The sequence below is a fragment of the Macaca thibetana genome, chromosome 15 (assembly GCF_024542745.1).
Source record: "Macaca thibetana thibetana isolate TM-01 chromosome 15, ASM2454274v1, whole genome shotgun sequence".
NCBI lineage: Eukaryota > Metazoa > Chordata > Mammalia > Primates > Cercopithecidae > Macaca > Macaca thibetana.
The window spans coordinates 11,796,823-11,868,911 of record NC_065592.1 but is presented as its reverse complement, the minus strand read 5'-3'; positions in this window follow the sequence as shown (position 1 = coordinate 11,868,911).

Below are 72,089 nucleotides of genomic sequence, written 5' to 3'. Positions count from 1 at the left end.
ATCATATTGGTCAGGCTGGTCTCAAACTCCTGACCTCAGGTGATCCACTTGCCTTGGCCTCCCAAAGTGCTGGGATTATAGGCGTGAGCCACCTCACCCAGCTGATTTCTTTTATTTTAAATGCTTTGATTTTTTTTTTTTTTTTTTTTGCATTTAGGTCTTCAATCACCTAGAATTTATTGCTCTATATGACCTTCCAAATATTATATATTATTTTATATTGGCTTTCATATTGATAGCCAATTCTCCAGCACTATATATTACATGGTTCCCCATTTCTGCACTGATTAGTGAAGCTGTCACGAGTACATGCAGAGTTTTCTCTGACATATGGAAGTCAGTTTCTGGGCTCTGCTTTTTGTTCTGTTGATCTACTTATTTATCCTTTGCCCCACCCACACAATTTTAATGATGGTATCTGTATAAGAAATCTTATAGTGGGCAGATGCAACAGAGACTGGCTAGCTCCTCACTACACCTATTTCTGCTTGTTCTTGGTACCACAACTGGGCTCCATTTCACAACCTCTCTTGTAAGTAGATGTGGCCACTTAAGTGAGTTCTGACCACTGATGTCAATGGAAACAACATACACCATTTCTAGGCATTGCCCATAAAATCTCTCATGCATGACTTTTCATTCTCTTTCCCCTCCCACAACCTGACGCAAACAAGTATGATGACCTTGAAAGATGGGATCCCAGAATGGAAGCCTGAGTCTCCAAATTGCTACATAAAGAAAGCTGCCCACTGAACAGAAACAGCCATTTTGGATTTTACACCAGCTGGGAATTTTGTTTTTTAATTTTTTTATTTTTTTAGATGGAGTCTTACTCTGTCGCCAGGCTGGAGGGAAGTGGTGCAATCTCAGCTCACTGCAACCTCCATCTTCTGGGTTCAAGCGATTCTCCTGCCTCAGCCTCCTGAGTAGCTGGGACTACAGGCACATGCCACCATATCAAGCTAATTTTTGTATTTTTAGCAGAGACGGGGTTTCACCATATTGGCCAGGATGGTCTTGATATCCTGACCTCGTGATCCTCCCACCTCGGCCTCCCAAAGTGCTAGGATTACAGGTGTGAGTCACTGCCCTTGGCCTGGAAATAAACTTTTATTATGCTTGAGCCTTAAACATGTCTTGAGGTTTGTTTGTTTCAGCAGCTAGTGTTACCCTAATACAGCATAGCTAAGTATGTACCTACCCTCCCCCTTGTTCCTCCTCTTTAAAATTGTCCCGACTGTTCTTGGCTCTTATCTTCACAGGAATTTTAAGATTAATTGACTTCCTTAAAAAAAAAAACTTGCTGACCGGGCGCGGTGGCTCAAGCCTGTAATCCCAGCACTTTGGGAGGCCGAGATGGGTGGATCACGAGGTCAGGAGATCGAGACCATCCTGGCTAACACGGTGAAACCCCGTCTCTACTAAAAAATACAAAAAACTAGCCGGGCGAGGTGGCGGGCGCCTGTAGTCCCAGCTACTCAGGAGGCTGAGGCAGCAGAATGGCGTAAACCCAGGAGGCAGAGCTTGCAGTGAGCTGAGATCTGGCCACTGCACTCCAGCCTGGGCGACAGAGCGAGACTCTGTCTCAAAAAAAAAAAAACAAAATAAAAACTTGCTATGTCTTTGGTTGGAGTTCCATTTAATTTCTATATTAATTTATGGAGTCTTACTATTCTTACAATACTAAGTCTTTTCATTCATAAACACAGTCCACTTACTTAGATACTAATTATTAAATGTTATTAGATTTGGCTTCATTCAATATTATTAGATTAATATTTGTAATTTATGTTATACATAGGTCTGTGTATCTTCCATTACATTTAATTATTGTTATGTGGATTTTGTTGCCATTGTAAATTAAATATTTTTCTTTTTTACATTATATGTCTTAATTGGTTTCTGCTGTTGTATAGAAACCCAACTGATTTTTGAACATTTATCTTGTATCTAGCAACCTTGCTAAATTCTCTTCTTAATTCTAATATATTTTGTAAATTTTCAATGTAGAGAATCATATCAAAGATGCTTCCACTTGCTCTTCCTTTTGCCTGGAACTTACTTATCCTAGATATCTGTATAGTTCATTTCTTCACAACCTTCAGGTCTCTATTCAAACATCATTTAATCAGACAGGCCTTCCTTGACCTCCTATATAAAGTAATACACATGCATACAGTGCTCTTTATTCCATTATTCTACATTATTTTTCTTCTTAGGACTGATATAAATTGTTCGTTTATTTTTGCCTGCTTCCTGCACTAGAATGTAAGCTCTTTAAGAGCAGAAAATTTTTCTGTTTTACTTACTTCTGTATCTCCCAGTGCTTATTTCAATAGATCATTTTTAAATGAATAATATCAAATTTAGTATTTCCTTTCCTATCACTAATCCTTATTCCTCTTCAGTACAAAATCAAAGGGGTTGCTTTTAAGATTTCACCACTTATTTTGTAGTAGGTTTGTGATAGGTTCACTTTATCTGGTTAAAACATTTTCTTTAATATCAGCTTTTCTATGAATATAGTTTTTCTAGTAATATGTAGTTTTCTAAGAGTTTAAAATATTTTGTTATTATTGCAAATGGTTTTCTCCATCTATTGATATTAAAAATTCTTTTTATTTTTAATCTGTTAATGTAGTGGATTGAACCAATAGATTTACTAGCAGTTAGCTATTCTTGTGTTCCTGGGATAAATTTAATTTAGTGTTGGTGTATTTTTAGTATAAGATTTAAGGTTCATTTTGCCAACTTTTTTTTTTTTTTTTTTTTTGAGATGGAGTCTCACTCTGTCGCCCAGGCTGCAGTGCAGTTGCGTGATCTCGGCTTACTTGCAAGGTCCGCCTCCGGGGTTCAGGCCATTCTCCTGCCTCAGCCTCCTGAGTAGCTGGGACTACAGGCACCCGCGACCCCGCCCGGATAATTTTTTGTGTTTTTAGTGGAGACGGGGTTTCACCATGTTAGCCAGGATGGTCTCGATCTCCTGATCTCGTGATCCGCCCTCCTCAGACTCCCAAAGTGCTGGGATTATGGGCGTGAGCCACCGCGCCCAGCCATTTTGCCAACATTTTTAAAGGATTTTTACATCGATGTTCATAAGTAAGATTGGCCTGTCATTTTTATTTCTCTTACTGTTTCTTCTAATCACATATCAAAGTTTTCTTAGTCACAGTAGAGATGGAGGTGAGGGTTCATTCTCTTTCTATTCATGAAACGGTTTAAATAAGACAGGAGTTACCTGTTTCTTGAAATTTTGGTAAAGCTCACCTAAAAATAAATCCAAGTTCTGAGATTTTTTTTGTTTTTGTCTTTTTTTTTTTTTTTTGAAACACAGTCTCACTCTGTCCCCCAGGCTGGAGTACAGTGGTGTAATCACAGCTCACTGCAACCTCAACCTCATGGGTTCAAGCAATCCTCCCACCTCAGCCTCCTGAGTAGCTGGTACTACAGGTGTGTACCACCATGCTGGGCTAATTTTTGTATTTTTAGTAGAGATGGGGTTTCACCATGTTGGCCAGGCTGGTCTGGAACTCCTGACCTCAAGCAATCCACCCACCTTGGCCTTCCAAAGTGCTGTCATTACAGGCCTGAGCCACTGTGTCTGGCCGGCCATGAGGTTTTAATTGTAGGTCAAATTCTTAAGTGGTTATATAAGTGGTTATAGATCTACTTGAATTTTCTTTTTTTCCCAAAGCTGATGTTGATCACTTTTTAGATTTCTAAAAAGGATTTCATTTCATACAATTTTTATTTATTTATTTATTTATTTATTTATTTATTTATTTTATAGAGTCTCACTCTGTCACCCAGGCTAGAGTGCAGTGGTGCAATCTCAGCTCACTGCAACATCTACCTCCCGGGTTCCAGTGATTCTTCTGTCTCAGCCTCCCAAGTAGCTGAGACAGAAGCTCCCAGTTAATTTTTGGTTTTTTAGTAGAGATGGGGTTTCCCCATGTTGGCCAGGCTGGTCTCAAACTCCTGATCTCAGGCGATCCGCCCACCTGGGCCTCCCAAAGTGCTGGGATTACAGGTATGAACCACTGCGTCTGGCCTTCATACAAGTTTTTAAATGACTTGGCAAAGAGTCAAAGTGGTCCCTTATGGGCCCAGCATGGTGGCTCAGACCTGTAATCCCAGCTACTTGGGAGGCTGAGGCAGGAGAATCACTTGAACCTGGGAGGCGGAGGTTGCAATGAGCCAACATCACGCCATTGCACTCCAGCCTGGGAAACAGAGCAAGACTCCGTCTCAAACACACACACATACACACATACACACACCACAAAAACAACAACAAAGTAGTCCCTTATGATCATTTTCATCTTTACTGTATATGTCCCTTAGAAAAATATTCTCTTTTTTTCTTAATTAAATTTGCTAGAGGTTGTCCATTTTACTAGTCTTCTCAGATAACTAATTTTTGACTTTGGTGGTAATTTCTGTTCCTTCTTTGTTTTCTAGTTCATTTCTGTCTTCTTGAGTTGAAAATTTGGTTCAATTGTTGGTCATCTTGTTTTTTCTAATACAGGTATTTAAGACTATAATGTTCTAAGTTCCACTTTGGCAGAAACCCACACATTTTCTTATGTAGAGCTTTTATTGTTCTTCAGTGGTATTTGTAAATTTTTGTAAGGGATGTTATAGTTCCTTCTTTGACCCACTAGCTATTTACAGGTAGTCCTGCACTCTAGTTAGCCTTTTACAATTAAATGCTAATTTCATGGGGTCTGCACAATAGTTCTTCTTGATTATTTTTGTTTCTTCATTTATGTGTTAGAATGGGTCGATTTTTACAAACATTCCACATATTCAGGAAGAGAGTGTATATCCTCCATTTGCTGCATTCAGAATTCTACATGGATTCTTTACATTAGCTTAATTCTGTTATTTAGTGTTCTATATCTTCTTTATCTTTACTAGTTTTTTTTTTATATTCCCTCTCCTGAAAAGTGTTAAAATCTCCGAGTATAATTGAGGGTCTGTCCATTTTTGCTTAATGCATTTCAGGCTACATCAAGTTCAGTATTATATGTTCCTGGGAAGTTCATTTTATCATTAATTACCACCCACTTTTCTTAATAGTTCTCTTATCCCTGAAGTTTGTTTACAATTAACATTGCTGTACCAGCTCTCTTTTTGTTACTATCTACTTATTGTTTGTCTCTTTCCATGCATTTTCTACAACCCATGTCTTTTTTTTTTTTGAGACGGAGTCTCGCTCTGTCGCCCAGGCTGGAGTGCAGTGGCCGGATCTCAGCTCACTGCAAGCTCCGCCTCCCGGGTTTACGCCATTCTCCTGCCTCAGCCTCCCAAGTAGCTGGGACTACAGGCGCCCGCCACCTCGCCCAGCTAGTTTTTTGTTGTATTTTTTAGTAGAGACGGGGTTTCACCGCGTTAGCCAGGATGGTCTCGATCTGCTGACCTCGTGATCCGCCGCCTCGGCCTCCCAAAGTGCTGGGATTACAGGCTTGAGCCACCGCGCCCGGCCCATGTCATTCTTGTAGATGTGTCTCTTGGAAAGAGCACTTACAGCTGAAGTTTTTTTTTTTGTTATTGTTTTTGTTTTTTTGTTTTTGAGACGGAGTTTCGCTCTTGTTGCCCAGGCTGGAGTACAATGGCGCGATCTCGGCTCACCGCCACCTCCGCCTTCCAGGTTCAAGGGATTCTCCTGCCTCAGCCTCCCGAGTAGCTAGCATTATAGGCAAGCGCCACCATGCCCCGCTAATTTTTGTATTTTTAGTAGAGACAGGGTTTATCCATATTGGTCAGGCTGGTCTCAAACTCCCGACCTCAGGTGATCTGCCCACCTTGGCCTCCCAAAGTTCTGGGATTACAGGCGTGAATCACCACACCCGGCCTTACAGCTGAATTTTTAAACCAGTAAGAAAATCTCCGTCTTTTAGTGGATGGATTTAATTTGCTCATATTTACTGTATCATTTTATTTAGAACTATTGATAACATCTTATTTATGTCTGCATGGGTCTCTTCACTATACTTTTCTTTGTCTCTTATTTCTTTTCTTCTGTCATCCATTGAATTAATCATTTCCCCTTTTCCGCTATTGGTTCATAAATGATATATTCTATTTATATTATTTGAGTAATTATCCTTAAATTTTAACATAATTTACATAACAAAGCCAAGAGATAATAATCAGTATCTCCGTAATAATAGGAGGACTGATATTTAATTCATGTGTCAGTCCCATCATCCGTATCTTTATTGCCTAGCTTTTAGTTTCCCCTTATTCTTAACTCTCCCATTAGTTAGTTAGTTATGCTTTACAGCTAAGGCTTACCATATTTTATCAAACCTAAGATTTCAGCAATTGTAAGAAACACTATTATTTTATGGTCCCCTAAGAGAAAAAAGGGGGTGACATCAGCAAAAATGGCAGAGTAAGGTCTTCTGAAAGTTCCTTCCTTCATAAAAGCAATGAAAACACTGGCAACAATTGTCAGAAACAACTCTTTGAGAACTCTGGAAATTAACCAAAGGCGTGCAGCAATCTGGGAGTATTAAAAAAAAAAAAAAAAAAACCAACAGCTAAATCTTAGTAAGAACAGCGAGCTCTGTGGCATTTTAACTTATCCTATTTCAATATCCCCGTCCCCAGCTCTTCAATAGCCTTTTAACTGCAATTATAGTAAAAATCAACAGCCTGGTAACCAGTGGAAGGGACAGAAAGGGTTGGAGCACTTCAAAGTCCCATTCCCAGAGAACTGTCATTATTTGACTTGTTTGGTGGTTCCACAGAAGATCCCACTTACAAAGCTATCTTTATTCCACCTGATTCAGAGCTCACCTGGTGAAAACAACTTTTCTTTAGGCCCATGTGCCCAAAAAATAAGAGGCAATTGTTGAACATTGGGTGCCAGAGGCTGCCGTAGCTGTTGGGGCAAGCAAGAAGCTTACCAAAAAGCTTAAAAGGAAAATCTGGGCAGTGAGATGACAATAGGCGGCCTTTTAAAAGCTCCGACTTATTCCAGGGAATCAAGAAAGCCAGAGATATCTGTAGGGCTGTGCACATGCTCAGGAAAGATGTGGGAAGGCCTTAAACTCTCACCTCTGGCTAAGCTTGAAGCTCTGTGTCAGCAGGAAGTGAAGGTAAAAGTGGAGTTGTACGCTGCCTGTCTGGATGCTGAAGGCAAGCCCCAAAACACACATATACACAAATATAGCCCCTCAAAGAGATGTGGGGACTTATTGGTTCCAGGCATTTAAGGAAATGTTGGCCGGGCATGGTGGCTCACGCCTGGAATCCCAGCAATTTGGGAGGCTGAGGCAGGCGGATTATGAGGTCAGGAGATCGAGACCATCCTGGCCAACGTGGTGAAAGCCTGTCTCTACTAAAAATACAAAAGTTACTTGGGCATGGTGGCGTGCACCTGCAGTCCCAGGTACTTGGGAGGCTGAGGCAGGAGGTTCGCTTGAACCCAGGAGGCAGAGGTTGCAGTGAACCGAGATTGTGCCACTGCACTCCAGTCTGGCGATGGAGTGAGACTCCATCTCAAAAAGAAAAGAAAAGAAAAGAAAAGAAAAGAAAAGAAAAGAAAATGTCTGTACAGCTATTACCTGGCCCACTAAGGTAACCAGTCAGATATTTCAGTAGTCACACATGACAAGGAATATGTCACAGTAGCCACACATGACAAATAATATAGACCTTGCAGAATTTGTTCAGGGAAGTCACTAAACAAACAACAAAAAGCTACCACAGAGACAAACCTTGGGGGCAGAAAGGAGAGGAGGAACTGAATTTCCAGAGTTGCCACATTAAATTATTTGAAATGGCCAATTTTCAACACAAAATTGAGATATGCCAAAAAAAAAAAAAAAAAAGCAAGAAAATATGGCCCACAAACAGCAAAAAAGCAATAAATTGAAACTGTACCTGTGGAAACTCAGACATTGGATTTATGAGGAAAGCAACTTAAATCAGCTACTTTAAGTATGTTCGAAGAACTAAGAGAAACCACACCTAAACACTAAAGTGAAGTATGAAAATAATGTCTTATTAAGTAGAGAATATCAATATCAATAAAGAGATAGAAATTATAGAAAAGGGCTGTGCAGTATGGCTCAGGCCTGTAATTCCAGCACTTTGGGAGGCCAAGGCAGGAGGATCACTTGAGGTCAAGAGTTCGAGACCAGCCTGGCCAACATGATGAAATCCTGTCTTTACTAAAAATACAAAGATTAGCCAGGCATGGTGACACACACCTGCAATCCCAGATACTTGGGATGCTGACACAGGAGAATCACTTGAACCCAGGAGGCAGAGGTTACAGTGAGCCGAGACCATGCCACTACACTCTAGCCTGGGTGACAGAACGAGACTCCTTCTCAAAAAAAGAATTATAGGAAAGAACCAAATAGAATAGTCAAAAAGTAAAATAACAGAAGTAAAAAATTTACTAGAGGGGCTCAATGCAGATTTGAACAAGTGGAAGAAAGAATCAATAAACTTGAAGATAGGTCAATTGAGATTCTCTAGTATGAGAAACAGAACAAAATGAAAAAAAGAGAATGAAGAAAAATGGACAAAGCCTGAGAGACCTCCAGGACATTATCAAGCAAACCAACATATGTAAAATGGGAGTTCTAGGAGAGGAGTAAGAAAGGGACAGAAATAGTATCTGAAGAAATAATGGCTCCAAAATTTCTGAATTTGGTTAAAAATGTTAATCTACAAATACAAAAAGCTCAATGAACTCCTAGTCAGATAAAATCAGAGATCCACACCTAGACATATTATAAACTATTAAAAGACTATGACAAAGAAAGAATCTTAAAAACATCAGAAGTAGACTCAGCCTGGTAGCTTATGTCTGTAATCCCAGCACTTTGAGAGGCCAAGGTGAGAGAATCACTTGAGGCCAGGACTTTGAGACCAGCCTGGGCCACATAGCAAGACACTGTCTCTACAAAAAATTTTAAAGTTAGCTGGCATGGTGTCCCATGCCTGTAGTTCTAGCTGCTTGGGAGGCCAAAGCAGGAGGATTGCTTGAGCTCAGGTCAAGGTTATAGTGAGCTATGATCATGCCACTGCACTCCAGCCTGGGAGACAGAGACAGACCCTGTCTCAAACAAAACAAAACATAACCAAACAAAACAAAAAGTAAAGTGACCCACTACAGACAAGGATCCACAATAAGATTAACAGCTGATTTCTCATCAGAAACCATGGAGGCTAGAAGACAGTGAGATGACATATCAAAATACTGAAAGAAAAATACCAAGTCAACCAAGAATTTTATATCTAGCAAAGTTATCCTTCGAAAATGAAGGAGAAACTAAAACATTTCCTCATGAAGAAAAAAATCCTAGACAATTTATTACTAGTAGGTCTGCTATAACCCTACAAGAAATAACTAAAGGAAGTCCCGCCAATGGAAGGACTGAAATGAAAGGACACTAAGCAACAATTCCAATCTGCATGAAGAAATAAAAATCCCTGGTAAAGGTAACAAGGTAGGAAAATATTTTTAAAAAGTATAAATGCATTTTTTTGTTTGTAACATTTTTCTCCTATATGATTTAAAAGACAACTGAATAGGCCGGGCACGGTGGCTCACACCTGTAATCCCAGCACTTTGGGAGGCCGAGGTGGGCGGATCACGAGGTCAGAAGATCGAGACCATCCTGGCTAACACAGTGAAACCCTGTCTCTACTAAAAATACAAAAAAATTAGCTGGGCACGGTGGCAGGCACCTGTAGTCCCAGCTACTTGGGAGGCTGAGGCAGGAGAATGGTGTGAACCCAGGAGGCGGAGCTTGCAGACAGCCAAGATCGTGCCACTGCACTCCAGCCTGGGTAACAGAGCAAGACTCCATCTTAAAAAAAAAAAAAAAAAAAAAAAGACAACTGAATAAAGCAGTAATTTTAAATCTGTGCTGATGGACACTCAATGTATAGAGATGTAATTTGTATGAAAATAATAGCACAAAGAAGGGGAAAGGGATGGAGACATGTAGGAATAAAGTTTTTGTATGCCATTGTAGTTGTATTAATATAAACTAGATTGTTATAAGTTAAAATGTTAGTTATAATCCCTAGAGCAGTCACTAAGAAAATAAATCAAGTAAGTGTAAAAAATGACAAGAGAATGAAATGATACACTGGAAAAAAAATATATTTAACACAAAATAAGGAAGTAATAGAGGAATAGAAGAACAAAAAAGTCATAGGACATATATAAAACAACTAGCAAAATGGCAGATTTAAGTACTACCTTATCGGTAATTACATTAAATGTAAGTGGATTGAGCACTCCAATTAAAGGGCAGAGATTGGGAGAAACATGTATTTTTTTTAAAAAAAGATCCAACTATATACTGTCTATAACAGACGAACTTTAGATTTAAACATACAAATAGATTGATAGTATAATAAAGGATGGAAAAATATATACCATACCAACATTAACCAAAAGAGAACTAAAGTAGCTATCCTAATATTAGACAAAATGGACTGTAAGACAAAAATTGTTACTAGAGACAAAGGGCACTATATAATAAGAAAGGGAACAATCCTTCAAGGAGATGTCACAATTATAAACATATATCCACCTAATAGCAGAGTCCTAAAATACATGAAGCAAAACCAGACAGAATTGAAAGGAGAAATAGACAATCCTCATAGTTGGAGACTTTAGTACCCACTTTCAATAATGGTTAGAACATCTACACAGAAGATCAACAAAGAAATAAAGACTGGCCGGGCACGGTGGCTCAAGCCTGTAATCCCAGCACTTTGGGAGGCCGAGACAGGCGGATCACGAGGTCAGGAAATCGAGACCATCCTGGCTAACACAGTGAAACCCCGCCTCTACTAAAAAAATACAAAAAACTAGCTGGGCGAGGTGGTGGGCGCCTGTAGTCCCAGCTACACGGGAGGCTGAGGCAGGAGAATGGCGAAAACCTGGGAGGCGGAGCTTGCAGTGAGCTGAGATATGGCCACTGCACTCCAGCCCGGGTGACAGAGCAAGACTCCGTCTCAAAAAAAAAAAAAAAAAAAAAAAAAAAAGAAATAAAGACTTCAAAAATACAATATGCCAACTAGACCTAACGCACATCAATAGAACATTTCATCCAACAATAGAAAAGTACACATTCTTCTCAGGTCACCAAAAAGTCTCAACAAATCAAAAATATTGAAATCAGCCGGGCGCAGTGGCTCACGCCTATAATCCCAGCACTTTCGGAAGCTGAGGCAGGCAGATCACTTGAGGTCAGGAGTGCAAAACCAGCCTGGCCAACATGGTGAAACCTCTTCTCTACTAAAAATACAAAAATTAGCCAGGCGTGGTGGTGCACACTTGTAATTCAGCTACTCAGGAGGCTGAGGCACGAGAATCACTTGAACCTGGGAGGCAAAGTTTGCAGTGAGCCAAGATCGTGCCACTGTACTCCAGGCTGGGTGACAGAGAGAGACTGTGTCTCAAAAAACAAACAAACAAACAAAACCAAGTATGTATATGAATCATACAAAGTATCTCATCTCCAACCACAATGAAATGAAATTATGAATCAATAACAGAAGGAAATTTGGATAATTCGCAATGGAGTTCAACAACACAGTCCTAAATAACCAGTGGGTCAAAGAAGTAATCAAAAGGAAAATTAGAAAATACTTTGAGATGAAGTTGGCCGGACACGGTGGCTCACACCTGTAATCCCAGCACTTTGGGAGGCTGAGGCAGGCGAATCACGAGGTTAGGAGATCAAGACTATCCTGGCTAACATAGTGAAACCCCGTCTCTACTAAAAATACAAAAAAGTAGCTGGGCATGGTGGTGGGCACCTGTAGTCCCAGCTACTCGGGAGGCTGAGGCAGGAGAATGGCGTGAACCCAGGAGGTGGAACTTGCAGTGAGCCGAGATTGCACCACTGCACTCCAGCCTTGCCGACAGAGCGAGACTCCATCTCAAAAAAAAAAAAAAAAAAAAAAAAACAAACAAACAAAAACTTCGAGATGAAGTAAAATAAAAGCACAGCATTCCAAACTTAGCTAAAACAGTGCTAAGAGGGAAATTTATAGCTGTCAATGCATGTTTTTAGAAAGAATGACCTCAAATCAAGAACCTAAACTTCCACCTTAGGAAACTAGAAAAAATAAAATGAAATAAACCCCCAAAACAGCAGAAAGAAAAAGACAATAAAGATTAAGATGGAAATAAATGTGATAAAGAATAGAAAAACAACAAAGAAAAATCAACAAAACCAAAAGTTGTTTCTTTAAAGGATCAACAAAATTAACAATCCTTTAGCAGACTGATCAAGAAAAGAAAGGATTCAATTATTAAAATCAGAAATAAAAAAAAGAAGAAAATGTTACTGACCTTATAGAAACAAAAATGAATATAAGGGTTATTATGAACAGATTAACAAACCTACATGAAATGGATAAATTTCTAGAAAGACACACACTAATGAATCTAAACTTAAAAATTGAATGTCTGAATAGACCTATAACAAACAAAGAGATCAAATTAGAAATAAAAAACTTTCCACAAAGAAAAGCCTAGGACCAGACGGCTTCACTGGTGAACTCTACCAAATATTTGAAGAAGAATTTATACAAATCCTTTACAAAGTCTTCCAAGAAACAGAAGATGAAATGTTACCATGCATTCTAATGAAGCTGGTATTATCTTGATACCGAGACTCCGACAAAGAAATCACACAAAAAGAAAAGTACAGAACAATATCTCTTATGAATATACATGTAAAAGTTCTTAACAAAATATTAGCAAACCAAATCCACTAACATTTAAAAAGGAGTATACACTATTACTAAATGGAATTTATCTGAGGAATACAAGGTTGGTTCAACATAAGAAAGTCAATCAATGTAATGTACCATATTAATAGAATAAAGGACAAAAGCCACATGTTCAATAAATATAGAAATGCATTTTACAAGAAAGAATGAGATTAACAAAACTCTGATGCAGTGCTTCAATTTTACACTTATTGAAAGCTTTTTAAAAGCACCTATTAGAAGATTTATTTTGACATAGATGTTTATCATATATTACTCTCATGAATATATAAGAGGAAAATATAAGTGAAATCAGTGAATTCCTAAAACTTTTCACGTTCAGAGTACAACTCTTCTGAGGAATTGGTCTATATATATGTATATTCTTATATTTATATCAAAGTATGAAAGAAATACTCAAAAGTACTGCAGTCCTTATTTCTGCAATGGGTGACATAGTTATCATCAGTTTTAAAATTTCCTTCTGAAACCACCAAGTTCATAGTCCCTTTGCACTCATCAACACTCAACTGGTTGTAGTTCCTTGCCTTCTGGATTGACCCAAGCTTTCATTCTGAAGGTCTGTGCCACTAGCAGCCTTGTCTCTATTGGGATGTGGTGGCTCTTCATTAACCTTTATTCCAGGACATGAGACTACCAAGAGGTACCCCCAAAAGATTTCTGTATTCCACACATACTCCTCCCTGCCCTTATTATAGAAATCCAAATTCTGGATTGATTTCTGGATCAATCAACCTAAACAGTACAATAAATCCTTCATTGTCTGTTAGTTCATTGGTGTGAAGAGCCCAGTGTGGCCAGGTGGCAAACTCAGCTTCCAATTTAATGAAACCACATCTATGTCCACTGATGAGAGCATTCTTCCCTTTGGAACCAACACCTCTAAACCAGCAGAGCCCCAAGCGTCAGGGACGTGAAACAAAAATTTTGCTAGTGAACCATTGGGGTAAAAGTGAAAAGGGCCACTCTCATTTCCACCCTTTGATTCCAGGACCTTGAATCTTGTTTATAGAACAAATGAGACCACATATTGGTCACAATGATTCAGAGCATATACTGTATCTTAGAAGATTCTGCCTTAGCCCTACAAGATGTTGCCACATACCTGGTGTCATAATTGAGTCTTCCAAAAGCCATATCATTGTTTTATCAGGCCAGCTGCCACAGAGTAATGGGGAACCTGATAAGCCCAGTGAATTCCACGAGCCAGGAGCCTTCTGCCACACTTACTCATTTTCCGTAAAATGAGTTTTCTCTGGTTAGAAGTGATTTTGTGCAGAATGCGATGACTGTGGATAAGGCTGTTGCCATAGTTTGGATATGCTTTCTTTGTCCCCACAAAATCTCATGTTGATATTTGATCCCCAAAGTTGGAGATTGGGCCTAATAAGAGATATTCAGGTCATGGGAATAGATCCCTCATGAATAGAGTAATGCCCTCCTCAGGGGTTAGGAGCAAGTGAGTTCTCACTCTATTTGTTCCTATGAGAGTTGATCAGTAAAAAGAGCCTGGCACGTCTCCTGCCCTCTTGCTTTCTCTCTCGCCATGCTCTCTGCACATATGGCTCCCTTTCACCTTCTGCCATGAGTAGAAGTAACCTGTAGCCCTCACCACAAGAAGATGCTGGCACCATGCTTCCTGTACAACCTGCAAAACCATGAGGCAAATAAACCTCTTTTCTTTGTAAATTACCCAGTCTCTGGTAGTATTCTTTTATAGCAACAAAAAACAGACTAAGACAGCTGTGGATGGTGATTTTGAAAGAAGCATTGTGAACAGAGGAAGCAAATCCACATCCAGAGTATCTATTCCAGTGGCAACAAAGTGCTGCCCTTTTTACGCTGTAAGTAGCCTGTATAACCAACCTGCCACCACATGGAGCCCGTGGGAAATGAGGCCATCTTGGGGGCTCAGTATTGGTCTCTACTGCTGGCAGGTCAGGCACACAGCAGTGACTGTGGCCAGATCAGCTTTGTTAAGTGGAAGTCCATGTTGATGAGCCTATGAAAAACCTCCATCCCTGCCTACATAGCCACTTAGTTCATGATCCCATACAGGAGTAACCGGGGAGAGAGGTTGACTGGAATCCAGAGAATGGGGCATCCTGTCCACCTGAGTATTATGATTCTTCTCTGCTAAGGTTGCTCTTTGACGAGCATTTACATGGACACAAATATCTTCACACCATGTGACAATTTAGAGAGGTTTATTCACATATCTCTTCCCCAGATCTCTTTGTCGCCAGCTATCCAATCTTGTTCTTTCCAAGTCCCTGGCCATCCAACCAAACCATTAGCCACCTCCTGCAACTAATTTGTATTAATCATCGCAGATCTATAGTCTTGCCAGCTCTCCTTCCAGGAGAAATGAACAATAAGGAGCACTTCTCAACTCTCCGCTGGGAGGACTTCCCATTCCTACTGCTCTTCGGAATCACCCCAGAGAGTGGTTTAGTACTACAGTGGTCCACCTATAGATTGTTCCAGTCTGTCTTGCAGAATCATTTATTTTCCAGTCCAAATGTTTTCTTTCTCAGTTAACTGGTCACTGGCAAACTTCTCATGACTACACAGGTACAGACTGAAAAGGAGGAAGCAAAGTAGCAGAACCAGGAGTCACTTGTGCCTTTCAGATCCACTCACACCCGACCTAGTACAAAACACTTCTGCTTGCTGAGGGATTGATGGGATATGATGATGTGGATACTGCAGAGTTGTTTGCAGGCCCACCAGGCACACAGTGGGGCTGACACAGCCAAAACTCCATTAATCACCCAATTGCCGTAATCCCCTTCTTTCACTGGTGAACCACGATGTCACTTTGGGTCCCCAAGCATGCAGTCATCTCCAAAAGTCTGGTTCTTTCCGCTTCCCCAGTGTATAGTCACCCTGGGAGACAGCTGCTGGGCCCTTTAGGAAAGTCTAGGAGGAAGAGTCATGATGTATTGAAAAAGTTGCCGTACACACTTTTGGCAGTAGCATTCCTTGTGTTGATTCAAGTTAGACTTCCATTCACCAGACCTAGAGCTTTTTAGCTTATCTAAATCAAGCAAGACTTTAATAATCAACTACCAATGCTAAAGCATTCTTCAGATCAGACCATTCTGGATACTGCTTTGGCTTCACTGTCCATTATGGGAATCATGCCCACCTTGTCTCTGTTAAGTGCTACCAGTTGGTCCCTGCTACCCCAGGATCCCATCATCCCTATTGAACCAAAGAGTTCAGTTTCATGGCTCATGGCATCATTTCCCACTGTAATTCCTCTCTTGCAGAGAATTGATACTATGGAACTCTTTGGAGTTGCTGAGACTCCCCTCATCAATACCTATGCATTGCTTTTTCTTTTTTTTTTTTTTTTTTTTTTTTCTGAGACAAGATCTCATTTTGTCACTTGATCATCAAGCTCATTGCAGCCTTGAACTCCTGGGCTCAAGTGATCTTCCTGCCTCAGCCTCCTGAGTAGCTGGGACTACAGGCATGTGCCACCATGGCCAACTAAGTTTTTCTGTAGAAATGGAGTCTCACTATGCTACCCAGGCTGGTCTCGAACTCCTGGCTTTAAGCAATCCTCCTGCCTTAGCCTCCCAAAGTGCTGGGATTACCGGAGTGAACCACTGCACCTGGCCTTATTCCTTAAAACCTTGGTGAGCATATTATTTCCTAAAACTAATTATCGGTGAGCTAATTATCTCCTAAAGCCTTGGTGAGCATACACTTAGGGCCCTCCTGGGAGACACAGAGAGGGGGTGGGTGAGTAGGACATAAATAATGAATCTCTTCCAGCTTTCTGTCCCTAAGTTTTGGATATCTCCCTCTATAGTGTATCAAAGAAGTCATGAAATTTCATCCTTATTCAGTATGGTCCATATCTGGATCCAGGTTTCAATCAACCAACTGAGCAACTATTAGAGTCCCTCTCAGCCCCTCAGATTACTGCAATAAATCTGGACTCTTGACTTATACATTCATATCAATAAATGCAGCCAGATTTTACATTATATTGCTCCCACCAAAATCTGACAGTTAGGGTCCATTTCTATGTTGATACAAGTTGGAGACACCTTACAATTATTTTCTGTATGCACAATGCCTCCTCATGAGTCACACTTTGTGCTTGATCCCCTGAAGCTTGCTGGGTCTTGAGTCTGGTTATAGTTCTAGAAGCAATGGGTGTGGGTGTGGGGTGGGGGTGGTGTAGGTCCTGAGGAAGACAGCCATTCCCCTGTAGGAATATCACCTCAGGAGAGGCCATTAGAGATTTTCCAGGCAAGTGGTAAGTAAACTCCCCAGAGGGAGAGGAAAGGATGCCTCCACTGACAAAAAGCTTGGTGGGACTGGGAGTTCAAGGTTCTTAGCTTCATCAGAATCTTCCCAGATATCCCCACCCCAATTTTTAGGGTCCCACTCCTTCTCAATCAATGACCTCTAACTTTAACATGAGACCCTCCAAGGTTGTAAATTCAATCAGCATCATAATTTAGTTACCCAAGGGAATCGATTTAGAGTTTGGTTTTTAGAAATCAACCTGCAGCTGCAGGAGGTGAAGATTTTTTTTCAGAGCAGACGGAAGTGCTTCTTGATTATTTATGCATTTCTTGATCTGAGAATTTAAAGCCCTGCACTCGTCATCATCTTCTCCAAATTTTCCAGTGCACTTAGAAGCAACCAACCGGCCGGGCGCAGTGGCTCACGCCTACAATCCCAGCACTTTGGGAGGCTGAGGCAAGCGGATCATGAGGTCAGGAGATTGAGACCATCCTGGCTAACATGGTGAAACCCTGTCTCTACTAAAAAATACAAACATTATCCGGGCATGGTAGATCACACCTGTAATCCCAACACTTTGGGAGGCTGAGGAGGGCGGATCATGAGGTCAGGAGATTGAGACCATCCTGGCTAACACAATGAAACCCCATCTCTACTAAAAATATGAAAAATTAGCCAGGCATGGTGGCACGTGCCTGTAGTCCCAGCTACTTGGGAGGCTGAGGCAGAAGAATCACTTGAACCCAGGAGGCAGAGGTTGCAGTGAGCCGTGATTGCATCACTGCACTCCAGTCTGGCAACAGAGCAAGATTCTGTCAAAAAAAAAAAAAAAAAAAGAAAAGAAAAGAAGCAACCAACCAACTCCTGAATCCTTGTACCATTTATTTCCACCAAAATGTTCTATGGCAGTAGTTACTTGGTCAACCAAAGTCATGCCTTCTGTAGGCCTTGATGCCAAGGGTCTAAAGATGATAATTTAATAGCTCCTCTCCAGCACGTGCCATCAACCACCGGCATCCTCTTTACTCCTAAAAGCAGTATCCTTAATGCGTCTATATCTACTCGGATCGGAGAACCATAGAACATTCCCATCCTTAACATTCTCTTCCCTGGAAAGCATCATTAGTATCAATAACTGTATCAGTCAGGGTTTGGTTAAGGAAGCAAAGCCACCGTGAGTGTTACAGGTTAAAGATTTATTACAGGGATTAGGCCTGAACAATGTGGCTAGAGCCAGGGAAATGAAGGTCATGGGGGGAACTGGAGGATCACAGGCAGAGTCACTAAGTCATCCTCCTCCTGATGCATTGGAGGCTCGGCTGGAATCGAAACCAAGCACATCGAGCCACTAAAAATGGGACTGCAAAGGGGTCCTTTTAGGGAGGTCCGTGTGATATTGTTGCCTGTTGGTGGCTCCTCCTCTGTGAGTCCACAGCTAAGCACATTGTAGGGGACATGGAGCTGCTCCTGGTGAACAAGAAGAGCTGGTTGTGGAGCAGAGAAGGAGGAAGACAGGTTGGGACCCACCGGGCACCTCAGCATCTGTCTGTAACCATACTTGACCACAATGACAATCAGGGAACCATGGCAACTCCTGCACTTCTTCCAGCCACCTCCTGTGTCTTGGTCCAGTGTCCCCTGGAAGGAGATTCTGGGAGCGGTAGTTCATAGCTTAACCAAGTTGGCACTAGAACATTGCAGTACAGGGAATATAATGGCTTTAGAGCTCATAAACTTGCAAGTTATTATTTCAGATGCCGATTGAGACTAGATCGCTCTGTTAAAGCATTCTCCAAATGGCATGGAGAGAGAATCTGATGGTCTCGGCTTGGGTCCTGTGTCCACAACTGGTTTAATCAGCTATGCCCAAGGGACACATGTTACATGGTAAATACCTGGCCTGTGGCCCTCTCCTGAGAATCAAGAAAAGGGAGTTGGTTCACAGCCGTCAACTGGTATTGTGTAAAATCGAGGACTTTGCTAGAATTTTTGTTTGTTGGCTGGTTGGTTGGTTGGTTTTAGACACAGAGTTTCACTCTGTTGCCCAGGCTAGAGTACAGTGGCATGATCATAGCTCACTGCAGCCTCGAACTCCTAGGCTTAAGTACTCCTACTGCCTCAAAAGCTTTCCAAATGACTAGGATTACAGGTGTGTGCTACCACGCCCAGGTTTAAAAAATTATTTTTTGTAGAGATGGAGTCTCATTATGTTGCCCAGATTAGTCCTGAACTCCTGGCCACAAGCGATCCTCCTGCCTCAGCCTCCCAAAGCATTGGGATTACAGGCATGAGCCACACGCCCAGCTGGAATTGAGAACTTTGGAGAGCTGCTTACTAATGGGAGGTACCCTGACCACAAGAGAAAGTAGAGGCTGTGTCCATAGAAGGAGCTCACGCTCCACTCTGGGTGCCAGGATGGCAGGAACCAAAGGGAAAATGGAAATCTTCAACAGATTTTCCCCATGGGCCAGGCACTGCGTTAGGCTTCAGAACCAACACAATATCAGCTTTTGTGAAACTTACAAATTAGAAGGTTTTAAGTAGTTGGAGCCTGGCACACAAAAGAAGGAGGAATCAGAAAAGACATTGAGCCTGTTGGTGCCAGGAGACAAACAGCTTTTCCCGTCAACAGGCCTAACAATCCCCTGTGGCGTGCTCATCATTGGGACCACCACTGCCCCCTGCAGTGTCACCTGAGAAGCTCACATGTACAAGCAAAAAAGATTTCCTAAACATCTGTTGCCATGCTAGGAGATTATTCTGTCTTCTTTTAGGTGATGGTCAGTTAGGTGGGGCCACAGTGGGTGACATAGGAGAGGCTCAAGAAAAGAATGTGTATTATTCTCACAGCTCCTGGAGAGACAGAACCACTGCAGGAGGACTCGTGGTTGAGTGCCCTTATCAAGGGTCAGGGTGAAGTGCACAAGAAAAGGTGCAAGGGAATTTGGAATTTCATTGGTGGATTTGAATGTTACCAGATCACAGTCTACCCTATCACACAGGTCACCTGGCAGGGTGCTTTCTGCAGCCTGTTTGTGGAGATGTGGAGGCAACAGGAAAAAATATAAAGTTTTTAAAATATGCAATACAGGCCAGGCGCAGTGGCTCATGCCTGTAATCCCAAGACTTAGGGAGGCCAAGGCGGGCAGATCACCTGAGATCAGGAGTTCGAGATCAGCCTGGCCAATATGGTGAAACCCCATCTCTACTAAAAACACAAAAATTAGCCGGGCATGGTAGCGGGCGCCTGTAGTCCCAGCTACTCAGGAGGCTGAGGCAGAGAATCACTTGAACCCCGGAGGCGGAGGTGGCAGTGAGCCAAAATCGCACCACTGCACTCCAGCATGGGTGACAGAGCGAGACTCCGTCTAAAAAAAAAAGTAATACAGAGATGGAGCAAGGGCCTAGGAGAACGTGCAAGAGAAGAAGATGCTGGAAAGAACTGAATCGACACAGTGGTTTGAGATCAGTGAAACATGCTCAGGGTCTTCTTTTTCCCTTCTCTCCCTCCCTTCTTTCCACTTCCCTTTCTTTCCTTCCTTCCTTCCTTCCTCCCTGTTCCCGTCTCCAGGAGAGATAAGGAGGCTGGGGCAGTCTGCGGCTCAGTGGTTAGCCATTATATATTACTGGTCACATATTTTACACTCGGCAGCATGAAAAAAGGGCATAAAACTGCAATTAAATGTCTGAACTGTTGCTATTTTGGAAATTAAAACAGCCTACATTATCCTCGGTGCAACTCCGATTACTGACTCAGGGCTGAGGAGCAGTTATTCCCACCACTTTAACCGACTTCTTTCCCATAAAAACCCGTTGTTAATGGGTCCCTGGGGACCTCTGAAAATAACAAGATCTGTAATAAAGAAATTAATAACATGCAGAGCAGGCCACAGCTAAAAAGCTTTTTAGAATACATTAATGGTTCTGTTCTGAATGAGGAATACTTGTCCCCAAATTCCTGCCTCCTGTGTTTGATTTCTGGTTGATGCCAGGGGATGGGGGAAGGGGACTTTTTGGCTGCAGTGGCAGTGGGAGGGTGGTCCCCAGTGATGGGGGGAGTCAGCCACTCCCCAGTGTCAGCCTCCCTGCAGACAAGGGAGCTGGCGGTCCCGAACGCTGCCCCACCTCTGCCTCCTCTTCCCTCTACCTCTCCTTAGTCCTCATGATTTCTCTCTCAGTCTCCTCTTCCTCTGTCCCTGTCACTTTCTGTTGCCATCTGTTTCCTCTTTCTCATTATGACTTTCTCCTTCTTCCTGTCCTTTTTTTTCCCGGCCCCCACCCGCCAGCCGCTCTCTCTCTCTCTCTTTCTCCCCCTCTCTCTTTCTTCCTATCTCAGTCTGTCTTTCTTTATGTATCATCTCTGTCTCCATTGATGCCTCTGCATTTGGGTCTCTCTCTCTGTCCTTCTCCGTCTCACCGTATTCTGTTTTCTCTCTCTGCATTTTACTTTTTTTTTTTTTTTTTTTTTTTTTGAGGTGGGGTCTCAAAAAAATGGTGACAGATGAGACTCTGTCACCCAGGCTGGAGCGCAGGGGCACGATCTCAGCTCACTGTAACCTCTGCCTCCCAGGTTCAAGCAATCCTCCCACCTCAGCCTCCCGAGTAGCCGGGACAGCAGACACACCACCATGCTTGGCTGATTTTACTGTATTTTATTTTTGTATTTTTGGTGGAGACAGAGTTTCGCCGTGCTGCCCCAGTTGGTCTCGAACTCCTGGGCTCAAGTGATCTGCCTGCCTCAGCCTCCCAAAGTGTTGGGATTACCGGTGTGAGCCACAGCACCCAGCCTTCATTTCACTTTCTATCCTTCCCTCAGTTTCTCTGTCTCCACTTCAATGCTTCTCTTTCTGTATTTCTGTCTCCCTCTGCCGCTATCTCCCTAATACATACACACGTATGTATACACACATGAATGTGTGTGTGTGTTTATATATCTGTACATATCGCATATATTGTATGTGATCTTTCTCCTCACCGTTTCTCAGTCACCCTCCTCCCACATCTTGGTCTCCCTCCTGCCCCTCTGTCTGGCCTCATCTCCCCCTGGCTTTTCTGCCTCTTCAAGTTTGAAAGTCATATATTCTATATCTGTTTTTTTATTGATTATCTTTCAACCTTTTCGCCCTTACATTTTTTATTTTTATTTATTTATTTATTTATTTATTTATTTGAGACAGAGTCTTGCTCTGTCACCCAGGCTGGAGTGCAGTGGTGCGATCTCGGCTCACTGCAGCTTTTGCCTCCTGGGTTCAAGCAATTCTCCTGCCTCAGCCTCCTGAGTAGCTGCGACTATAGGCACACACCACCACGCCCGGCTAATTTTTGTATTTTTTTAGTAGAGACAGGGTTTCACCATGTTGGTCAGGATGATCTTGATCTCCTGACCTCGCGATCCGCCCACCTTGGCCTCCCAAAATGCTGGGATTACAGGCATGAGCCAACGTGCCCAGCCAGATTCTTTTTTATTAATGCCTATTTGTATTGTTCCATAAATGGGGTTCTCTCCTTTATCTCTATGATCACAACTATCCTTAGTTCAAAGTCCTTTTTTTTTTTTTTTTTTTTTTTTTTTTGTGGTGGAGTCTCACCCTGTCGCCCAGGCTAGAGTGCAGTGGCGCCATCTTGGCTCACTGCAACCTCTGCCTCCCGGATTCAAGCGAATCTCCTGTCTCAGCTTCCTGAGTAGCTGAGATTATAGGTGTGTGCCACCACACCCAGTTAATTTTTTTTTGGGTGGGGGGGACAGAGTCTCGCTCTGTCACCCAGGCTGGAGTGCAGTGGTGCAATCTTGGCTCACTGCAAGCTCTGCCTCCCAGGTTCACACCATTCTCCTGCCTCAGCCTCCCAAGTAGCTGGGACTACGGGCACCCTCCGCCACGCCCGGCTAATTTTTTTGTGTTTTTTAGTAGAGACAGGGTTTCACTGTGTTAGCCAGGATGGTCTCGATCTCATGACCTCGCGATCTGCCCACCTTGGCCTCTCAAAGTGCTGGGATTACAGGCGTGAGCCAGCGCGCCCGGCCAATTTTTTGTATTTTTAGAAGAGACGTGGTTTCACCATGTTGGCCAAGCTGGTCTCGAACTCCTGACCTCAAGTGATCCACCCGCCTCAGCCTCCCCAAGTGATGGGACAAAGTCCTTTTCTGATTGCTCATTCATCTGTTTCCTTGGGTGTGTCCTCCGCCTGTTGAGCTCACTGCTGCTCTTCACTCTTGGTAGCCCTGGCACCCTGGGTGCTGGCTGATTCTCAGCTGACGCTCACTTTGGAGAGGAGCCCCCAACACGTGTTGTGGTGGCACAGCCTCCTTCTTACTGCTGTGACTTTAGCTGGTTCCTTCTTTTAGGGATTCTTTTTCTATTATTTTTATTATTTCTATTATTTTGCTATTTCTATTGCTCAGAACGTTCTCTTTTTTGTTTTTGAGTACACTTTTGTTTTCATCAACTTACTTTATAAATCTTTTTCTACTATTTCTAGGGTTTAATGAAAGACAGCAGGATTTTTGTGCTCACTTAGTCTCTGCCAGGAAAGCAGATTACCTGGTCCCTGGGAGTTGAGTGTTCAGCCAAAGTGTCACCCCAAGGCTGGTGCAGACCAGGAGTCTTCGGTGCAGTTCCATCCTCACCTTTACTAATCAGTACCCAGAGTCCAGGAGGGAGCAGCCACAGCTTGGGTAAGGTCGTGATGAACCCCAAGAGACACCCTCAGGACAGCACAGCATCCCTGGGCAGTGATGCTTCTTCCATCTCCTCCTCTTAGTCTTCTTGTTTCTGTTGTTCTTTTTCCTCTTCCTCCAGCCCCAGTTCCTCTTCCCTGTATTAGTTAAAACTCTGAGTCATTGTGATTAAAACAAAACAAAACAAAACAAAAATCTACTAGTTTAAGCAAAAAGGGGGATTTATTGGAAGAATCCTAGAGAAGAAAATAGCAAACAACCAAGTTGAGGAAGGACAGGGGTTCGGCTGAACCTCAATCCCTGGATCCTGGGAGTGGACTGCTGTGTGTGGGCTTCTCTCCATCTCTACTCATCCCACTTCTCTGCATACCCGCTTCACCCTCCACTCCCACTATAAACCAACTTCCCCTGCCCCTCAGCCCGTATGTCCATAGGACAGGACACCTGTCTACCAAGGGCTCCAGAGTTGGCCATGTTACAGCCAGGCCATCGGGAGACCCTGATTCAACCCTCTCTAGATCCAAGATCCTAAATCCAGGGAAAGGAATCACTGGCTCAGCTTGGGACACTGGCCATGGTAGATGTGGAGATCCACCACTTAGATCTCCCTTTAAGGAAGAACTTGCTGCCCTACTGCAAGGAGGGGAGTTAGCTGCCACACCCTAACTATTCATTCTTTCGGGTCTGCCTCAGCTTCGCAGCCAAGGTCATGCTCTTCTTGGGGTGGTCCCAACAATGGACTGTACAAGACTGTGGTGGATGGGCCCAACACAGGACTCCTCCAACTGTGATCACTGTTCTCTGGAGCTCTCCACTGGGCGGGCACAGCCTTTGTCGGTTTGCACCACCATCTCATGGCTCACACGCCCATTCCCACTTCCTCCTCCTTTCTCCTTTCACAGGCGTACTTCTCAACAAACTGTTTGCATTCCTAACCCTTTCTCAGTTCCTGCTTCCCTGAGAACACAATCTACCCACAGCCCACCCCTTGGCCGTCCTCTGAGCTTATGGGATCAGACTGACATTGCACAAGATAGCTGCTCTCACAGAGATGCATGCTTGGAAAGGGGACATTACCCTGAAAAAGAAGTGCCCAGAACACACCTTCTCTTGCCCCTCCAAGTCTAAATTTTTATTTATTTATTTATTTATGTTATTATTATTTTTTTTTTGAGATGGAGTCTCGCTCTGTCGCCCAGGCTGGAGTGCAATGGTGTGATCTCTGCTCACTGCAACCTCCGCCTTCCGGGCTTAAGTGATTCTCCTGCCTTAGCCTCCTGAGTAGCTGGGATTACAGGTGCACACCACCACACCTGGCTAATTTTCATATTTTTAGTAGAGGCAGGGTTTCACCATGTTGGCCAGGCTGGTCTCGAACTCCTGACCTCAGGTGATCTGCCCACCTTGGCCTCCCAAAGAGCTGGGATTACAGGTATGAGCCACCAAACCCGACCCAGGTCTAAATTTTTTTTCATTGATTTATTTTTAATTGTGGCAAAATACACATAGCATACAATGATCATCTTCACCAGTCTTCTTCACCATTTCTCTTCACCATTTTTAAATGTAGAGTTCAGTGACATTAAGTATATTCAATACTTAATATTGAATATTAAGTTCAATAGTGTTGTGCCACCCTCACCACCATCCATCTCCAGAACTCTTTTCATCTTGCAAAGCTGAAACTCTGTCCCCATTAAACACTAACTCTTCACTATCTACCCTTCTCCATCCTCTGGCAACCACCATCCTACTGTCTTTGTGAATCTGACTTCCTTAAGTACCTCATATAAGTGAAATCACACAGTATTTATCCATTTGTAACTGGCTTAGTTCACTTAGCATAATGTCCTCAAGTTTCATCTGTGTCATAGCATGTGCCAGGATTTCCTTCTTTTTTAAGGCTGAATAGTATTCCATTATATAGATATACTACATTGTGTTTATCCATTCATTCATCAATGGACACTTGGCTTATTTCCACCTTTTAGCTATTACGAATAATGTGCTATGAAGATGGACGGGCACATATCTCTTCGAGTTCCTGTTCTAAGTTCATTCAGGTATAAACCCAGAAGCAGAATTCTCAATCACATGATAATTCTATTCTTCATTTTCTGTAGAACCACCACGCTGTTTTTCATAGCAACTGCACCATTGGACATTCCCACCAACTATAACCCTTGGGCACTGAGTATACTTGATGCCATGAACCATACACTCACAAATGGTTAAGATGAAACAGTTTATGTTTCACGCTTTTTTTTTTTTTTTTTTTTTTTTTTTTTTTTGAGACAGAGTCTCACTCTGTCATCCAGGCTGGAGTGCAGTGGTGCGATCTCAGCTCACTGTAACCTCCGCCTCCTGAGTTCAAGCAATTATCTGCCTCAGCCTCCCGACTAGCTGGGATTACAGGCACTCACCACCATGCCCAGCTAATTTTTTTGTATTTTTAGTAGAGACGGGGTTTCACCATCTTAGCCAGGCTGGTCTTGAACTCCTGACCTCCTGATCCACCCTCCTCGGCCTCCCGAAGTGCTGGGATTACAGGTGTGAGCCACCACGCCTAGCCTGTTTCGGATATTTTACCACAATTTCTCCATGTACTCACCAACACCTGCTATTTGCTGGGGTTGTTTGATAATAGCCATCCTAATGAGTGTGAGGTGACAGGTCTGAATTTTTTAATTGATACAGCATAGTTGTACATATTTTTGGGGTATGTGTGATATGTCAATACATGCATACAATATGTAATGATCAAATGATGACATTTAGGATATCCATCACCTTGAACATTTATCTTTTTTGTGTTGGAAATATGGAACAAACCTAAGGGTCCATCAACAGGTCAATGGATTTTTATTGGGATGGGTGCCCAACCATCCCCACTGACAGGGCAAACCTGGGTGTCATGGCAGCTGTGATGAGCTGCCAAGATTCCCCTCAGGTCCAAGGCACTCACTCAGCTTCCAGAAGTGTCACCTGCTGACAGCTTACAACTAAACTCCTCCCTTCCTGGGAGTTGCCCTTGGCTGGAAGGACCTGCCTCCTCCAAGGTTACATTCCTTTCCTCAGGATGACACATGCTCAGTGACTGGTTGGTACAGAGGAGGCCCAGCTTCAACTCAGAGTATCTCTGAGCTGTCCCAGCTTCAAAGCTCCTGGCACAATCAGCTGAGGTCTCTGCTTTCCTACATGGCAGTTCACCTTCACGCTCTGCCCAATCCTGCTTCCCTTGCTGTGGCTCTTGGGAGCAGGAAGGACTGGATAAAGGCATGTGACCGTCTCCCCAAGGGATTCTAGCACAAATCTAAGTTTGAGGACCACTGTACTTAACACTGGAGCAGTTCTAGCTAGACCCATTGGAGCCCCTGACCACACTGAGGTTAGCCGCGGCAGCATTTGAGGTCCCAACCTCACACCTCTGGGCTTTGAACTTCGTCTGGAGAAGATATACTCCTCCCATTCCCTGGGAGGCACTAACTGACTCTTGTTTATGCTTTGGTTCCCTGAGGAGCTGCACCTGCACCTTGATCACCAGGAGCTTCAAGGGACAAATACTCCTCACCAGACACTGACCTGCCATCTCGGCCCCCACGAGTTGATCCTTTCCACACTCCATGCTGTGATCCATGCTGGGACCCCCTGAAGAATGCTCTGCCCACTTCTGGGTCCAGCTCAACTGACCTCCTTTGTGAAGTCTTTTCTGATGCCACTCACCACCACCCCACACAGCCAGACTAGACTGGGCACTGTTTGAGAGCAGAGATAAGGTTGGATTATCCTCAACACTGTCAGTGCCCAGCGAGCACCGGGCCCAAAGCAGGCATATGAATATCACCTGCAAGGGACAGGCCTGGCTTGGCCCCAACAGGATTTGTCTGATCTTGTCCCAATATTGACTAGACTTCAAGGAGGTGTTGGTTCTATTGAAGGTGAAACTGCTCCTGCTGCCTGAATCCCAGGTGCCTGCTTCTGTCCAGGCACATCTGCCTACCAGCCAAGGTGGAAGAGTCCTAGGTAGCTGGGCCAGGCACAAAGTAAACCACAGAGTGCAAAAGGAGGTGCTCACCCTGCACTTACATACCTCTGAGAGTGAGCACCTTCTTATATTTTCCTCCCTGGGAAGCTGCTTTATAACAATAACAATAACAATAACGACAGCCACATGTGGCCGGGCACAGTGGCTCGCACCTGTAATCCCAGCACTTTAGGTGGATCATCTGAGGTCAGGAGTTTGAAACCAACCCGGCCAACATGATGAAACCCCGTCTCTACTAAAAAAATACAAAAATTAGCCAGGGGTGGTGGTGGGCACCTGTAATCCCAGCTTTTCTAGAGGGTGAGGCAGGAAAATCACTTGAACCTGGGAGGCAGAGGTTGCAGTGAACCATGATCGTGCCATTGCACTCCAGCCTGGAGGAGAGAGCGAAACTCTGTCTCAAAAAAAAAAAAAAAACCACGAAGCGGACGGATCACCTGAGGTCGGGAATTCGAGACCAGCCTGACCAACATGGAGACACCCCGTCTCTACTAAAAATACAAAAATTAGCTGGGTGTGGTGGCGCATGCCTGTAATCCCAGCTACTCAGGAGGCTGAGGCAGGAGAATCGCTTGAACTTGGGAGGCAGAGGTTGCAGTGAACCTGGGAGGCGGAGACTGTGGTGCGCTGAGATTATGCCATTGCACTCCAGCCTGGGCAACAAAAGTGAAACCCCGTCTCAAAAACAAAACAAAACAAAAAACAAACAAACAAAACCAGCCCCACGTGATCCTATCTGGGAAGCAGGTACTATGTGTGGGGCTCTGAGCCATCTGCATTGCAGTAAGTCTTAATCCACTCTACACCCCAATGAGATGGGAACTTAGACACCTCCATTTTATAAATGAGGACACAAGGCCCAGAGAGGTAAGTGACTGCCAAGCTGACACACAGATTTGCTCCCAGCCCAGCCTGGCACAGTCATCCTGACCCTGGGGAGGAAGCCACTTCCCTCCACAGAGCTCCAACGTGTCCCCCTAACACGCCTAGACTCTTCCCTCCTCTAAATCTTTGCACATGCTATGCCAGGCACCAAGTGAAGTCATCTGGTGCCACGCTGCCCTGAGTCCTTGCAACCTGTGTAGTGGGTCCAGCACCTGTGTAGTGGATGCTATGGTGCTCCTCATTTCACAGGTGAAGAAACCGCGTCTCAGGGAGGGATGGCGGCTCACCATGGGCCACCCAGGGTGTCGGGGGCAGACCTGGGAAGAGTTCTCTTCTCTTGCCTCCCCACGGGACTCCTCTGTGAGACCTTCCACCAACCCTCACCTCATCAGGTATTTATGGTTTTGCCCGTAAAAGGACAAGCTGTCCTGATAAGATAGAAACGTTTTATGGGGCAACAAAAATATAGATAAAATTTTATAGTGCAAATCAGGGGGAGGAAAGTATTAAGTTCCACAAACACCTTTAAATTTTAAACAGCCCCCATTGCAGGGTCCCTGGAGCCAAACTTAAGTAATGGATCAGAAAAAGGATAAATCTCCCTGGTCCCCTGTGTGACGGAGGGGGGAGAGGCCTGATCGACAAGCAGACAGCAAAGGTGGGGTGCGGGTGGCGGCCAATGCAGTGCCGGGCCCTGGCGGGCCGCAGTGCGGGCACAGAGCCTCGTCTTTATTGTACTTATAAAATATACATGGCCCTTTATTGAATTGCCTGCTGTCGAAATCTGCAAGAACGTTATTGCCTTTTACTGTCCTGGAGAGAAGCAGAGCAGCAACATCTGTGTAATTTCATAAGATGCAGGAGCCATAAATCTGATTGTGCCGGATATAAGATCGATCGTAAAAAATCACACATTGAACATGGGGGATGCCGGGAAGCAGCAGGGGCAGGAGCAGCTTGGGGGGCCCACTCCAAACCCTGCACCGCAGTTCCGGTGGGTGCTGGCCGGCAGGTGTTTTGGAAGAGCAGGGCCTGCTCTGCGGGGCCCTGGGCCTCTGAGGGAAGGGACGCTGTGTCGAGTCAAAACTTTCCCCAGGCTCTGGGGAGACCCACCCACCCAGAGAGAAGCCAGAACCAGAAGGGGACCCAGGAGTCCCTGTCCTTGGTATAGAAGAGAGACGGGCAGCTGTAGACACAGACACACACACCCACTCGCTCACAGGCACCCCTGTGTCAGGGACAGCCCAGGGACACGAAGGCACAAAGGAGACACACCCCCCTCGCACCTCCACCTACTGTGCCCCAGCGGCCTGATTCTTTCTTTCTATCAAAACTTGCTTCATATCTTCAATTAAAAACTCAGTGATTTGGGGCCGGGTGCAGTGGCTCATGCCTGTAATCCCAGCACTTTGGGAGGCCGAGGTGTGCAGATCACTTGAGGTCAGAAGCCTGGCCAACATGATGAAACCCCATCTCTACTAAAAATACAAAAATTAGCCCGGCGTGGTGGTGCACGCTTATAATCCTGGCTACTCAGGAGGCTGAAGCAGGAGAATCACTTGAACTCTAGAGGTGGAGTTTGCAGTGAGTGGAAATGGTGCCACTGCACTCTAGCCTGGGCAACAGAGCAAGACCATCTCAAAAAAATTTTTGTGGCCGGGCGCGGTGGCTCAAGCCTGTAATCCCAGCACTTTGGGAGGCCGAGACGGGCGGATCACGAGGTCAGGAGATCGAGACCATCCTGGCTAACACGGTGAAACCCCGTCTCTATTAAGAAATACAAAAAACTAGCCGGGCGAGGTGGCGGGCGCCTGTAGTCCCAGCTACTCGGGAGGCTGAGGCCGGAGAATGGCGTAAACCCGGGAGGCGGAGCTTGCAGTGAGCTGAGATCCGGCCACTGCACTCCAGCCTGGGTGACAGAGCGAGACTCCGTCTCAAAAAAAAAAAAAAAAAAAAAAAAAAAAAAAAAAAAAAAAAAAATTTTTGTAATAAAAATAAAAAATTTAAAAACTCAGTGATGTTGGATACACCTATTGATATTTGGGGGTAGAGACAACCAATAAAACTCCTCTCTTTCCCTCTGAGCTTGGAAGCAATGGGAAAGAAGTCACAGAGACAGGTGAAATATGGTCTGGGTGACTGACGAAGCGGATTGGAGAGCATGGCTCCGTGAGCCACCCAATGGGCTTCCTCACGCTCCTCCTGGACTGAATTTGCCCCTTCCACTCACAGGGATGGGCAGAGGCTTCTGGGGCTGCCTGCAGTACCCCTGTCACGAACAGGCAGCAGGCACCCTCCCAGCAGGCAGGCCAAAGGGTCAGCAGAGCCCCCACAGGGGTTGGGAGGTGCAGGCTCAGTTCCTACTCCCAAATGCACAGTCAAGTCTCACCTGCCTTGGGGCAGAATCAGTGAGGGATGCAGAGAAAAGTCAGGAGTATTCCTCATGGATGTAGGAGTCCTCCTGGCAACAAGGGGAGCTCCATCCCTGGCCTCTCTCCTGAGATGAAGTCCCAAGAAACTCATCAGAAAATGTGAGAAGATGGGACAGGTTTGCACAACACCTCTCTGTCCTCTGAATGTCTGTAAATTACTTTTTCCTCTTTAATTACAATTACCCTTGCCCTAAAGTTGTGTGAGATGAGTGAATTTTTAAAGGGCAGGAAAATGATACCGAGAAAGCAGTTGGTTGCTCCCAAGGAGACGGTTTTCCAGCAGCACTGGATTAGTTCTCTGCTGCTGCGTGACAAATTGCCCCAAAACATAGGGGGCTGAAACAAAAGCATTTGTTATATCATGGCTTGTAGCAGGTCTGGACTCCTACAAGGTGCAGCTTAGCTGGGTCCTCTGCTCCGAGGTCTCTCAGAGGCTGCAATTAAGGTGTTGGCTTGGGCTGCGGTCATCCTAAGGCTAACTGGAGAAGGATCTGCTTCCAAACTCACTTATGTGGCTGTTGGCAGAATTCAGTTCCTCGTGGGACGTTGGCCAGAGGCACCCTCAGTCCCACCTTACATGCCTTTCCCACATGACAGCTGGCATCACAAAGCACCCGAGCTGAGAAGGCGACAGAGAGGGGATGGCAGCAAGCCAAGTATTTTGTGACCTAATTCCAGGCATGACGTCTCATCACTTTTGCCATCTCATATTCTTTAGAAGCAGGTCACGCCCAAGGGGAGGTGAACACCCAAGGGCGTGAACATCAGAATGTGAGGTCATTAGGAACCAAGTCAGAAGCTGCCTATTGTGAGCTTTCTTGCTTTCTTTTTTTTTTTCTTTTTTCTTTCTTTCTTTTCTTTCTTTCTTTTCTTTCTTTCTCTCTTCCTTTCTTCCTTTCTTCCCTTTCTTCCCTTTCTTTCTTTCTTTCTTTTTTCTTTCTCTTTCCTTTCTTTCTTTCCTTTTTTTTTTTTGAGATGGAGTCTTGCTCTATTGCCCAGGCTGGAGTGCAGTGGCAAGATCTCACTCAGCTCACTGCAACCTCTGCCTCCCAGGTTCAAGTGATTCTCCTGCCTCAGCCTCCCAAGTAGCTGGGACTACAGGTGCGTGCCACCATGCCCAGCTAATTTTTGTATTTCTCTCTTTTTTTTTTTTTTTGAGACACAGTCTCTCTGTCGCCCAGGCTGGAGGGCAGTGGCGCGATCTCCACTCACTGCAAACTCCGCCTCCCGGGTTCCCGCCATTCTCCTGCCTCAGCCTCCCGAGTAGCTGGGACTACAGGCGCCCGCCACCTCACCTGGCTAGTTTTTTGTATTTTTTTTAGTAGAGATGGGGTTTCACCATGTTAGCCAGGATGGTCTCGATCTCCTGACCCCGTGATCCGCCCGCCTCGGCCTCCCAAAGTGCTGGGATTACAGGCTTGAGCCACCACGCCCAGCCTTTTTTTTTTTTTTTTTTTTTTTTAAGATAGAATTTCACTCTTGTTGCCCAGGCTGGAGTGCAATGGTGTGATCTCAGCTCACCACAACCTCTGCCTCCCGGGTTCAAGTGATTCTCCTGCCTCAGCTTCCTGAATAGCTGGGATTACAGGTATGCACCAACATGCCCGGCTAATTTTTTGTATTTTTAGTAGAGATGGGGTTTCTCCATGTTGGTCAGGGTGGTCTCGAACTCCCGACCTCAGGTGATCCTCCTGCCTTGGCCTTCCGAAGTACTGGAATTACAAGCGTGAGCCACTACGCCCAGACTAATTTTTGTATTTTTAGTAGAGATGGGTTTCACCATATTGGCCAGGATGGTCTCCATCTCTTGACTTCATGATCTGCCCACCTCGGCCTCCCGAAGTGCTGGGATTACAGGCATGAGCCACCACACCAGGCCCTTTTACTCTTTTTTGAGACAGAATCTTGCTGTTGCCCAGGCTGGAGTGCAGTGACACAATCTTGGCTCACTGCAGCCTTGTCCTCCAGTGCTCAGTTGATCCTCCCACCTCAGCCTCCTGAGCAGCTGAGACTACAGGTGTGTGCCACCACACCCAGCTAATTTTTCTTCTTCTTCTGTCTTTTTTTGTTGTTGTTGTTGTTTTTGTTTTTTGAGACGGAGTCTTGCTCTGTCGCCCAGGCTGGAGGGCAGTGGCCGGATCTCAGCTCACTGCAAGCTCTGCCTCCTGGGTTTATGCCATTCTCCTGCCTCAGCCTCCCGAGTAGCTGGGACTACAGGCGCCCGCCACCTCGCCTGGCTAGTTTTTTGTATTTTTTTAGTAGAGACGGGGTTTCACCGTGTTGGCCAGGATGGTCTTGATCTCCTGACCTCGTGATCCGCCCGTCTCGGCCTCCCAAAGTGCTGGGATTACAGGCTTGAGCCACCGCGCCCGGCCTTTTTTTTTTTTTTTAATAGAAACAGGGTCTCCTTATGTTGCCCTTGGGCTGGTCTCAAACTCCTGAGCTCAAGCAATCCACCTGCCTCAGCCTCACAAAATGCTGGGATTGCAGGTGTCAGCCACTGCACCTTGCCTAAGCACTCTTCCTAGGAGCTCCTCTTCTCCAGCCACAAGCGGGACCCAGAAGGATCCCTGAAATTTGTGTTTTGAAGCAGACTACAATGAGAAGGCAGGCATGGTGGTGTCAGGCTGATGAGTGCAGCCAGGGGCTATGACCAGAACAAGGACTGTGGCCCTAAATTCAACCATGGGATTCTTTACATGAAGGCCTCAGACCTATAATTGGGGTAGATGGTATAGCACACTGTTTTTGTCCAATCAATCAGCCATTGCCAATCTCACTTACCCTTGCCACCATCCACTATAGGCCAGAAAGCTGTTACTCTTTTTCCCAGGCTCTTTTGCAATGGGGATAGCCATGAGATCCAGTTTTGACAATGAAATGTGAGTATTCCAGGTGGCTTCCGAGTAAGAAGCAGCTGGTGTCATCTGCCTTTCCTCCACCCTCCCAGGGACAGAGACATGCTGTCTGGAGTGGACAGCTACCTTGTGACCCTAAAAAAAGTGAGTGCAAGTTGACAGTCATGAGGAGAGAGAGGCCCACCTGCTAAGAACACTGAGTTAGAAAGAGAGAAAAGGTTTTTTTTGTTTTTTGTTTTGTTTTGTTTTGTTTTTGATCTTGGCTCCCTGCAACCTCTGCCTCCTGGGTTCAAGCCGTTCTCCTGCCTCAGCCTCCTGAGTAGCTGGGATTACAGGCGCCCGCCACCACACCTGGCTAATTTTTGCATTTCTAGTAGAGACAGGGATTCCCCTTGTTGGCCAGGCTGGTCTCAAGCTCCTGATCTCAGGTAATCTGCCCGCCTCGGCCTCTCAAAGTGCTGGGATCACAGGCATGAGCCACCGCACCTGGCCAAAAGAGAGAAAGAGCTTTGAAGGGATAAGGAGAGGTTGAAGATCAACCACCGTAAGCAGCCACCTCTCTCCATATTTTTACATGAGAAAATAAGTTATTTGTTTGAGCCAACGTGTGTTGGGTTTTCTGTCATCTACACAGCCCAACACATTCTCTATCTGACCAATAATGGTAACCAACTGGGGAAAATGCAGCTTTGAAAATGAATCTCCCGCTCTGTGATGCAACACATTGCACCAGTGTACAGATAACCAACTGTTTAAAAGAAATGCCCTCCAATTTGGCGGAGTGTGGGGAAACCATCATTCTTATGTACTGCTGGTGAAAGCATAAATTGGTTTAGCCTTATGAGAGAGTAATTTGGCTATATCTACGACACTATAAAATGCAGACGCTCTCTGACCTAGAAGCTTCAGCTCTATAAATCTATCTTAAAGAAATAATCACATGCGGCCGGGTGCGGTGGCTCAAGCCTGTAATCCCAGCACTTTGGGAGGCCGAGACGGGCGGATCACGAGGTCAGGAGATCGAGACCATCCTGGCTAACCCGGTGAAATCCCATCTCTACTAAAAAATACAAAAAACTAGCCGGGCGAGGTGGCGGGCGCCTGTAGTCCCAGCTACTTGAGAGGCTGAGGCAGGAGAATGGCGTAAACCCGGGAGGCAGAGCTTGCAGTGAGCTGAGATCCGGCCACTGCACTCCAGCCTGGGCGACAGAGCGTGACTCCGTCTCAAAAAAAAAAAAAAAAAAAAAAAGAAATAATCACATGCATGTATAATGTGATAAGCATAAGAATGTTTACTGTGGCATTGCTTAGAATAGCAAAAATCGGAAGCAACCTTTACTTCCATCAGCAGGCCCACAGGTAAATAAGTTACGGTTGATGCCTATGTCACCTAGTATAGTGGCCACAGGCCATATATGGCTACTGAGCACTTAAAGTGTGGTTAGTCCAGGGCCAAGCATGGCGGCTCACGCCTGTAATCTCAGCACTTTGGGAGGCCAAGGTGAGAAGATTGGTTGAAGCCAAGAGTTGGAGACCAGCCTGGGTAACAAAGTGAGACACCATCTCTACAAAAAAAATTAAAAAAAAAAATTAGTCAGGTACCCTGTAATCCCAGTTACTTGGGGAATTGAGGCAGGAGGATCACTTGAGCCCAGGAGTTTGAGGCTGCAGTGAGCTATAATTGTGTCACTACGTGCTAGCCTAGGCAACAGAGCAAGATCCCATTCCTTAAGAAAAAAAAATAGCTATTCTAAATTGAGATGCGCTGTAAGTGTAAAATACATGCTAGATTTCAAAGACTTAATATTCTGAAAGAATGTAAATTATGTTGTTCATAATTGTATATTGTTTACATGTTGTAATTGTAATATATTGGACACATTAAGTTAAGTAAAATATATTATTAAAATTAATTCCACTTGTTTCATTGAATTTTTTTCAACATGGCTATGAGAAAATTAAAATTACATGTGAGACTCACATTACATTTCTGTTAGACAGTGGCATTTTAAACACAAACGGAATAGTACTCAGGTTTTAAAAGGGTGAGGTAGGCTAGGCACGCTGCCTCACACCTGTAATCCCAGCACTTGGGGAGGCTGAGGTGGGCGGATCATGAGGTCGGGAGTTTGAGACCAGCCTGGCCAACATGGTGAAACCCCATCTCTACTAAATATACAAAAATTAGCCAGGTGTGGTGGCACATGCCTGTTAATCCCAGCTACTCGGGAGGCTGAGGCAGGAGAATCACTTGAACCCAGGAGGTGGAGGCTGCAATGAGCTCAGATCGCACCACTGCACTCCAGCCTGGGCAACAGAGTGACACTCTGTCTCAAAAAAAAAAAAAAAAAAAAAACGGGGGGGCGGAGCGGGGGAGATACCGAGGTAGATATGAATGTGCACTTAGCAAAATGTCCACAATATGACTCAGTTAACAACACATTTATAGAACTTGAGAATTAGTATGATTCCGATTTTGGAAAAGAAAAAAAGTGAGTGTTGTGTGCATCGACAAAGTTCTTTTTTTTTTTTTTTTGAGACAAAGTCTGATCTCAGCTCACTGCAATCTCCACTTCCTGGGTTCAAGCAATCCTCCCACCTCAGCCTCCTGAGTAGTTGGGGCTACAGGCGTGCACCACCACACCCAGCTCATTTTTGAATTTTTGTAGAGATGGGGTTTTGCCATGTTGCCAAGTTGGTCTCAAATTCCTGAGCTCAAGCGATCCACCTGCCTTGGCCTCCCAAAGCGCTGGGATTAGAGTTGTGTGCTACTGCATCCCATCGAAAGTTCTTAAAGGACATACTAAACTACTAAACAGTGCTTACCTTGGAGTGAGCTCAAGGAATCACTTTTCATTTTTTGCACGTCTGTTAACGTATTTCTTCTGTAACTGCAATGATTTTTTAATGGGAAAGAGAGAGGAGTAACAGCAGCAAAACAGTGGCTGCTGCATTTTAATCATAGAAACTTGCACATTAGAAACCAGGATTCTGTAAATACAGAGGGGTCAGTCAGGGAAGAGAAGAACTACAGAGAAGGCAGCCAGACAAGGGGACCGTGCCAGGGGACAGCAGCTCAAAGGAGGCTGCCAGCCAGGGTTGAGATGCCACACTTGTGCGGCATCCTGGCGGCACTGCACTGCCCTGATGTTCAGCTTCAGTGCCGCTGCCCTACTGCTTATTAAATATTTTAAATCTCCTCCCTGACCTCTAGGGACCCATGGCTGAATGCCACCACCAAGCCCTCTTGAGAGGGGCACAAGATATGAATTTTCTAAGGGCTGCTTTTTAGTAATGCTGCGTGTAGTTCACCCTCTTTAGTGGGTGATAGACAAAACAGATACACAAAACAGGCTATTGACAAGGAAAGGAATAAAAAATTGGCAGCGGATATCAAATTTACCATACTAAGTGTGAGAGAGAAGACATCTTCTACAGAGTTCTGGAACTAAAAGGATTTTGATGCTAGAATTCTTTTTATTTTTTTATTTGATGCTAGAATTCCATACCCAGTCAGAATAATGTTCATAAAAGACAAAAGCAGTTCAGACCTGTACCACCAATATATCCTTTCTGAAAAAGTTACTTCAAGAAGTATCTAGTCAAAATAAGGTATTTTTTAAAATTTGGTCTACAAGAAACATGAGCAAGAAATCAAAACTGTGAAGCCGATAGTTTATTTTAATGGCTGACAACGTGGTTGTGGAATTTTATGCAATCTTTCAAAAAGGATTATTGAAATATAAGAGGCATGAACAATAAATAATAATGTGTAATTTATCTTATTGTTAATTTAATAATGCTTTTGAAGCGTGGATGATAAGGAAAGAGGCATTAAGACATTGTAAAGGACAACTCTCCTTTTTTTTTTTTTTTTTTGAGCCAGATTCTCACTCTGTCGCCCAGGCTGGAGTGCAGTGGTGAAATCTCGGCTCACTGCAACCTGCGCCACCCAAGTTTAAGCAATTCTCCTGCCTCAGCCTCCAAAGTAGCTGGGATTACAGGCACACGCCAACATGCCCGGCTAATTTTTGTATTTTCGGTAGAGACGGGGTATGACCATGTTGACCTGGCTGGTCTCGAACTCCTGACCTCAGGTGATCCACCCGCCTCAGCCTCTCAAAGAGCTGGGATTACAGGTGCGAGCCACCATGCCCGGCCTGTAAAGGACAACTCTTATTTGAAGAGCAAGAGAGAGGTTATAGGCACCACTTAACTTTTGACATTGATAGAACCATAATTTTAAATGTTAATTTTTTATATCAAAAAGACTAGTAGAAAAGCATATATAGTTACCCAAAAAGGGGGACAGAAAAAGAAGAAAGAGCAAGGCACTACAGTACAAACTAATAAGGAAAAAAAAATGGAAACCACACTACAGTGAAAGAAACAGAAACGTAACCCAAGGTGTCAAAAACAAGATCATACTGTTGCATCCGGAAGGAAAACCCCAAAAGATCAATTATTAACTGAAAAAAATTTTAATGTTAAATTCTCCTATTAAAAAACAAAGATTCTCAGATTAAATAAAACAGAAAAACTACTTCCAGTTATTTCCCGATGAGTAAACAAACCACCCCCAAACTTAAAACAACAATGAACTGTTATTTCTCATGATTCTGTAGCTCTGGGATGCCAGCATGGCTTGGCGGGCGTCTTTTGTTGCACAGGGCATGGGCTGGGCTCACTCATTAAGCTCCATCCTGCGGGTGGCTGGGCTGAGCAGTCCAAGGTTTTACTCACTCGGTGCCTCTGTGCTCCTGCACTGTGGCCTCTCTGTCTAGCCTGCCTCACAGTTTAATATTCCTCACAGTTTAATTAAAGTATGGCGGCTGGTTTCCCCAACACAACCTGAAGTCACCTGACTGCTTGAAGGCCAGGTCTAGAACTGACGTCATGCCACTTCCTCTGTTTGCTATTGGTCAAGGCAAGACATAAGGCCACCTGTATTGGAGAAGAGGAGAAACAGACCCCACCTCCTAACGGGCAGATCCATCAGGCACGAGATAGGCACAGGAAGGATTTATGGTGGCCATCTTTTGGAGACTGCCTACCTCAATTAAGCTTTACAAGGGATTCCTTCCAAAGTTAAATAATTATGAAAAATCTAAAATAAATATATTCCAGGGAAATCCAAATAGAAGAAAGAGTGTGTGGCAGTGTTCATATTTTGAAAAGTGTAATTCAAGGGAAGGAAAGCATTAAATAGAACTGAGGGAATTTTTTTTTTTTTTTTTTTTTTTTTTTTGAGACGGAGTCTCGCTCTGTCGCCCAGGCAGGAGTGCAGTGGCATGAACTCGGCTCACTGCAACCTCTGCCTCCTGGGTTCAAGCAATTCTCCTGCCTCAGCCTCCTGAGTAACTGGGATTACAGGTGCACACTAACACACCTGGCTAATTTTTATATCTTAGTATAGACAGGGTTTCACCATGTTGGCCAGGCTGGTCTCGAACTCCTGACCTCAGGTGATCCACCCGCCTCATCCTCCCAAAGTGCTGGGATTACAGCCGTGAACCACCATGCCTGGCTGAGATTTTTTTTTTTTAATACTTGTATTGATAAAATATCCAGTCATCAAGAAAATATCGCCATTTGTTGAACACTTACATAATTTCATTTAATCTCATAACAATTATGTGAGGTAAATGCTATCTTTTTTGCCCCATTTAACAGATGAGGAAACTAAAGCTTAGAAAGATTAAGTAATTACACTATCCCTACATATTTTGTAAGGGGAAGAACCAAGATTTGAACCCATGTACCCTATCACCAGAGTTCGTGCTTTTGTTTTTTGTTTTTGAGACAGGGTCTAACTCTGACTCCCAGGCTGAAGTGCAGTGGCATGAACACGGCTCACTGCAGCCTCAACCTCCTGGGCTCAAGTATCCTCCTACCTCAGCTTCCTGAGTAGCTGGGACTACAAATGCAAGCCACTACTCCTATTTTTTTTTTCTTTTTCTTTCTCTCTTTTTTTTTTTTTTTTTTTTTTGTAGAGACAGGATCTTGAACTCCTAGGCCTAAGTGATCCTCCTGCCTCCTCCTCCCAAATCATTGGGATTATAGGCATGAGCCACCTCACAGGACCCAGACTTTCTGCTCAATCACTGAGTGGCTGATTAACCATGAATCTGAATCAGACAGATACATGGGCAGAAATACTGAAAAGAATATATAAAGCAAAAAGCAAAAATTGAGGTCGGGCGTGGTGGCTCATGCCTGTAATCCCAGCACTTAGGGAGGCTGAGGTGGCCGGGTCATCCAAGGTTGGGAGATTGAGACCAGCCTGACTAACATGGAGAAACCCAGTCTCTACTAAAAATACAAAATTAGCCAGGCATGGTGGCGCATGCCTGTAATCCCAGCTACTGGGGAGGCTGAGGCAGGAGAATCACTTGAACCCAGGAAGCAGAGGTTGCAGTGGGCTGAGATCGTGCCATTGCACTCCAGCCTGGGCAACAAGAGCAAAACTCCATCTCAAACAAAAAGCAAAAATTGAAAAACCAGGAGAATTTTACAAAAGCATGCAGAGTGGGAGATTTTAAAACACCTGACTCAAAATTTAACAGGTCAGATATTTTTTAAATCATAAAGACAATCTAAATAACAAAATTAACAAGATTGTTTTAATATATCTAGGTAGAATTTGAACAGGGAATTCCTTTTTTTCCAATGCTCACAGAACATATAAGCAAATTGATTAAGTAATGAGTCTCAAAGTAAACCCTGATAAATTCCAAAGAGTAGAAACTACATAGGCAATTTCAACAAATCAATAATAAAAAGACAAATGACCAAATAGAAAAATGGGCAAAGGATTGAAAGGGACTTTTTTTTTTTTTTTTTACAAATGAGGATATATAAATGGCTGAAAATATATAAAAAGATGCTCCAACTTCACTAGCAAACATAGAACATGAATCAAATCAACAAGATACTATTTCTCTTCACCCAATAGATTGGGGAAAAAATAGAAAGTTGGATATCAGTTGTTGGTAAGGAAATCAAGAGAAGATTTTTTAGAGCTTTAGTGTAATGTAAATTGGCATGCCATTTTAAAGAACAATTTAGGGCCAGACACAGTGGCTCATGCCTGCAATTCCAGCACTTTGGGAGGCCAAGGCGGGCAGATCACCTGAGGTCAGGAGTTTGAGACCAGCCTGACCAACTGGTGAAATCCTATCTCTACTAAAAATACAAAAAATTAGCTGGGCCTGGTGGCAGGCGCCTGTAGTCTCAGCTACTGGGAGGATGAAGCACGAGAATCGCTTGAACACGGGAGGCGGAGGTTGCAGTGAGCCAAGATCGCGCCACCGCACATCAGCCTGGGCGACAGAGTGAGATTCCATCTCAAAAAAAAAAAAAAAAAAAAAAAGGCTAGGCACAGTGGCTCACACCTGCAATCCCAGCGCTTTGGGAGGCCAAGACGGGTGGGTCACCTGAGGTCAGGAGTTTGAGACCAGCCTGACCAACAGTTAGTAGAGACCAACTGTCTCTACTAAAAATAACAAAAATTAGCCTGGTGTGGTGTCATGCACCTGTAATCCCAGCTACTCGGGAGGCTGAGGCAGGAGAATCGCTTGAACCCAGGAGGCAGAGGTTGCAGTGAGCTGAGATTTTGCCACTGCACTCCAGCCTGTGCAACGGAGCGAGACTCCGTCTCAAAAATAAATAAATAAATAAATAAATAAATAACAACTTAGAAGTACGCGGTAATAGCTTAAGCATATGTAACTATGTCACACACCAATTCAATTTGTGAATTCTACACTGGAGTTCTGATGCTGGCCAAGGCAGTGCGCGTCACCACAGCCTCTCTGTCCCACTGACTGCCAACTAAAAGATCTGGACAAAATACAAAAAGCACTGCCTGAGGATTCAGGAAATAACAAGTAGATTGGCAAGAGGGGCAAAAACTTGAAGAAAGACCCTAAATGGGGTGAGTTTCCAGGGTTGTGTTCCTCTTTTATCATCCAGCTTTGACCCGAGGGTGGCCCAAATCTGGAACTGTGTAGCAGGCGCAGGCAACAAAACCTCCAAGAGAAACCCATCTTCCTGAACGGAGAATTGAAAAAGCAGCCTCTTGTGAGTTACAGAGTATATAGTATCTTTTTTTCTCTTTTCTCTCTTTCGATCTGTCCTAAGGGTGAACCACTCAGAAAGCTACACTATGGTGGCAGGGGTGGTGGCACAGACACCCAAAACCCCCAAAGAAAACCCATCTTTCTTGCCAGATGAACCAGGAATAGGGTGTGTGAGGGGGGAATCGCCCTTGCTTTTTCTCTTTCTTTTCTCTCTCTGCATTACCCTGAGGATGGCCAAAGCCATGTGGAGCTATACAATAGATTCTCCTAGAGTTTTAGCCACCTGTGCTATTGCAAAAGCCAGAAGACTGGTCTAAACACACCAATTAAAAGACAACACTGGCTGGGTGCAGTGGCTTATGCCTGTAATCCCAGCACTTTGAGAGACTGAAGTGGGTGGATCGCTTGAGGCCAGGAGTTCAAGTCCAGCTTGGCCAATATGGCGAAACTGAATCTCTACTAAAAATACAAAAATTAGTCAAGCATAGTCATGTGTGCCTGTAATCCCATCTACTTGGGAGGCTGAGGCACAAGAATCGCTTGAATCCAGGAGGTGGAAGTTGCTGTGAGCCGAGATCGTGCCACTGCACTCCAGCCTGGGTGATAGAACAAGACTATCTAAAAAAAAAAAGACACATTATCAGATTGGATTGAACACACACATACACACATTTACACAAGACCCAACTACATGCTCTCTACATCAAACCCACCTTAATATAATTACATAGATAGATTAAAAGTAAAACGATAGAAAAGGTTAAACCATGTAAATACCGATCAAAAGACAGCTGGAGTGGCTATATTAATATCAGACAAAGTAGACTTCAAAACAAGCAATATTACCAGGGACAAAGAGAGATATTACATAATAATAAAAAGGTTAAGGCTAGGTGTGTGGCTCATGCCTGTAATTCCAACACTTTGGGAGGTCGGAGTGGGTGGATCTCTTGAGCCCAGGAGTTCAAGACCAGCCTGGCCAACATGGTGAAACCTTGTCTCTACTTAAAATGAAAAAATTAGCCAGGTGTGGTGGCATGTGCCTGTAATCCCAGCTACTCAAGAGGCTGAGGCAAGAGAATCTCTTGAACCCATGAGGTGGGAGGTTGCAGTGAGGCGAGATGGTACCATTGCATTCCAGCCTCGGTGACAGAGCAAGACTGTCTCAAAAAAAAAAAAAAAAAAAAAAAGGCCGGGCGCGGTGGCTCAAGCCTGTAATCCCAGCACTTTGGGAGGCCGAGACGGGCGGATCACGAGGTCAGGAGATCAAGACCATCCTGGCTAACATGGTGAAACCCCATCTCTACTAAAAAATACAAAAAACTAGCCGGGTGAGATGGCGGACGCCTGTAGTCCCAGCTACTCGGGAGGCTGAGGCAGGAGAATGGCGAAAACCCGGGAGGCGGAGCTTGCAGTGAGCTGAGATCCAGCCACTGCCCTCCAGCCTGGGCGACAGAGCCAGACTCTGTCTCAAAAAAAAAAAAAAAAAAAAAAAAGTTAATTCACCGAGAAGATATAAAAATCCTAAAGGTTTATACATGTAACAACAGAGCTTCGAGAAGCACGAAGCAAAAACTGAGAGAACTAAAATGAGAAATAGAGAAATCCACTATTACAATTGGTGAGTTAAACACTCCAACAGAAAAAATAAACAAAAATTAGCAGGGATATGGAGGATCTGAACATCAGTCTCAACCAATGCGCCCTAACTGATATTTATAGAACACTCCATTCAACAAGAGCAGCACATACATTCTTTCAAGTGTGAGTAAAACATTCATCTAGATAAACTGCATTCTGGGCTATAAAACAAACCTTAACACTTGTAAAAGAATAGAGAGAATATAATGTCCTCTGACCATAAAATAATTACACCAAAAACCAATAACAGGAAGCTATCTTTTAAAATCCTCAAATATTTTAGAATTAAATAACATACTTCTAAGTAACCCCTGGCTCAAAAAGAAAGTCTCAAGGGAAATTTAGGAAATGTTTTGGGCCAGGCACAATGGCTCACACCTGTAATCTCAGCATTTTGGGAGGCCTTATGCCAGGAGGATCACTTGAGGTCAGGAGTTTGAGACCAGCCTGGCCAACATGGCGAAACCCTGTCTCTACTGAAAATACAAAAATTAGCGGGCATGGTGGCATGCCCATGTAATCCCAGCTATTTGGGAGGCTGAGGCAGGAGAATTGCTTGAACCCGGGAGGTAGAGGTTGCAGTGAGCCAAGATCGAGATTGCGCCACTGCACTCCAACCTGGGGGACAGAGCAAGACTCCATCTCAAAAAAAGAAAATATTTTGAATTTAGTGAAAATAAAAATACTACATACAAAATTTTGTGGGAAAATTGTGGTTGCCAGGGACTGTGGAAAAGGCGAAATAGGGAGCTTCTGTGCAATGGGTATAGAGTTTCAGTCACGCAAGATGAAAAAGTTCCAGATATGTTATCCAACAATGGTTAGCAATACTGTACTGTTTTATGTATATTTAAAAATTTGTTAATACTATAGATCTTAAGCTATGTGTGTGTTTTTAAAAATTTCTTACCTTCTCTTCTGATGTATATGTGTTTTATTACAATACAAAAAGTTGTGAGATGCAGCTAAAACATTGCCTAGAGGGAAATTCATAGCATTAAGTGCTCATATTAGAAAACTAAAGAAAGGTAGTAGACTGGGTACCATGGCTCATGCCTGTAATCTTAGTACTTTGAAAGGCAAAGGTGGACAAATTGCTTGAGCCCAAGAGTTTGAGACCAACCTGGGCAACATAGCAAAAGTCCACCTGTACAAAAAAATACAAAAATTAGCTGGGCGTGGTAGCACGCACCTGTGATCCCAGCTACTCGGGAGGCTGGGGCAGGAGCCTGTGTCCAGGGAAGTCGAGGCTATAGTGAGCTGTGATCAGGCTACTGCACTCCAACCTAGGTGACAGAGAGAGACCCTGTCTCAAAAAAAGAGAGAAAGGTATCAAATGAAATATATAAGCTTCCATCTTGAGAGATTAGAAAAAGACCAAATTAAACTCAAAACAAAAAAGGAAGAAAATTATTATGAGCATAAATCAATGAAATCAAGAACAGAAAAGCAATAGAGATAATCAATAAAATAAAAAGCTGGGCTGGGCGCAGTGGCTCAAGCCTGTAATCCCAAGACTTTGGGAGGCCAAGGTGGGTGGATCACGAGATCAGGAGTTCAAGACCAGCCAGGCCAAGATGGTGAAACCCCGTCCCTACTAAAAATACAAAAAAATCAGCCAGGCATGGTGGCAGGTGCCTGTAATCCCAGCTACTCGGGAGGCTGAGGCAGAGAATTGCTTGAACCTGAGAGGCGGAGGTTGCAGTGAGCAGAGATCACGCCACTGCACTCCAGCCTGGGCGACAGAGTGAGACTCCGTCTCAAATAAATTAATTAATTAATTAAAATTAAAAGCTGGTTCATTTCGTTCTTTCTTTCTTTTTTTTTTTTTTTAAGACGGCATCTCGCTCTGTCTCCCAGGCTGGAGTGCAGTGGCGCCATCTCAGCTCACTGCAAGCTCCGCCTCCCGGATTCACACCATTCTCTTGCCTCAGTCTCCCGAGTAGCTGGGACTGCAGGCGCCCGCCACCATGCCCAGCTAATTTTTTGTATTTTTAGTAGCCCAGCTAATTTTTTGTATTTTTAGTAGAGACGGGGTTTCACCGTGTTAGCCAGGATGGTCTCGATCTCCTGACCTCGTGATCCGCCCACCTTGGCCTCCCAAAGTGCTGAGATTACAGGCGTGAGCCACCGCACCCAGCCAAAGCTGGTTCTTTCTAAAGATCAATAATATCAGAGCCCATGGGTTATTTTTATTCATACTTACTCTATGACCTTAAATAATTTTATTAACAAAGAAAAAAGATTACAAATAAAGAAACCAAGCATTTGTCTCAAAAAATTAGAAGAAGAAAAATTTAAAAATAGAAAGCATAAATTAATATAAAAGTAGAAACATAAAAGTAGAAATTGCCTAGGTTTAAATCCCAGCTCCACATTTATTAGCTGTGTACCCTTAGACAAAGCACTTACTAATTTTGTGATTCAATTCCTTCATTTGTAAAATTAGATAATAGTAGCCCCTAACTCATAAAGTTGTTATGAAAATTGAGTTAGTATAGCTTAGAACAGTGCTTGGCACAGAGCAAACACTTTATAAATATTTGCTATGATATTTCTCTACTTCTACTACTATTACGTTTTTTATAATTCTGATGAAGAAATGAAAAGAAAACACAAAAATACATCACGAGGAAGATGAGATATTTTTTCCCTTTTCTTCTTTTGTTTTCTTTTCTTTTGTTTTCTTTTCTTTTCTTTTTTCTTTCCTTTTGTAGAGACGGGGTCTCACTCTGCTGCCCAAGCTGGTCTCAAACTTTTGGCCTCAAGCGATCCTCCTGCCTCAGCCTCCCAAAGCACTGGGATTACAGACATGAGCCATAGCACCCAACCCTAAGATTAGATCTTTAAAAGAGAGAAAAAGATACAGAGAGTTTTTTAAATCATAAGCTAAAACTATGTTTTATTATTCTAATAAATCTGAACTTCTCTAGGTAGACAGAATAATTACTTCAGCAAAATATAAATGACTCAAATGGACTCAATAGTGAGAAACCAGAAATGATTAATAATGTAACAAGTTTAAGGTAATTGTTAAAGGCCCCAGGCCAGATGGTTTTACAGGTGAAGTAGCAAACATTTGACAAACAGATATTGCCTAAATTCCTTAAAATGTTTTCGAAGTACTAAAAAGCATTAAAATATATGGAAAATTTTCAATTTGTTTTATGAATCTTGGATAATCCTGACACCAAAACAAAACAAAGCACAAAAAAAGAAAACTTTGTTGAAAAATGTCACCTACCTGCAAAAATTCTAAAAAACATGTGAGCAAACAGAATCGAGTAAAAAGGGTAGCACACTATTATCAAATTTATTCCTGGAAGCAAAGGGTAGAGTTGGTTTCACTCCAGAACATGGGTTTTGGACGTAAACTGCCAGGTTTTGAACCTGACTTCACTACTCACTAGGAACTAGCTGGGTAACCTGGGTAAGTGATGTAACCTCTCTGGTTGTCTTCTAGTTTATAAAATGGAAATAATAATACCTAATTCAGAGGGATGGGAGGAGTCAATTTAAATTATTCATTTGAAGAATTTAGTTAAGTATTTGATACACAGCATTCAACTAAGTATTCATTTAAAAAATAATTTCAAGGCCAGGCGTGGCGGCTCACACCTGTAATCCCAGCCACTCAGGAGGCTGACGCAGGAGAATCGCTTGAACCTGGGAGGCAGAGGTTGCAGTGAGCAGAGAACGTACCACTGCACTCCAGCATGGGCGACAGGGCAGGAGTCGGTCTCCAAAAAAAATCAGTCACTCAATACAAGAGGAAAATTGTTGACCATTTCCATAGACATTTAACAACCATTTGATCAAATTAACTTCTATTCCTAATTTTAAAAAAACTCTCAATAAACCAGGAATTGAAGAAAATAGTCTTACCACTATAGAAAGTACTCGTCTATTTACCTAACAACTCTTTTTCCAGAAATCACAGCAACCATCATACTTCGCGGTGAATTCTTAGAACAGCAGTTCCAGTACTGCCCTGTAGAACACTACTTAACAGGAGATGTTGAACAAGAAGGGCGCAGCATGTAAATGTCAGTGGTCAAATTAGTTCAAGACATGCTACTTAGTATATCTCCTTCTTCCACATCCACGAGGCAAGTCAATGTCAAATTTTCTGATTACTATTAAAGAAACAAATTTGTCTTTGTTTAACCCGGTATATTCTAAAGTTATTTGGACCCAGAACACTTTTCATCCTCAATACAACTATTAGCATCCTCTGATCTGTGTTCTTCAGATGACAGTTTTGGAAATATCACATTAGGGTCTTTCTATTCAAGGCAGCAACATTTCAAAAGTGTCTGCTATCACAACTGTCACTTGCCTTTATTCTAGAGGTACCAGTCACGTGAATAAGATAACCCATGGCATGGCAGAAACAAAATTCTCGTTATTTATAGATAATGTGTTTGCTCACCCTGAGAAGTCGAAAGAAACTGAAACCTATAAGAACTAATCACAGCATTGACTGTAGAAGCTGACACAAGGTGATAAATATATCAAGATCAATGCCTGTTCTCTACGCCGGCAATAACACGTTCGAATGCATCAGGGGAACAAAAAAAGAACACGCTTAGCAAAATAATGTGCAAAGATATACTCGGGAGTTGAATGAAAGGCATTAAAAAAAGATTTGAATCATTGGAGAAACTGATCTTGTTCCTGAACTGTATTGTAAAAGTGTCAATGCTCCCTCAAATAATCTATAAATTTGATGTGATTTCAGTGAAAATCTCCACATGAATTTTTTTATCTTGAGAGACTGATTCTATAGTTCATTTGGTGCAATGATTGCACAGAATAGTCAAGAAATTCGGGAAGTAAAAGGAGCATAATGGGGGGCTTGCCTTACAAAGTTAAATACTATAAAGCTAATTAAAATGCTGGTGGACGATCTGGCAAATAGACCAAGAGAGCTTTCAAAAAGGGCACAGATATCAAACAGCCATGTTTGGTCTCTGTGGTGGTCTTAGAAGTTGCAAAGAGTTGGGAGGCTGAGGCAGGAGAATGGCGTAAACCTGGGAGGCGGAGCTTGCAGTGAGCTGAGATCAGGCCACTGCATTCCAGCCTGGGCGACAGAGCGAGACTCGGTCTCAAAAAAAAAAAAAAAAAAAAAAAAAAAAAAGAAGTTGCAAAGAGTAGAAACTCATTCAGGTTAGTTTAATCAAAAACAGGGACTTTTGGGAGAATGTTAGATTATCTCACAGAATCCAAGGAAAAACTGGACAGCCAGACTCCAGAGTGGGCAGGAACCGGGGCCATGCTGAGGTGTCAGCAACACGAGCGTGTGTCCTTCAGGGAACGAGTCTCCGTCCTGTGGTCCCTATGTCCATCTCCTCTCCTTCCATCTGTGTTTCATTTCAAACCTCAGGTTGCTGAACTGGCTCTCCCCAGCCCAGCTGGTTCATCCCTGATCCCATTAGATATGGTCTGGGGTTCAGGAACTTTCCTCTGGACAGAGAGAAGCATGATGGTGCCTCCTTAACCACACTTGTTCTCTTCCTAGATACTTTCAAGTTCCACTTGGAGAAAATGAACACAGGGTCTCCCCCGACTAACCTGACCCTTCTCCAGGGGTTCTCTATTTCAGAAGATGCCACCATACAACCGGTTGGCCAAGCCAGAAGCCAGAGGCCCCCGGCCCCCTGGCTCTCCCCATCTCATGTGTCCAACTGGCCACCAAGTCCAGTTGATTTTAGTTCCCAAATATTTCTAGACTCTGTCCACATTTGTCCATCTCCACTACTGTTACCCTAGTTTAAGGAACTGTCCTATTTTACCTGGACTATTTCAACAGCCTCTTGGTAGGCACTTTTGCCCTCTGCCAACATTTGCTACATGACAATAGCAATCTCTGCTCACCCCTCAGAGCTCAGCTCCTGGAACCACAGTTCTGATTTCTGTAATTATAATTTTGCCTTTTACAGGATACCATATAAGTGAACTCTATAGTATACGGCCTTTTGGGTCCGGCTACTTTCACTTAGTCATCATGTAATAATGTAATGTTTGCCTTCCCTGCCACCATGTGGGCTCTGCAGAGTGAGGGACCATGTCTGACTCGGTAGCCGCTGTGTCACCCTAGTTTAGCATGGCGTCTCTCACCCTTTTTTTCACTATTCTTCCTTTAAGGAGAAAATTTAATTTTAATTTAAATTCTCTTGGATGAGAGAAATTAATTAAGCAATTAGAATGCATCAAACTCCGCCCTTCTATGCCAAATCTTATTCCATTAGAACTAAGGGGTAAGGTTTGGTATAGAAGGGGGGAGCTTTGAAAGTGTCTCAGCTCGGCCGGGCGCGGTGGCTCAAGCCTGTAATCCCAGCACTTTGGGAGGCCGAGACGGGCGGATCACGAGGTCAGGAGATCGAGACCATCCTGGCTAACATGGTGAAACCCCGTCTCTACTAAAAAATACAAAAAAGACTAGCCGGGTGAGGTGGCGGGCGCCTGTAGTCCCAGCTACTCGGGAGGCTGAGGCAGGAGAATGGCGGGAACCCGGGAGGCGGAGCTTGCAGTGAGCTGAGATCCGGCCACTGCACTCCAGCCTGGGAGACAGAGCGAAACTCCGCCTCAAAAAAAAAAAAAAAAAAAAAAAGAAAGTGTCTCAGCTCAGGCTGCTGTAACAAATTACCATAGACTGGAGGACTAAAACAACATTTCTTTCTTTCCTTTTTTTTTTTTTTTTGAGACAGAGTCTCGCTCTGTCGCCCAGGCTGGAGTGCAGTGGCACCATCTCCACTCGCTGCAAGCTCCGCCTCCCGGGTTCATGCCATTCTCCTGCCTCAGCCTCCCATGTAGCTGGGACTACAGGCGCCCGCCACCACGCCTGGCTAATTTTTGTATTTTTAGTAGAGACGGGGTTTCACCGTGTTAGCCAGGGTGGTCTCGATCTCCTGACCTGGTGATCCGCCCGTCTCAGCCTCCCACAGTGCTGGGATTACAGGGGTGAGCCACCGTGCCTGGCCACAACATTTATTTCTTACAGTTATGGAGCTGGGAAGTCCAAGATCAGGTGTCTGGTGAGGGTCCAATTCCTCTTGCAAACAGCTGTCTTCTCACTGTGCCCTCACGTGGCAGAGAGGAGAGAGACATCCAGTATCTCCTCCTGTTTTGTTTGTTTGTTGTTTGTTTTTTGAGATGGAGTCTCACTCTGTCAACCAGGCTGGAGTGCCGTGGCGCCATCTCGGCTCACTGCAACCTTTGCCTCCTGGATTCAAGCCATTCTCCCGCCTCAGCCTCCCAAATAGCTGGGATTAGAGGCGTGCACCACCACGCCCAGCTAATTTTTGTATTTTTAGTAGAGGTGGGATTTTACCATGTTGGCCAGGCTGGTCTCCAACTCCTGACCTCAGGTGATCCACCCGCCTCAGCCTCCCAAAGTGCTGGGATTACAGGCGTGAGCCACCACGCCCAGCCTCTTCCTGTTTTTATAAGGCATTAATCCTGTAATAAGGGCCCTACCCTCATGACCTAATCTAATCTTAATTACCTCCCACGCCCTCTTTCCAGGGTTACCTTAGCAGACAGCAGGTAGCACGAGAAGCAAAGATACCACAGGGCAGATGCCCAGAGAACAATAGCCCTGAAGGATGCCTAGCATGAAGAAGGTGGACCGCGGAGAAATTAACCATTACCGAAGCATTCACGTCTAGGTTGTGGCCAACTTTTTGCTATTGTCGTTAGTTGTCTTGCCTTATTTTGTTTTTGCTAGGATAAACACTGCTGCCGTGAATATCTTTATTTTCTCAGGATAGATTCTTTGAAGTGGATTAACTAGGCTAAAAGGTAACACCATTTGTGACTACTGATGTATCCTGCTATGTTTGCTTCCAAAAGGTTTTTTGGTTTTTGTTTTGTTTTGTTTTGTTTTTTTGAGATGGAGTCTCGCCCTGTCACCCAGGCTGGAGTGCAGTGGCACAATCTTGGCTCACTGCAACCTCCAGCTCCCAAGTTCAAGCGATTCTCCTGCCTCAGCCTCCCAAGTAGCTGGGATTATAGGCCCCCACCACCATGCCTAACTAATTTTTGTATTTTTAGTAGAGATGGGGTTTCACCATGTTAGCCAGGCTGGTCTCAAACTCCCACCTCGGCCTCCCAAAATGCCAGGATTACAGGTGTGCAGGCATGAGCCACTGCACCCAGCGAGCTTTGTTCTTTTTAATCTGGGCTAATTTGATAGGGAAGGACAAAAGGAAGGAGGGAGGGAGAGAAGGAGGAAAGGAAGGAAGGAAGGAGGGAAGGAGGGAAAGAGGGAAGGAAGGAAGGATGGGCAGGCTGGAGGAAGAGAAAAACAGGCAGGTGAATGGAATTCACAGGAATTGGTGACTAGAGGTGGAGCATGACAGAGGCAGAGAATTCAAGGGTGGGTCTCAGCTTGTCCACTTAGGCACCTGAGTGGATGCTGGGATGGATAATTAGAAGGGAGGCTGGTTTGACATGAAGGTCCTGAGTTTGGTTTTGGTCTCTCGGTTTGAGGAAACTGTGAGGCATCTGGAGAGCCAAATGTCGATCAATGGACCAATTGTGTCTGCAGACTGGGGGCTCAGGAGAGAGTCCTGCGCTCTAGGAGGGAAGGGCTGCAGTAATAGTTCCTGACCCTGAGGTGGAGGGAGCATCGAGGCACATTTCTGGGACGCCAGGGTCCTGTGTCCCATCCTCTCCACTTGTCCCGGATTTCAGCTGCAGCTGCTGTGGACAGTTCCACACAAGCGCAGACTCCTCCATGCTAACAATGTCACCTCTAGCAAACTCCATGTGTCTCTCCCTTGCTGCAACACCATGGCTGTGTGCTCAGCCTGTATTCCAGTGAGACCTGGAAATGCAGGGAGTGGGTGCCCCAGGACATCCCCCTGCCCATCCTCTTGGCAGATCATTCTTGGAGGCGTCTATACCCTTCACGGCAGCCCTGGAGGAGTGGAGCCCCTGCTATAGAAGCTGCGAACTCAGTGAGGCATCCTTGCCCCGACTTTTTCTCCTTCCTTCCCTCATTCTTCTTTCCCTGTCACCCTTCATCCTAGAATCACATCCCAAATAAACTGCCTGCACCCACGCCTTTGTCTCAGGCTGTGCCAGTGGGATGCTGGAGGAGCAGCTGACTGTGCCTTCCCCTTGCCCCATCACAGAAGAAACAGATGCAGCTGACTTGCCCCCACCCCACTGCCAGCTTTCCCTCCCTTTCAGTGCCTGCGAGGCAGATGTGTCCCTGTGCAGGGCATCTGTTTCTTGCCAGGGCCAGCTCTTTTTCGGAGAGATAAGCAGCAGGAAAAACACTTGGTCTGGGCTGGGCATGGTGCCTCATGCCTGTAATCCAAGCACTTTAGGATGCCGAGGCGGGTGGATCACTGGAGGTCAAGAGTTCAAGACCAGCCTGGCCAACATAGTGAAACCCTGTCTCTACTAAAAGTACAAAAAAAAATTAACCGGGCATTGTGGCACACACCTCTAATCCCAGCTACACGGGAGGCTGAGGTAGGAGAATCGCTTGAATCCAGGAAGCAGAGGTTGCAATGAGCCGAGATCAAGCCACTGCACTCCAGCCTGGGTGACAGAGCAAGATTCCATCTCAAAACAAGAAAAAGAAAAAGGAAGGAAGGAAGGAGAAAGAAAGAAAGAAAGAAAGAAAGAAAGAAAGAAAGAAAGAAAGAAAGAAAGAAAGAAAGAAAGAAAGAGAAGAGAAGAGAAGAGAAGAGAAGAGAAGACAAGACAAGACAAGACAAGACAAGACAAGACAAGACAAGACAAGACAGGATTGGGGGGGTTCCTGTCACATGCAGACCCAGGTTTTTGTGCACACATTCCTGGAATCCTGACCCTGAGCTATCTTCATGGAGCCCAGGTTTTTTTGTTTGTTTGTTTGTTTTTTGAGACAGAATCTCCCTCTGTCACCCAGGCTGGAGTGCAGTAGTGCAATCTTGGCTCACTTTAACCTCCACCTCCGGGGTTCAAGAGATTCTCCCGCCTCAGCCTCCCTACAGGCGCCCACTACCACGCTCAGCTAATTTTTGTATTTTTAGTAGAGACGGAGGTTTCACCATATTGGCCAGGCTGGTCTCGAACTCCTGAGCTTGTGATCCACCAGCCTTGGCCTCCCAAAGTGCTGGGATTACAGGGATGAGCCAATGCACCCGGCCAGAGCCCGGGTCTTTGGTCTCCTTCCTGGAGGATGTTCAGTCCCTCTCCTGGGAGCTGGGGGAGGGCGAAGAATGGACCACAGGCTTCTGAATTCCAGGGAGAAGTTCTCCTGGCTGGGAATGAATGCCTGGATCTTCTTCCTGCATCTCTGTTGCCCCCAGAACTGGGGAGCAGGGCCCCGCCCAAGCCTAGGGGGACACTCCAACATTCCCTGAGGATCTGTCTCCACCCCATCTCGCAGGCTCAGGCTGCTCACCTGTCCTGGACCAGCTGCAGCAGCACCACCTCCAGGCCATCCCGGAGAAATGTATTTTCAGAACCCCACAGTGTGCCAGGATGACCTGGTTGGGCTGGGAGGCAGATGGCAGAGGCCGGGCTGACACTGCAAGTCGGTGGCCTGGGGAAGCTCACCCCACCTCTCTGAGCCCCCTGTGAAATGGGGATGTGACACCTCAAGGTGGGGCTGTGAGGATACAGTGAGACAGCCACACTACACACCTGGAATGCGCCTGGCCCAGCAGGATCCCAGTAACCAATTCCGATACAGTTTAATGACGTATTTGTTGGCCTAGTTTGGAAAATCCCCAAACATCCAACCATTTCTGAGCCTTATAAAAAGCTCATCGAAGTCCTCGCCCCCCCCCCACTTCTTTTCTTTGTCGCTTTGGACCTCAGATGCTCGGAACTAGGTCAATCACGACCATCAGCTCAGCTCACAATCACGAGAGACCACACGTGGGTCCTCGGGTGTGTTTCTTTTGTTTTCGATTCTTCCACCCATTTTCTCACACCCACTCCCGTCTCTCTCCCCTCTCCCACAGGCAAACATTCTTCTGTCGTCAGTGTGTGTGTGTGTCCATGAAATCATATACTGCAGCATTCATAGGTAGGATTTGCAGGACTTCTTGTTTGGCATTCCATTTTTACCATCTTCTAGAGCTAAAGCACATCATTCTCATTTATTCCATGGAGCTGCGGCATGGGGTTTCATTATTTGCCTATGTTATCAGTAACCTACCCATTCTTTTACGAGTGGACACTCAGTTGTTTCCATCCCTTGGCCAGCACAAATAAATGCTTTCAGGAGGAATATCCTCAAGCAAGTGTCTTTGTCTGCCTGTGTGCAAGCTGCTCTGGAGCATGTTCCTGGAAATGGAATTACCTGGGCATGGGTTGCGAACTCTCAACAATGGCCGCACCAGTTCACTCTCCTGCCAGGACCAGAATTCCTGCGTCCCCGTGTCTTCACCAGCATGAGCCTATCTGATGAGGATCAAATGAGCTTCTCATCACCTCTCTCTCTCTTTCTTTTTCTTTTTCTTTTTTTTTTTTTTTGAGACAGAGTCTTGCTCTGTCGCCCAGACTGGAGTGCAGTGGCACGATCTCAGCTCACTGCAACCTCCACCTCCCGGGTTCAAGTAATTCTCCTGCCTCAGCCTCCCAAATAGCGGGGATTACAGGCACATACCACCATGCCCGGCTAATCTTATACTTTTTTAGTAGAGACAGGGGTTTCACCCTGTTGGCCAGGCTGGTCTTTTTTTTTTTTTTTTTTTTTTTTTTTTTTGAGACGGAGTCTGGCTCTGTCGCCCGGGCTGGAGTGCAGTGGCCGGATCTCAGCTCACTGCAAGCTCCGCCCCCCGGGTTCCCGCCATTCTCCTGACTCAGCCTCCCGAGTAGCTGGGACTACAGGCGCCGCCACCACGCCCGGCTAGTTTTTTGTATTTTTTTTAGTAGAGACGGGGTTTCACCGTGTTCGCCAGGATGGTCTCGATCTCCTAACCTCGTGATCCGCCCGTCTCGGCCTCCCAAAGTGCTGGGATTACAGGCTTGAGCCACCGCGCCCGGCCGGCCAGGCTGGTCTTGATCTCCTGATCTTGTGATCTGCCCACCTTGGCCTCCCAAAGTGCTGGGATTACAGGCGAGGTCCATCGCGCCAGGCCTTGGTTATCTTTTCTTTTTTTTGAGATGGAGTCTCTCTCCGTCACCCAGGCTGGAGTGCAGTGGCGCGATCTCGGCTCACTGCAACATCTGCCTCCCAGGTTCAAGCGATTCTCCTGCCTCAGCCTCCCAAGTAGCTGGGACTACAGGCGCGTGCCACCAGACTCGGCTAATTTTTTGTGTTTTTAGTAGAGATGGGGTTTCACCGTGTTAGACAGGATGGTCTCAATCTCCTGACCTCATGATCTGCCCACCTCAGCATCCTAAAGTGCTGGGATTACAGGTGTGAGCCACCGCGCCCAGCCTTGGTTATATTTTAACACATGTGACTCCAACTGCTGATGCACCTCCTCATGCCCCATCATAACATCCATGAACTGTGCTCTGTTAGGGAGGTGACACGGGCATTAACTTGGCTATAGCCAGCTGGAAAAGGGATGGTGCGTAGGTCTAAAGACAAACCAAGGTGCGTGGCTAGTCCCAAGATGGCCCCTCAAACGCTACTCACACTGAAGGTGGCAATCAACTCATCAAAAAGCAAATGCATCAGCCTGGATAACATCGCAAAACCCTGTCTCTACAAAAAATACAAAAAATTAGCTGTGCATAGTGGCACGCACCTGTATCCCAGCTATTTGGCTTGGAGGGCTGACACAGGAGGATCACTTGAGCCCAGGAGGTCGAGGCTGCAGTGAGCCAAGATCATGTCACTGCACTCCAACCTGGGTGACAAAGTGAGACCCTGTCTCCAAACAACAACAACAACAAAACACACACACACACACACACAAAGCCAAATGCAGTTTGCTTGCTCACCACCTCTCTTCAGGAAGTAGAAACATGCAACAAAAAACAGGAAAGTGGTTGATTTGGTTTGGGCTCCTGTCCTGAGCCCCCGTTTGCAATCTTCTTGATTGTCTATGAGACAGGAGGAGGGGCTGCAGTGTAGGATAAACTAGGGCCTGAGACTCGGTGGCCCTGTCCTCTTCAAGCTCCAAATCCCTAGTGCTTTTGCATATAGGCTTTCAGAGTCATAAGCTCTGGAGTCAGAATGTACTGGGTTCAAATCTCATCTTAGCCACCTGGCAGAGCTTGAATGACAAGCACTCAGTATATACAAAGAGCTTAGCAGGCCTCCAGGCACGTACTGAGCCTCGAAAGTGGCAATCTATTACCATTAACAACCCATAACATAGGAGGTACCTTCTCTACCTTATGAATAATAAAAGTGATTCCCAGAGAGGCTGAGTAGCTTGCAGGAAAACAGAATTCAAACCCAGGTTTGGGCCGGGCACGGTGGCTTATGCCTATAATCCTAGCACTTTGGGAGGCCAAGGTGGGTGGATCACTTGAGGTCAGGAGTTCAAGACCAGCCTGGCCAACATGGTGAAACCCCATCTCTACTAAAAATACAAAGATTAGCCAAGCATGGTGGTGCTTACCTGTAATCTCAGCTACTGGGGAGGCTGAGGCAGGAGAAGTGCTTGAACCTGGGAGGCAGAGGCTGCAGTGAGCCAAGATGGTGCCACTGCACTCCAGCCTGGGTGACAGAGCAAGACTCCGTCTCAAAACAAAAGGCAAAAACAAAAAAACAAAAGGCCGGGTGAAGTGGCCCATGCCTGTAATCCCAGCACTTTGGGAGGTGGGCAAGTCACAAGGTCAGGAGTTCAAGACCAGCCTGGCCATTTTTAGTCTCTACTAAAAATACAAAAATTAGCCAGGCATGGTGGCAGTTGCCTGTAATCCCAGCTGCTCAGGAGGCTGAGGCAGGAGAATCATTTGAACCCGGGAGGTGGAGGTTACAGTAGCCGAAATCGCACCATTGCACTACAGCCTGGGTGACAGGGTGAGACTCCATCTCAAAACAAACAAACAAACAAACAAAAACAAGTCTACGGGTCTGGCCCTTCTATTTGTTCTCACTGCCTGACTTCATTGACTTCCACCCCCTGCCAGGAGCTGGGCTGAGTCCACTACTAGATGCCTTCATAGAGCTCCAGGTCCTGGCCTTAGGGTGGGAGACCAGGTTCCCTTAGCAGGGGTCCCTCAGGGAGTGGGAGGACCAGGGCAAGCCTGGGTCCAGGCCGGGCTACAAGAGGCTCCCAGGTGATGGGGAAACGGGCTGCCTGGCCCTTCTCCAAGCACATTTAGCGCCAACCCAAGGGAAACCCTGATTCTGTCAGTGCCGGCACGACTGGAGCACAAGCATCGGAGATATCAAATATTAAACACGTCGGCTGCCTTCCAAGCTTGGTAATTAAAACTCTTATTTCATATTTTACACAGGATGGACGGGGAGGTCACAGGCTGCTCTAAGAGGTTTCATAGTTCCTTGTTCACAGATGAAGTGGCTCTTCCGAGGAAAACCTCCTCTCACTTGGGACCCTTGTGCCCTATTTACACTGGGAGGGAGGCCAGGGAATGGAGATCGGGGAGGTCTCCGAGGTGTAAGGCCCCAACCAGGGATCCCAGCAGGGTCTCGGGCTTTCTTTCTGCTTCTACAAAATGGGCCTGGGTTCCCAGGAGACAGCCGAGAGCGCCTCGCCCCTGCTGGAAGGGCAGCCTGGGAGCTGGAGTTGGCAAACGGGAGGGGACGGGAGGAGGCCCGGGGGAGGGGGCGTCTTCCCTTAGCTTTCAGCGACATCTGCTGGCCGTGCGCTGAACTGCCGCTTCCCCGGAGGCCAGCTAGAGACCAATTTTGAGTTCTGAGCAGGGAGAGAGAGGAGGGGTTCCAGGACAATCAGGCCTGGAGCTTCCAGAAACATTCCAAAAACACAGTTTAGGCTTTTTAATTGTCCACTCAGTCATTCTCCCGGGGTCTAGGGAGAAATCGGACACAGACTCGGATATTTGGGGACCTACCGCAGCATGATAACCCGGGTGTACCTGGGGCTCATGGGGGCCTGGGGATCATGGGGGCCTGGGGATCAGGGAGGCCCCTCACCTGCATTCACTGTGTGCCAAGCCCTGGCCTACATCACTGACATTTGCTATCTCGCTGCAGGTGCTGTGATCTTGCTGCTGTGCTCATTTGACAGATGAAAACGCTCAGGCTGTGAGAGAACCCCAAAGCCAGAGGATTCCCTTGATCACTCCCCTTCCTTCATGCCCATAGTCAATCCTGCAAAGCCTATCCGTCCCACCTCCAAAGCACACCGTGGATGCCCATCCTTGGCCCATCATCGTTACCCTCTCAGTGCCAGCCTGCCTGAGCCCCTCAGTTCAAGTCCCACTCCCTGGCCTTTTGCAGAAGCATCCCACCAGAATCTCCAAGCCACCCCTTGCCCTCCACAATCTGTTCTTCCCACAATGGCCAATCTGATCTTAAGATGAAAATCAGATCAATTCCTTGCTTGAAGCCTTTGATGACTCCCATTGTCTTTCAAATAAATTCTAATCTCCTTGCCATTGAAAAAAGGCTGTCTACAACCTAGACGAGGCTGGGGCTCTCACCAGCCTCCTCTAGTGCTCCTCTCCCCTTCTCTCCATCCCCCACAGTCCAGCCACATGAGTCTCAGTTCCTCAAATACACCAAGTTATTTCTTCTTTTTTTTTTTTTTTTTTTTTTTTTTTTTTTTGAGATGGAGTCTCACTCTGTCACCCAAACTAGAGTACAGTGGCACAATCTCGGCTCACTGCAACCTCTGCCTCCTAGGTCCAAGCAATTCTCCTGCCTCAGCCTCCCGAGTAGCTGGGATTACAGGCAAGCACCACCACACCTGGCTAATTTTTATATTTTTAGTAGAGATGGGTTTTCACCATGTTGGCCAGGCTGGTCTTGAACTCCTGACCTCAAGTGATCCACCCGCCTCGGCCTCCCGAAGTGCTGGGATTACAGGCATGAGCCACCATGCTCGGCCAACCAAGTTATTTCTGACTTTAGCTCCTTGAGAGGCTGTTCCTCTGCCTGGAGTGCTGCTCCCTTTATTTCTCCTCTAATTAATAGTTCTCCATGTTGGCCAGGCGCAGTGGCTCACGCCTGTAATCCCAGCACTTTGGGAGGCCGAGGCAGACGGATCATGAGGTCAGGAGATCAAGACCATCCTGGCTAACACAATGAAACCCCTATCTCTACTAAAAATCCAAAAAATAAAAATAAAAAAAAAAATAGCCGGGCATGGTGGCGGGAGCCTGTAGTCCCAGCTACTTGGGAGGCTGAGGCAGGAGAATGGTGTGAACCCAGGAGGCAGAGCTTGCAGTGAGCCAAGATCGCGCCACTATACTCCAGCCTGGGCGACAGAGCAAGACTCCGTCTCAAAAAAAAAAAAAAAAAAAGTTCTCCATGTCATGGGAATGCCTTACAGAGGTATTTCCTGACCACCTTCTCTAAGGTACACCTGCCCTGCTATTTTCTAGCCCAGTCCATTGTTTCGTTTTCTTCATTGAATGTATTGTCACTTGAAACAACTGTTTTTATTTTCACCCGTTAAAAAAAAATTGCCTTCGCAACTAGAATGTAAATTACAAGCAGGCAGAGAGCACATCATTTTGTTCACCATCGCACCGGGCCTGGCACATGGTAGGTGCAAAATAAATATTTGTGGAATGAATAAAAAAAGACCGGTGCTAAGGCAATGGCAGAGTGTTCTGGAAGCAAAGAGGAAGGGCCCCAAACTGAGATATGGGGGGGCCAGGGAAGCATTCCAGAGGCAGTGGCATGTGGAGCAAGACTTGAAAAGCTGAAGAGGAGTATCTCCTCAAAAAGATGAAACGAGGGCGAGGATCCCAGACAAAAGGAATAGCAGGTGAAAGGGCTGTAAGGTAGGAGGATGCTTGACATCTTCCAGAAACTAAACATGGAAAGAAGGCCAGTATGAGGGGGCCAGGCACAGTGGCTCATGCCTGTAATCCCAGTACTTTAGGAGGCCAAGGCAGGCGGATCACTTGAGGTCAAGAGTTCGGGACCAGCCTGGCCAACATGGTGAAATTCCGTCTCTACTAAAAATACAAAAATTAGCCGTGCGTGGTGGCAGGTGCCTGTAATCCCAGATACTTGGAAGGCTGAGGCAGGAGAATTGCTTGAACCCGGGAGGCGGAGGTTGCAGTAAGCCGAGATCACACCACTGCACTCCAGCCTGGGCAACAGAGTGAGACTCCATGTCAAAAAAGAGAGAAAAAAGTAAAGAAAAAGGAAAGCCAGTGTGAGGAGAAAGGAGTGAGAATGGGGAGGGCCCAAGACAAGACTGCAGCAGAAGTTCCGAGGCTACTGGATTTGAACCTGCAGCTTTACAGCATGGGGCACCATGGAGAGATGAGAGGTAGGGAGGAACATGAGCAGATTTGTGTTTTTAAAATAACCGCGGCCTGGCGCGGTGGCTCAAGCCTATAATCCCAGCACTTTCGGAGGCCGAGACAGGCAGATCTTGAGGTCAGGAGATCGCGACCATCCTGGCTAACACGGTGAAACCTCGTCTCTACTAAAAAATACAAAAAACTAGCCAGGCGAGGTGGCGGGCGCCTGTAGTCCCAGCTACTCGGGAGCCTGAGGCAGGAGAATGGCGTAAACCCAGGAGGCGGAGCTTGCAGTGAGCTGAGATCTGGCCACTGCACTCCAGCCTGGGCAACAGAGCGAGACTCCGTCTCAAAAAAAATAAATAAATAAAATAAAATAAAATAACCACTCGGGCTGTACGGTGCGCATCGCAGTTTAGGGAGCAGGGTGGGGGAAGGCTGGAGTCAGGGAGCCCATTTTGGAAGCCGCTGTAGTCAGGTGAGAGAGGATGGGGTTGGGGGAGGGGCCCTGAACAAGGGCAGAGGAGACAGGAGTGGAGATAGTGGATGGATGTGGAGATTGAAGCTGGAAATAGAGCCCAAGAAGTATTCATGGCTCACATTTCTGCAAAACTGGACACCTGGAGGTGATAGTCACTAAAATGAGGCCCACACCTCTTCCACCACATCTCACTGGCCAAGAGCAGTCAAGGGTGGGAGCATTCTCCACCTTTGGTGGGAAAGACCACGAAGTTACATGGCAAAGGGCACACATGCAGGGGGACTGAAGAATCAGGGCCAGTGAAGCACAGTTTTTTGTTTGTTTTTTGTTTCGAGACAGAGTTTTGCTCTGTCGCCCAGGCTGGAGTGCAATGGCACGATCTCGGCTCACTGCAACCTCCGCCTCCCAGGTTCAAGCAATTCTCCTGCCTCAGCCTCCTGAGCAGCTGGGACTACAGGTGCGCACCACCACAGCTAATTTGTATTTTTAATAGAGACGGGGTTTCGCCATGTTGACCAGGCTGGTCTCGAACTCCTGACCTCAAGTGATCTGCCGTCCTCGGCCTCCCAAAGTGCTGGGATTACACGTGTGAGCCACCACACCCAGCCAGAGCACCGTTTTATTTCTTTTTAGTAATGGACGGTGTCCAGAGAGAAAATGATTGATGTTTGAGAAGCCACCTTCCCCTTCCACACCCTTGCTCTGGGAAAGGAGGAGTCTTGCTTGCTGGTTCAGCTCCTGGCCACCCTTCTCTTGTGGGGATTCTGGGTGAATGGTGAATCTCACGTAAACAAGCTAGAGGGTCTAGGTTAATTGATATAAAAAAGACTTGAGAGTAAGGGCAGGTTAGGGAGAGAAAAGCTGCTTGGGCAAGGAGAAAGAATACTGCCTGGCTTCCAGCAGCAACATGGGCCTTATTCCAGCCCTTCCTAAGGCCTTGTCAAATTCCCAGCATTAGTTCCTTTTAATAAGCCATCAGAGGAGACTAGCCTGGGAGTGATGAGACTTGGCATACTTTTTTAAAAAAATTATCTGGCTAAGAATAGCTGAGAGGTTGCCGGGCGCGGTGGCTCAAGCCTGTAATCCCAGCACTTTGGGAGGCCGAGACGGGTGGATCACGAGGTCAGGAGATCGAGACCATCCTGGCTAACCCGGTGAAACCCCGTCTCTACTAAAAAATACATAAAACTAGCCGGGTGAGGTGGCAGGCGCCTGTAGTCCCAGCTACTCGGGAGGCTGAGGCAGGAGAATGGCGTGAACCCGGGAGGCAGAGCTTGCAGTGAGCTGAGATCCGACGACTGCACTCCAGCCTGGGCGACAGAGCGAGACTCTGTCTCAAAAAAAAAAAAAAAAAAAAAAAAAAGAATAGCTGAGAGGTTCTCAAGGGCAACAGGTAGCAGGGGTCAGGCCATCCTTATCACAACGCTCTAGTAATTAAAACAGTGTGGTTTCAGCACAAGGACAGACACAAAGACCAACAGAGGGGAAGGTAGAAGCCAGAAGCAGACCCTCAAACACACGGGCACATGATCCATGGCCGAGGTGGCCCACAGAGCAGTGGGGGACAGAGAGAGTCTTCGATAAGTAATTTTGGGACAAAATTGAGTACCCATGTGGAAAACATGAAATGGACCTCCACCTCCGCCATATGCAGCAACACTCACTCCCTGCAGGCGTCCCGGAGGGTCTGGAACCAAGAACTGGAGAGCCATCGGAACTGTGGCAGCTCCTCTGTCCCCAGCCCACGTTTCCTCCTCCCCTCCTGATGTTTACAGAGCTCATTGTAGACACTGGGCACTGTGCTAAGGGCTTCTTTGCATTCTCATTGAGTCTCCACAACATTCCTCTGAGGCCAGTGTGATGACCCCATTTTACAGCTGAGGAAACTGAGGCTCAGAGATTCAGTCATTTTCCCAAGGGTATATAAATTACAGGATGTGGGGTTGGGATTTGATCCCAAACAGGCCAGTTCCAGAGCCTACTGTGTTACAGCACTTGATATGGTTTGGCTGTGTCCCCACCCAAATCTCAACTTGAATTGTACCTCCCAGAATTCCCACACGTTTCGGGAGGGACCCAGGGGGAGGTAATTGACTCGTACAGGCTGGTCTTTCCCATGCTAGTCTCGTGATTGTGAATAAGTCTCATGAGATCTGATGTGTTTTATCAGGGCTTTCCGCTTTTGCTTCTTCCTCGTTTACTCTTGCCACCGCCATGTAAGAAGTGCCTTTCGCCTCCCACAGTGATTCTGAGGTCTCCCCAGCCATGTGGAACTGTAAGTCCAATTAAACTTCTTTTTCTTCCCCGTCTTGGGTATGTCTTTATCAGCAGTGTGAAAATGGACTAATACAGCACCCCTTCTGGAAACAGAAGTTCAGTGTGATAGGGGTCTGTGGTATTGGGGCGGGAGGCTTGTGGTGTGGAGGCTGGAAGGTGAAGGAGACGGGTGGGAGGAGTTCCCAGAGAGGGGGGTAGAAGCAGACCATCAGGAAGCTGCCAATCAGGAAGCTGCCCCTCCTTCTTCAGGTAGGAGAGAGTGGGAGGGTTGGAAAGTGAGAGAGTCACACTGGCTCCTCCACTGCAATTCCCCTTATCACCACTTAGACTATCCCAGCACCCCAAGCCAGCAGTTCTGCAAGAAGGCTGTTCAGACACAGGCCACTCCCTGCCAGCCTTCATCCTTGTCTCTTAGGCCTTAGAAGTGGGCCCAGTTACATCTTCCCCTCTGTAATGCCAGAATCTGGCCTCACCGAATGCCGCATCAGGGTGAAGTGGAGAACCGGGAGGTAGGCTAGCCAAAGCAGTTAGAAAGTTCCAGTTGGGGGAAAAAAAAAAAAAAAAAAAAAAAAAGCGGAAACCTACTTGGATTGGCTAATGCCCTAAAGTGAGAATTTGATGTTTCTAACACTGAAAATTAGAAATGCCAGCAGGGCCTAGGAGGACCTGGGATCAGGAATTAAAGATCCCATGGTAAATGAGAGGCTCCTGTTCTTCATCCTAAGTCCCTCTTCTTTCTTTTTCTGTTTTAATTTTAATTTTTTTTTTTTTTTTTTTTTTTTTGAGACAGGGTCTCACTCTGTTACCCAGGCTGGAGTACAGTGGCACGATCTGAGCTCATGGCAACCTCTGCCTCCCAGGTTCAAATGATTCTCCTGCCTTAGCCTCCCTGCCTCCCAGGTTCAAATGATTCTCCTGCCTCAGCCTCCCGAGTAGCTGGGATTACAGGTGCCCGCCACCATGCCCAGCTAATTTTTGTAATTTTAATAGAGATGGGGTTTCGCCATGTTGGTCAGGCTGGTCTCGAATTCCTGACCTCGAGTGATCTGACTGCCTTGACCTCCCAAAGTGCTGGGATTACAGGAGTGAGCCACCACACCTGGCCCTTCTTTCTTTCTTAATCAGGGTTCATGTGGTCAGTCCTCTCTGACGCTCCTGCAGTCCTCTGCCTCTCCAGCCACCTATGTGCGGATGAGCCTCACATCTCCGGTTCTAGCCTGGTCTGCTCCGGAATCTCACACAAAAACACCTCCTGAACATGGCCATTGGGATATTCCACTAGCTCCTCAAACTTAGCATGTCCCAAACTCAACTCAGCCTCCTCCCCTGAACCTGGTCTTCTTATCCTATGTTCCCCTGCAGTGGGTATATGATAGTGCCACTCTGATAGTTGACCCAGTTACCAATGCCAAAAATCAGGGTGTTGCCCTGGACAACTTCCCCTCACTCGCACATTCACTATTCAGCAAGACCAGTTAGTTCTTTCTCTTAAATGGCCTTCAAATCTGCCCTTTCCTCTAAGTCTCCACAGCCACCACCTTAAACATCTTTCACATGGACAACTGCTGTAGCTTCCTTACAGATCTCTCCCACTTCAGTCTTAAAATACAAAGTAGGTGTGTCACTCCTCTATTTAAAACCCTTCTGTTACTAGGATAAAGATAGATAATAGTTCAATGGGATAGAATTGAGATTCCAGAAATAAGCCCATATACTTACGGTCAATAGATTGTCAACAGGGGTACCACAACGATTCAATGGGAGAAAGTTTAAATTTTTCAACAAACGGTGCTGGGACAACTGTGTATCCACGTGCAAAAGAATGAAGTTAGACCCCTACCTCACACTGTAAACAAAAATTTACTCAAAATTGATCAAAGATCTAAATGTAAGGACTAAAACTATACAACTTTTAGGGGGAAAATGTAGATATAAAATCTTTGTGACTCTGGATTAGGTAATAGCTTCTCATATATAACATCAAAGCACAACCAGCCCAAGGAAAAATGGATAAATCGGACTTCATCAAAACTTAAAATTTGTGCTTCAAAGGACAGTATTGAGAAAGTGAAAATGTCTGCACATCATATATATGAGTCTAGTATCCAGAATATGTAAAGAAATATTACGATTCAACAATACAAGACACAAATGAACTAATTTTTTTTTTTTTTTTTGAGACAGAGTCTTGCTAGTCGCCCAGGCTGGAGTGCAGTGGCGCGATCTCAGCTCACTGCAAGCTTCACCTCCCGGGTTCACGCCATTCTCCTGCCTCAGCCTCCTGAGTAGCTGGGACTACAGGTGCCTGCTACCACGCCCAGCTAATTTTTTGTATTTTTAGTAGAGATGGGGTTTCACCATGTTAGCCAAGATGGTCTTGATCTCCTGACCTTGTGTCTGCCCGCCTCAGCCTCCCAAAGGGCTGGGATTACAGGTGTGAGCCACGGGGCCCGGCCCACTTGGGGCATCCTTTTCTAATACAGGTGCTCATAGGCAGTCCTGGGGCTGACTATACTCCTTTTGTTTCAAGGGATGGAGGTACCTGGGCACCAGGCTATTTCCCTTCCTAGATTGTGGGCCCCATCTGTCAAGAACCATGTCAGAACAGCTCAATGTGGGGTTCCCAGCATTTAGCCTAGGGGCTGGTGCACAGCAGACACTTGATGTTCATAAAACAAAGGAATGAGTGAATGTCTGGAGGATGAGAGAGCAGTGGCAGGAAAGAGGACAGGAAGATGGGTGGGCTGGGGGCTTCAGGAACTGGGCTGGAGGCAGAAAGACGAGACAGTACAGCGAGGTAGCTCAGACTGTGGATTCAGGAGCCAGACCCTCATCGCCATCACTTACCAGCTGTGTGACCTTCAGGAAGTTACTTCACCTCTCTGTGCCTCAATTTGTTGATCTGTAAAAAGAGAGCTAAGAATAGCACCTCCCTCGAGGGATTGTAAGAGAATTCACTGGGCTAATATTTGCAAAAGGCATAGATAGCAGTACACAAGTGTTCATTAAACAAAGAAATACATACATGCATGCATACATACATACACAAACAAACAAATGAATAAGTACAATAAAGTAAAGATGAATAGCTTTGTTTCTCTTTCAAAGCCAGGACAAAATGCAGCAGAAGGTGGTACTGGGGTTCCCTATTCAAGTGGTGGGAAGGCAGTGTAGCGCTTTGACTCTGAAAGTACATAGGTTTAAGGGCATCAAGACAAATGCCCCAGCTGTCAAGAACCTCTAGACTAGAGGGTATTACATTAGCATACTGTTAGTTAAGGAGTTATAGCTCTTTGGATACCAGCTTCTGCACAATAAAATAATTTTTAAAACATTTAAAAAACCCGATTAAAACATAATGCTGTGTTTAGTTACTGCCACAAAATGTTTTGTTTGCAAATTACAGCCTAGCAGATTAGTTTAGTTTCTGCTGACACCCGTATTAGACATGATGGACCAGGCAAGCACAGCGAGGCTGCAGGCTGCGGAGCAGCGTTGCAGGAACTGGAGCTTGCGGCTACACCATGGAGCACGTGTGGAGGAGGCGGCATGGCCAGGCCTCTCCGCTCCCACCACTAGGTCCTGAGGGTCTCACTGATGGCCTGTCACTATGGTCCTTCCCATAGGCTCTCTGCACCATAGAGGGTTTGGGGCTTGGCAGGACACTGTACGCTGAGAACAGAGACTGAAAATGTGATCCAGGGCCAAGTTCAGCCACCGCATTGTTTGCCTGGCTCACACCAAGATTTCAAAAAATTTGAGCCAACCTTTGTTTTTTGTTTGTTTGTTTGTTTTTTTAGTGCAGTGGCACAATCTCGGCTCACTGCAATCTCTGCCTCCCCGGTTCAAGTGATTCTCTTGCCTCAGCCTTCCAAGTAGCTGGCATTATAGGCATGTGCCACCATGCCCAGCTAATTTTTGTATTTTTAGTAGAAATGAGGTTTCACCATGTTGGCCAGGCTGGACTCAAACTTCTGACCTCAGGTGATCCGCCCACCTCGGCCTCTCAAAGTGCTGGAATTACATGCGTGAACCACCATGCCCAGCCTGAGCCAACATTTAAAAATCAGGAGGTACAGGCTGGGCATGGTGGCGTGTGCCTGTAATCACAGCTAATTGAGAAGCTGAGGCAGGCAAATTGCTTGAGCCTAGGAGGCAGAGCTTGCGGTAAGCCGAGATCGTGCCACTGCACTCCTGTCTGGGTGAGAGAGTGAGATCTTGTCTCAAAAAGAAAAAAAAAAATCAAGAGGTACTACTTTAAAAGTCTTGATGTTTTGCTACTCTTGAAAAAATGGGAAGAACGGGCAACACTGGGCTGTCATTGTCATGGCAACAAAAGGCTGGAGTATGAGTGGTCACGTGCCTTCTGTTTGTCACACTCTCTACCCTTCCCTACCGCCTCCCTCACATTCAGGAATCTGAGACTCACTGAAGTCCTATTTGCTGGTGCATGTGAGCTGTTGTTTTTTCTTTGGGTGGAGAAGTGTTTCCAGACTCCATAGATATCATTCCAGTACCAGCAGGAAACAGATGACACACTCAAGCTGAGTAATTGAGGACAGTTTAGCAATGAGGTTATTTACACAGGTATGAACAGGGATTAAGAAAAGCAACATGGAAGGCATGATTTAGTACCCTGTGGCTAGGAACACTGGGGACTGTTACCACCCTAAATTTGAAGGGGTGCAGAGAGGGGACCTGGAGAGAGAGAGAGCTACTGACAGAACTGAGGCTGGGTCAAGGGCTGTGGCCAGCCCATAGGGACTTCACAGGAAGGGAGCCCGGAAAATAATTTTTTAAATGTACTCCTCCTTCCCTTCAATCTCCTGTGGGGATCCCTGGGGCCACACCAGCTGGAAGTTAGCAGACACAAGAGTCCATATGAATTAGCCCCCCAGACACAGACTTGGGGTGGGGAGGCAGAGAGGATCTGAGGGAAGAGCCAAATGGAAGACAGCTAGCCTGTCACATGTCCTTCAGAAGTGGCAGGATGGCCAGGCATGGTGGCTCACACCTGTAATCCCAGCACTTTGGGAGGCCGAGGTGGGTGGATCACTTGAGGTCAGGAGTTTCAGACCAGTCTGGCCAACATGGTGAAACCCCATCTCTACTAAAAATTATCCAGGCATGGTGAAGCAGCCTACTCGGGAGGCTGAAGCAGGATAATCACTGGAACCTGGGAGGAGGAGGTTGCAGTGAGCTGAGATTGCACCACTACACCCCAGCCTGGACAATGGAGTAAGACACCGTCTCAAAAAAAAAAAAAAAAAAATGGCAGGACAAAAAAAATCCATATAGAGGAGTCAATATCTAAGGACAAATGAGAGTGCATAGCTTTGTGTGGATGTTAAGAATATGCATCCTGGCTGGCAGAGTGGCTCACGCCTGTAACCCCAGCACTGTGGGAGGCTGAGGCGGGCAGATAACGAGGTCAGGAGATGGAGACCATCCTGGCTAACATAGTGAAACCCCATCTCTACTAAAAATACAAAAAATTAGCCAGGTGTGGTGGCAGGCGCCTGTAGTCCCAGCTACTCGGGAGGCTGAGGCAGAAGAATCGCCTGAACCTGGGAGGCAGAGGTTGCAGTGAGCTGGGATCACACCCCTGTACTCCAGCCTGGGCAACAGAGCAAGACTCTGTCTCGAAAAAAAAAAGAATATGCATCCTTATACAGTTAATATGCAAATGTCTACTATTCTCATTTGCATCACTGACTTTGCCTCCTGCGTAAGCTTGCCTCCCGTTGACCCCCTCATGCCCCCTCTCGTCCCACCACACCATGTTTTTGTGCTGTTTCCTCTTTAGGAAATGGATGGGACTTTCTACCCCAAATGGAAATAGCATTAGAGAATCCTACCCCTCTGTCCCTCTGTGTGGGGAGGCAGAGGACAGGTGACAGCTCGGACACCAGCCTCCCCTGCATTTGCCCTCATGGACAACTTGTCCCTTGTTTCTGCTCCCGATATCAAGCAGTATCTCAGCAAGGCAGAGCATCCCTGCTCCAGGAGGAAGGCTCTCCTACAGCCAGGAGAGAAATTCTGTTCTGGAGGCTGGGCATGGTGGCTCACCCCTGTAATCTCAGCACTTTGGGAGGCCAAGGTGGATGGATCACTTGAGTCCAGGAGTTTGAGACCAGCCTGGGTAGCACAGGGAAACCCCATGTTTGTATTTTTGTTTCTACAAAAAACTAGCTGGGCAGGTGGTGGCACACCTAGCTACTCAAGGGGTTGAGGTGGGAGGATCACCTGAGCCAGGGAGGTCAAGGTTACAGTGAGCCATGATTGTGCCATTGCGCCCTAGCCTGGGTGACAGAATAAGACTCTGTCTCGAAAAATGAACAAAGAAAAGAAAATAGAAAAGAAGTTCAGTTCTGGGAGGGGGCAGGGAAGAGTCGGTAGCCCCATTTTGGCCCCAGGTTCTAGATGCATTCTCCAATTTAGATCTACCAGGAATAAAGCTAAAGCCATTGTCTCGATTTGATCTCAATCCCTCATGCCCTGTATTGAGTGTTTTCCTCCCTAGCATGACACCCCATCCTGTGTTTGAGGAATTCCCCATTCTCCGAAACTTGGAGAGAGGTGGAAGCTACGTCCCACTGTAGAAGCCCAAAGGGCCAGTTTGTTGCTTCCTCAGCCTCGCTTGCAGCCAGGGAGCAGATGCTGGGCCAGGCTCAGCCAACCAGAGGACTCTGACTCGGCAGCTAGTGGCACATGAGGGCAGCGGTGGCAGCAAGATCTGCTTCCAAAGTAGCAGGGGCAGTGCAGTGCAGGCTGGAGGGGATCGGGGATCCAGGTGGCAACAGCAACCACAGTGGCAACAGCGGCGGCCATGGTGGTGGCAGCGGTGTTCTGGCCACCCCAGTTCTGTGGCCTGATTGTGGGTGTGGCTTGGCTGCATAGTCACAGAGCTCCATTTTCCAGTCCTCTTGGGGATCAGATTCCTTTAGTGAATTCCTTTTCTACTGTAATCAGCCTGACTCCATTTCTGTTCCGTGCAGCTTAGAACGTCTACCCAGACATGTGCACGCATGCCCCAAAAGCCAGAACCCTGGAAGAAAGAGCGGATGAGTCCTCCGACCACTCCCCGGAGCAACCACCTCACAGCCTGTGGATCAGTTAAGACTGTCTTGGTGGTAAAGAAACGAAAACAAAAACAAAATCGCAAAGTGATGAGCAATGAAGGGAATGTGTTGGTTCACCTGGGTCTGGTCAGGTGAAGCTGGATCCAGATTCTCACCAAGACACTGACTTGGCCGGGCGCGGTGGCTCACGCCTATAATCTCAGCACTTTGGGAGGCCGAGACGGGTGGATCACGAGGTCAGAAGATCAAGACCATCCTGGCTAACACGGTGAAACCCTGTCTCTACAAAAAAATACAAAAATTAGCGGGGCATGGTGGTGGGCGCCTGTAGTCCCAGCTACTAGGGAGGCTGAGGCAGGAGAATGGCGTGAACTCGGGAGGCGGAGCTTACAGTGAGCTGAGATCGCGCCACTGCACTCCAGCCTGGGCGACAGAGCGAGACTCTGTCTCAAAAAAAAAAAAAAAAAAAAAAAAGACACTGACTTTTCTCTACCTGTGTTTTATGTCTTTCTTGCTGTCAACTTCATTTCCAGCCCCCTCACACAGGCTCCTGCAACTCCAGGAGAAATAAAATGGCTGCAACAGTTCCTGACCTTGCATCCTCCCACACCATCCAACAAAAGGGTGTCTCTCCCAGTAGCTCCCCACACAACTCCTGAGGTGTCCAGCTGGTCCCACAGCCTGAAGCAGAGCTGCCCAGTTGAGCCCAGCTTAAACCAGCCAGCCCGTAACTGATCGGCAGACACACGAATGAGAATAAGTAATTATTCTTGTAAGTAATTATTGTTGTAAGCCACTGAGCTTTGCGGTAGATTGTTTTGTAATAACAACAGGTGGACGCAGTCATCGGTGCTGAAACTGGGAGCCTGCCATAATAAAAACCTCAAATATGAGGCATTGGGTTTGGGACCAGGCAATAAGCAACAAGGAAATATTTACAGGGGGCTGGAAAGTGGTGAGAAAACTTACAGGAAACAGGAAAAGGCAGCCTGTGTTAAGTAGTGGGAAACATTTAGTAAAATTCCTGTGTATGAAGATTTGAATGAGAAAAATGTTTTAGAGTTGGGAGAAGACATGTAGAGGCAAAATGTCAAAAGTAGGACTTTCTTGGCTGGCCGCGGTGGCTCAGGCCTGTAATCCCAGCACTTTGGGAGGACGAGGCAGGTGGATCACCTGAGGTCAGGAGTTTGAGACCAGCCTGACCAACACGGAGAAACCCCGTCTCTACTAAAAATATAAAAATTGGCTGGG